At 38.8% G+C, this 72,089-nt stretch overlaps 1 protein-coding gene, 2 long non-coding RNA genes and 3 pseudogenes across 5 annotated transcripts in view; 5 read left to right on the top strand and 1 right to left on the bottom strand.

Moving 5' to 3' along the window:
- Positions 1–2,286, top strand: part of LOC148731638 (uncharacterized) — a 2,757-nt gene extending 471 nt beyond the window's left edge. Inside the window, exon 1 of the mRNA XM_088759392.1 lies at positions 1–2,286. This exon is cut by the window's left edge and continues 471 nt beyond it. Within this exon, the coding sequence (XP_088615518.1) occupies positions 1–1,824 (1,824 nt within the window). The 3' untranslated portion in view covers positions 1,825–2,286.
- Positions 2,287–4,199: 1,913 nt separating this feature from the next.
- LOC148731637 (uncharacterized) lies at positions 4,200–11,009 on the top strand. The gene is made up of 5 exons (XR_016000932.1): positions 4,200–5,551; positions 6,173–6,200; positions 7,017–7,056; positions 8,985–9,073; positions 10,983–11,009. It is a non-coding gene; the product is annotated as an uncharacterized LOC148731637 (long non-coding RNA).
- A 7,610-nt stretch (positions 11,010–18,619) lies between these two features.
- LOC148731636 (uncharacterized protein KIAA1958-like) lies at positions 18,620–20,009 on the top strand (annotated as a pseudogene).
- Positions 20,010–30,010: 10,001 nt separating this feature from the next.
- LOC148731635 (uncharacterized) lies at positions 30,011–37,712 on the top strand (annotated as a pseudogene). Its single transcript, XR_016000931.1, has 2 exons — positions 30,011–32,314; positions 32,896–37,712. The product of XR_016000931.1 is annotated as an uncharacterized LOC148731635 (transcript).
- Positions 37,713–57,719: 20,007 nt separating this feature from the next.
- On the bottom strand, positions 57,720–62,314 carry LOC148731634 (uncharacterized). Its single transcript, XR_016000936.1, has 3 exons — positions 61,567–62,314; positions 61,397–61,448; positions 57,720–60,906 (listed from the first exon to the last, which is right to left on the bottom strand). It is a non-coding gene; the product is annotated as an uncharacterized LOC148731634 (long non-coding RNA).
- Positions 62,315–68,761: 6,447 nt separating this feature from the next.
- The window catches only part of LOC148731633 (uncharacterized), a 14,722-nt pseudogene continuing 11,394 nt past the window's right edge, over positions 68,762–72,089 (top strand). Inside the window, exons 1-2 of the transcript XR_016000930.1 lie at positions 68,762–68,889; positions 69,648–69,711. The product of XR_016000930.1 is annotated as an uncharacterized LOC148731633 (transcript). The remainder of the gene's footprint in view (positions 68,890–69,647; positions 69,712–72,089) is intronic.

The raw sequence follows: 72,089 nt of genomic DNA, 5'->3' as shown, positions 1-72,089 counted from the left end.
ACTAAGAAAAGAAATTCTGAAGAAATGGAAGGAACTGATGATCAGGAATCAGTGAAAGAAAGCGAGGAATCAGACATCACCGATATCGAAGATGAAAAGATTCCGAAAAACATCACACGGAATTCTGATCGTACTAAATCGATGCCTGCTACCCTGAGAAAGTTGGACGATAAGTCTAGCGATTCTGGAGACCCTGAAAACGATGAGGAGGAAAAGATGGCAAGTATAGAGGGTTTTCGTTTGATTGATATCTCTGTACTTGCTTCAGTCTTCGAGTCATTTTGGTGTCCGATGTGTAAATATGGCCACGTCACGTTCGAGGAGGATTGCAGCGCCAAGATGGGTTTTGCTACTCTTTTTGTGCTAAAATGCACATCCCAAAAGTGCAAATACTCGAAGAGGTTTTTTTCCTCTGCTAAAATCGAAGGGAGTCAGGCTTATGAAGTCAACCGAAGAGTTGTCCTTGCTACAAGGAACATTGGAATTGGACACCAGAGTCTTGTAAAATTCGCTGCGGTGATGAACATGCTACCGCCCATGAACGAGAACTCTTATCGAGATCATGTTGCCACAATTCGCAATTCTGCGGAGACTGTAGCCAAGGAGAGCATGCAAAATGCAGCTGAAGAGGCAAAAGAATTTTATGAGCCAGGAGAAGATGGGGTCTTTGACATTGGAGTGTCAGGGGATGGAACTTGGAGAAGAAGGGGGTACTCTTCAGCTTATGGGGTCGTCACTGCAATATCCACAGTTACTGGTAAAGTTCTCGATGTGGAAGTAATGTCCAAAGAGTGCAAGGAATGCATGGTTTGGAGAAGCAAAGAAGGAACTGTTGAGTTTCAGGAGTGGTGGGAAGGACACCAGCATCTTTGCCAGGCAAACTATTTTGGTTCTTCGGGGTCGATGGATGCTTCTGGAATGCTTGCCATATTTGAACGGTCTGTTCAAAACTACTCTGTTCGTTATACAGAATTTCTTGGGGATGGAGACAGTAAATCCCACAAACTTATTGTTGAAGAAGCCGTTTATGGGCCTGTTGAAGTAAGAAAATTGGAATGTGTGGGCCATGTCCAGAAACGTTTGGGGTCGCGACTTCGCTCACTGAAGAAGAGAACTGGTCAGACACGTCTTCAAGATGGAAAGTCAATTGGCGGAAGGGGCAGGCTAACAGACAATGTCATTGATAAACTGCAAGTATATTATGGGAAAGCCATTAGGAACAATACTCATGATATCCAAGCTATGGAGAATGCTGTAATGGCAATTTGGCATCATACACAGTCAACTGATGATAGCCCAGATCACGACCTGTGCCCCCCTGGAGAGAGTTCATGGTGTGGCTTTCAAAGGGATGTTGCACAGGGGACCTCTGATTATAGACATAACCATCCCCTTCCAACGGCTGTGGCTAATGCCATCTATCCCACCTTTGAAGCCTTGAGTGAGCAAAGTCTGCTTGCACGCTGTCTACATGGTGGTACGCAAAACCAAAATGAGGCCATCAATGCCCTTATCTGGCAGCGTGCTACAAAGGAAACCCACTCTGGGCTAGCAGTGGTGGAACTTGCTACCTTCTTGGCAGTCTCACATTTTAACAATGGCACTATTTCTATCATTTTAGTTCTTCGAAACCTGGGAATTGACCCAGGATTTCATTGCATCAAAGCTTGCCGAAAGCAAGATCATAATCGAATTCGCCATTCTCGCCGTAAAAGCTCTGAGCAAGCCAAAAAAAGGAGAAAACAGATCAGAAACTTCAAAAAAGGTTACAGTGACACTTTAGAGGCAATAGAAGGACAACAGTATGGTGCTGGTGCCTTCTAACATTGTTTTCAACTCTTGACTGCTTGCCCAATGATCTTGTGAACTTTATTTGCTATTTTCTAATTTTCCGTATTTCAGAGGTTTTGAAACCTTGTGACAATAATATCTCAAAAAATATTTACGATAAGTAGATCAAATTTTCACAGCATCTCAAGTGTCAATAGCTGTGTGCAATGACCTATTTTTATAGTGTTTGGACTTCTCACTCATGGGTTATGCCTTGTAAATTGAAGTGTAGTCAGGGTTATTTTTTGGTCTTTCTTTGTTGAGAGCTAATTCATGAATGCAACATAGTACTTACCTCAAAGTAGGTCATTGCACAGCTGTGATACAGTACAACAAGCACCTGAAGTTTTAGCTCTATAGCATAAAGCAGAGTAGAGATATCTTTGCCAAAAAACATACCTATTTTTGTCTCTCGGAATTGGGTGTGGCTAGAATAAATGGTGTGGCTCCTCTGAATTTTATGGAATGCTCTCCTAACTTAGTGGAAAGTAATGGGTAAGACCTATTTAAGTTTGTGGCACAAGTATAATGATATGATTTAAAGTTTAAGTGTTGGTAAAATTGTTGCCAAAATGAGCATTTTTAGACTATCGAGCCACCTTAAGATAAATCCCACGCTTTTGCGGCCAGTTTGAATAGACAGTAGATTTTATTCCGCGGTTTCTCCTAATTTTTTCTAATTTGCCTCAATCATTGGACAATGATAACTCTTTTAAACTACAATTTAGTTTTCAGAGGAGACTTAAATGCATACTTGTTTTGAAATTAGATAAGTGTTTAAGGTTTTTCGTCTCTTTTGATGCAAGACGTGGTATCTAAACATTTCTTCGTTCCACTGCAGGGCTTCAAAAGTAGCTTTGACAGAACAAGAACTCACCACTTTTGAACTTGATAAGAAAGTTATTCGGCAAGCTCGGTGAGTGTCAAGTTTAATAAAACAATATAGTTTATGTCCGTGGGAATACCTATGTTTTAGGCCCAAGTCAGAGTCAGTTTCAAATTTAGGCTCAAGAACAAAAGCTTTATCACCAATATTCAGTATCATCAAGAAGGGCGAGTAGAAAAAAAATACTTCAAAAAAAAAGGACAACAAAACAGTCTGATCAATCCCACGAGCGAGCGGGTTAAACTATATTTAGAGGATTGTGAAAGTGTAGTGCGATCGTCCGGGAGAGTGTAGTCATGAGAAGGACTGTTTGTCGGTGGTGGTGACTGACGTTTTGACAACCTGTGCGGAAGTGATCATCAGATTCAAGTGAATAGTTGTTGTCAGTAGAATGTTGTTAGTCCAGTTTATGTCAAATGTCGCTCAGTTTTTCCGTGATGTTATTGGCTGTAAGACTCACGTGGCTTAAAGGTTTGAGATACTGCGAACATTCGTTAAAGAAAACGATTTTATAGTACTTTTGCTAAGGTTGGGATATAGTGCACTGATATGTTTTCTTGTGCTGTCTTGAAAAGTAAGAGATGGCGAAATTTTGGCCAAGCATTTAAACAGAGAGGAATGAACTTCGCTACTACGGTAGTATTTCTTCCTCGTTCTCTGAATTTACTAAGACTTATTTTCCTCTTTGCCAGTTGAAAGAAACGAGGGAATCATAAGAACTGATGAATAAAAAGTGAGAAAGGTTTTAACGATTCGTAGTTATCTGCGTTCTGTGTTACCTTCATGTCGCAGCTCGAAGTTTGGATAAGGTGATCTACTGGATAATTTTGTTACGGCTTGCATCTGTGGGTATATGTTAACTACCCTTTGAAGAACAGGGCCCAGATCTTTCTTCATTTGTTTTCTAGATATTTTACTTGAGGATTTTCCAGGTAAATTAAAAAAAAAAAAAATTGTACAGATGACCTTCACGACTCGAGTTCGTACCCAATGATGATGCTCCATCTAAGATGAATTCAGCCTCAGATGCAATAGATGTTGCGTGAAGTTTTTGTCGTTTATTTTCAGTCAGCAATGGTAATGTTGTCAGGCTACAGAAATTTTCAGTCAAAATTCTTGTTCGCAAAAATTATCCCGAAATTGTCTGTTAAACACTCGCCTTACACCGCCTTACATTCGCCTTACACCGCCTCCCGGTTAGCTCAATGGAAAGAGCGCTGGACTGTTGTGCTGGAGGTCGAGGGTTCGAGCCCCGGCCAGACCAACACTCAGGGTATTAAAATAATTGAGAAGAATTTGCTACCTTTTTATAACATCAAGAAATGGTCAGATATTCTAGTTTTCTCGGATAGGGACGAATAAATGGAGGTCCCGTCTCCTGCATGGTTGGGGTAGGAGACGTTAATTTCCCACACACGAAATTACTGTGTGATGGATGTTCTCCCCTGGGGTGGGATGGGTGGGAGGGTGGACTAGCACGTATAGCTTTTATGTTCATTTCTAGCCCCTCCCCACTGCAAACTAATGCAGTGAAAATGGAGTAAATTAAATTAACACTCCATTTTCAGTTTAATAATCTGTACTGTAAGCAGTTTAATAATCTGTGTTGAAGAAAGACCGAGAGAATCTGCTTGCGATGAGTACGACGTTTAAAGTTGTACAGGAAGAAAGCAGCAGAGTAAACCAAACTTTACGTGTAAGTTGCGGAATGTAACACTTTTATTCGTCAATTGAATTTGGTGTCAGAATAGTAAAGCCCAGCCCTTCCTCAAGCAACACGGCTTGTGGATTTGTAAAACCTGCTGGTGTGTAGTGAAACTTCAGTGCGCATGCGTCGCTTAGATCCCTATATTTTGCACTTTGTTTTGAAGGTTCAAGAATGGTGGACTGAGCTCAGCCAGGGCAGTTGAATCAATCACAAATCAATTCCTTAAGAAAGAAGCATCAACAGAACATGTATTGGAAAGAAAAATTAGAGGAAATTTAAAATTCGCGAATATAAAAATGTATATGAAATCGTTCCCCTTGCTATTAGTACACGTGCATTATGATTTATTGCTTGTTGTTGTTCTATTTCTTCAGGAAGAAAGAAAAAAAAGGGATCGGTAGGTGTTCCATTATTAAATCCTCTCTTGATTTGTAATACTGAATAAAGTTTAACAAATAAGTCACTCACTATTATTTACGCTCTCGATATCACGTTGAACGGAAAAGAAAACGAGCCTATTTTGACTGGGACCCTCAAAAAACAAAACCAAAACGTTGAGTCCTTGGACCTCTAGCTTAAGAATGACTGCCTCATATTTCTCCTTACAATATCACCCTCGAATTACGCATTAACGTCACAGGAATATAGGAAATGGTCACCATTTGGAGAAGCTCTTGCAATTGATTGTTGAGCAAATTCTCCTTGCCAGAGTCTTAAAAATGAATAGAAAACAGTATGGAGAATATGTATTCTGATGTTATGGTATAAAAGGTTAAAAAGGCTATTCAGAGCCAAGGTGAATACCACTGGGTAGCCTAGCCCTTATTTTATGAACATGCGCAGTAACATGTTTGACAATCTCAAACATTTGATCTAAGAAGTTCAACCGGTTTTTCTTTTCTGATTTCCTCTTTGAAATAGAAAAGAAGCCGAGCTAAAATGTGCAATCTCCAGGCTGAGCAACGAAGGTGGTTGGCTTCAATCTGGTGTAACAAATTTAATGAACAAGATCAACGAGCATAACGATGAGATAGAAAAACTGCAGACTGCAAAGGGTAGGGTTGGAGATAATGCGCACCAGCAAGAGATATCCATAACTAAAATGAAACTGGAGCTTGGCAAGGCAGGTGAATCAAATGTCAAAAAACCACTCTTGAATTAACCCTTCGATCCCTAAAAGTGACTAACTTCTAATTTCATTTACAATATTTCCACTTCTGAATGAAATGTTAAGGTCACGAGAATGAAGGAAATGATCTCAAACAAAAGAAGCGCTTGGCTGTTAACCAAATTCCTGTGAGCACCAGGAAATGAATAGATAACTGATGTAGGGATGTAAAGTGTTAGATATCAGAAAATCATCTCCTCGTCGTAGAACGCGTTTGGTGGGAAAAAGCGCGCTAACAGTCGTTCGATTGACGTCTGTGCATGTGTGAACGTTGCAATGGCTGGGAGGGGGGGATTTCAAGGAGTCAGAACCAAAATATCTGACATCTTTGAGGAGTTTTAAGCTAATAGACACGCCAATGACTCACAGTTTGTTACAGCCACATAGCGTTCTGGCAAAGTTCAACTGGATACCCTTTATTATATACGCTTTATGTTTGAAACATTTCTAGTTCTCTTTTTCCCTGTTATTTTTTACCTTTTAAAGACCTATTTAAACCTTTAGCGCTGTTTTAGTCTAACGATTACTTTATTTTCACACTAAGTGACGCTTAATTTTGTAGTTTATTTATATCTTTTAGATGGAAATTATATTGAGAACAATGAAATGTAAGTTACATTTGATATCGTCTTTTCCAACATGCAGGAAACGTTATAGATAGATCATAAATGTTACGCTAGTCATCTGCCCTAATTCAACTGAAATAGAAAATGGAGGCCTCATTATTATTGCCTAGAGGGGGGAAGAGAGCTGGAATATTTTCCATGTATTACAGTTAAAATTCATCTGACTTAGTCCTTCCCATAGGGCTCTGTAGTATTGGAATGACCCTCAATTTCCTAACGTCCCCCCTTTATATCCCGTTAGCGACAAATCATCCCCCTCTGCTCCCCCTAAATACTTTGTGAACCCCTTGAAATCCCCGTCCTCCCCCGGTGATATATAGTAACGGGTCCTTAGGCGAGGGAAAGATTGGGGATGAGTCTGGTCTCGCTCTGAGGTGATATGGTGTGACCATTACTTTGACTGAGAACGACAGGCTTTAATGTTACACCTGATTGTCTGACTGCTTCAGTCCTCACGTTGACTCATTACATGTTTCACTTACCCACAGAGTTCGTGAAAAAAGCGACACACAAATAAACGGAAATATCATAAAGATAAATTTTCTTTTTTTGAAATGACCCTGTCAAAAATACTAAGCATTTTGGTTAATATTCGACTCCTTAAATAAGGTACGAGGTTATCCTTTTTCAGCCTGTTACTTACCAACGTTGTCGGGCTCGTAACCTTTTAGAGGGCTGATGTGAATTCATTAATGGCAACGACTTTGTTTAACACGTGCGTAACTGTTCTAAATCTTTTAGCTTCAGAGTTTATAAGAACTTTTTGAATGAAACATTCTTTCCCATTTTAAATTGTAGGGCCTGGAATACGAAAATTTCTGATGAACAAAAAGAAAGAGTAAGTGATAATGTTAATTCGAAAATGTTGTTATTCATTATGAGATTAGAGACCACTCGCTATTGATCGCAGTGGAGGGGAAATTTGGGGGATCACATCATTTTTCAGGAGGACGGAGAAGGAGTCAGTCGTCGCTAGAAGACTGTTAAAGTAGGGACGATCAAAAATTGACTGCCAAAGAGGGGGCTCACTAATATACTAAGGCCGTTCGAGGGGGCTCACTAATATACTAAGGCCAAGTTTTTGTATGTATGCATCATATTGTTTTTTCGAAATTTGGTTTTTCTTCCGGAGGTAATCGATAATCTCGATTATTCCGTTACGAAGGTCAATAGAGGTGTTACCCGCATCTCTAGCGGCTGTCATCATATTTAATTTTTCTATGATTTCTTTGATATTGGTAAATATGAGGCCTCCGACCATTTTAGCTTTGCCAGAAGATTTGTGCATTGGAAGGCCGGCGAGTTTTGAGAGATGTTTGAACATTTCGATCGATTTTTGTGAATAATTTGCTTTGGGGTTGTGTCTCTTTGTTAAGAGATTAATGAGGGATTTGTCACCTTGTTTTTCATAAACCGGTTGACCGGTTGAAAGATCACTCGCTTCAACCACCATTTCGTTAAATAGGCGAGGAATGTTAATGAGGAGGCCGCCAAATTGCCCGTAGCCATTAACTTTGTAGGCATTTCGTTTTTTCTGTGTATAATTACGCTTTTTGCGACCCTTGAGACCCTGACCTTGCGTGACAAGTATTTCATCACCACCCACAAGTAAATTAATTCGGTCTGCATATTTTTTCAGCGTGTTGACTTGTCGCACAATATCTTCGATTTGGTCTCTGTTTTTCTCTTTATTCTTCGAGAGACCGGCCTTTGTATGGTTTGCTCGGCTGATTTTATCAAGCACATCAAACAGGAGTCCTTCGTGATCAAATTCCTCCTCTAGTATTTGTTTGAATGCGACTTTAGGACTCGGGTAGCCGATTTTTTGAATATATTCAAGCTCGTCTTGACTAAAATCCTTGTCTGGGTCTGGAACTTTTGTTTTCGGTTTAGGTGGTGGTTCAAGAGCTGATGGGCTTTGTGGTGGGCTTTCGAATGTGTCTAGCTCTTTGAGAAATGATAGATCTTGAGTAAGAGCCTTTTGATTCTCATCTAATTTTGCAATGAGCTGGTTTTGTTTGTCGTCTATTGTTTGTTTGACCTTGGACAATTCCTGTGTGATCGGTTTGAATTCTTTCTCGCGTTGGATAGCGATACCTTGCTGTACATCTTTGTAGTCTTGTACAGTCTGATAGATTTTTCTTCGCGTGCGATCGTTTTCGAGTTTGAGAGCCATATCTTTCGAAAAACTGGCAATATCCATGTTTTGTTAGTGTTCAAGATAATTTTTTTGAATAGAAACGTAATCAAGCGCATGCGTAACGCGTAACGCGTTACGTAAGCTACCACATGGTTGAGATTTCGCAACTCGATTGATATAAATATACATCGCGACCTATATAGTAAGTGGTGATGCCTGTGTGTTGTGCAGCATGGAAAGAATGCAGGGAGGCTTTCCGTGTTGTGCTTCATGCTACGTATCACCCTCCATGGATGGGTGAAAATCCTCCCTGCCGCTCATCCATGGGGTTTACAAGAGGAGGTAGAGAAATAAATCTACTTTACAGTTTTAATGTGATCTGCATGAAAGAACATAAAGGTGAAAAATTTACCGTGAAAAGTATTTAATAAATCTTCTGGAGCCTTGATTCAAGTTTTCCCACCTCTAGTCCTTAAAACAATGGATGATACTCCCAGCAAAATTCAAGTCACAAACATCAAGTCACAAAATCTCTTCTCTAACTTAAAGCGACGATAGCAGAAGTCGCAGTGCAATTCTATCTTTTTGCTAAACTAGTTTTTTGTATTACGTTCCCTCTCCTGCAGCGTGTTTCGTATCAAGATAAGTATTCTACAATGTTCGCTTGCTTCTTTTTCGTTTGAAACGAGTTGTATCTGCTACGCATAACTTTCAGGTAAGTGAATTAAAGTTTGCTTCACGTTGTCAAAGTTCTAGAAACTTTTCGGGAGGTAATAATACTTTATCAGCGATAAAGAATACAGGTTGCTTTCTGTAGTCAACAAAACACTTGAAGAACTCGCATGCGAAAGCTAATCTGGCTTCGTCGCAATGCACATTAATCACGTCTCTAAGCAAGACAGGATAAGAGACTTCGAGAGATTTTATTGGAAGGCCGCACAATACTTATAAAGCGATGATCGAATAATTATGACGCCATATCAATGGGCCATTTGAACTGCTTTTGTTTTGCTGAAGTAAGAAAGACAGGTTTTTGGGTTACGTCGATCAGTTAATAGAAAATAGTTTGTATTTTCCTGGTTACGTTTCTTTGCAATCACCCAAACAAACTTTGATCGTTGAGAAATAGTCAATTTGAATGAAAGGATGACTTAAACTGAAAATAGAGCTGGTAAAGACCTTCTCCAGCTTGATCTAAGAAATCCATTTGAAACAAGAAGCAACCTGCTTTGAAGTAACGAAGATATTCGGTGCCCAACCAAACATGGGAGTTCTTTTGTTGAGTATACATTTTCATTGATTTAGGGGAATTTGTGTTAAGGAAGATGGAAGAAATCACAGTTAAATTTCATCTTGTTACGGTCTCATGAAGCTCCTTCTCTTCCAATATAGCAGTTCTAGGAAGTATTTTTCGTTTGAATAAAGTTGTATCTGCTACTCATAACTTTCATGCAAATGAAATTATGATACTTGCTGCTGCCAAGTTTTGGAAACCTTTCGTGAGGTGGTGATTTATCATTTGCTATAAAAAATATAGACTGCTTTCTGTGTTGAACAGAACACTGATATTACTGCACCCTGCAGGTTTAATATCAAATGTTTTACCGACAACTATTGAATTCACTTTGGTTTGATCCGTGTTCCATTATCTGTCCGCACCAAAATAACACTTTGATTCGCTCTACAAAAGTCTGAAAAATTATTCGCTGATGTGAGTGAAATAACCCGTACTTAGCTTAAAAAGTGAAAGGGAGAAAAGATGGAGCCTATCCACCCCCTCCCCCCCCCCCATCTCTCTCGGTCCTCCCTGTTTCACTATTTAATTACAATTCCTTAAGTAACATTTTCTTCTATGCCAGCTCGAAAGAGTATTGGTATAAATTAGACGCGCCTAACGCGCTATATAAGTAAAATAATAAAGTTATTATTATCATTGTTACAAAGCGATAGTTAGTTCCAAATGCGACTTACATGAAATCTTTGCCAGTGGTTTATCAAATGTACACAGGTAGAAACACTGAGACAAACAGAATGCGTGCCAAAAGCAATCGAAAAGAGAGGCTGGAAATAAAAAGCACAAAAGAAAACCGACCCAAGGACAATATGAACGTTCTTCTCGTAGTCTGGATACATGGATAATAACAACGCGCAAAACTGACACGATTAGCTTGATATCGGCGCGGATGAAATGCCAGGGGACCCGCACTGAGAGCCTAAGCGATTCAGTTGACGTTGAAATATCTTTTGCTGCAGTTCTCTTCGTAAACTTCAGGATCAAGAATTACAATTGAGGCGATCGAGTCATAAGTATCTACGGGGATAGGACTTTAACGATTACAGGCAAATAAATATAGTTTTTCCAGTCTATTTAAGCTTACATTATCTTCAAAACATACCCAATATACTGAATGGCAAGGAGGTACGTGATCCTCTATCCCGAGCGAAGACTGGTATCTCTTGCTGTTTTCTAAAAGGGAACGGTAGATAATTCGTTTCAGTTTCATAATAAGCAATCCTGGTCCGCAACAACTAAATTACACAATGACACAATGTACTTACCAGCGAGGCTTGTCCTAGTGCCTTGAGAAAAAAATAATGCTGATTGATGCTATTATTTGTCTTAGGATCTTTTCACTGCTGTTGTGGATCGTGATCGGCTCGCACGAAGAAGACTCCAAGCCGTTTGCTTGCAATCGGAACGTTCTTATCTACATCGGAGGTGAAAACAAAGTGAATTAAGCGACAAAACTTTAATATAAATATATTTAACGGCAATGAAGAGCAAGATACCTTCTATACTTCTATACTTCTATTTATGGGATTGCAGAAGAACTCAAATATTACCCTATATAACCTGCTTCAAATTAAAGGTTAAAAATAAGTTTGAAATAGAAAAATATGTGTGTATGAAGAATAATACTTTAGATAAATTTCATAAAGTGGCTAATAAATAAGTGACTGGTTAAGCTAATTGCAATACTAGAACTAGTAATATCTGTGTTAGTATGTTATAGTATAGTGTATTGTAATACTGTAAAACTAGTAACAGTGGTACTTAGTAGTAATAGTAGTTTAATAATTTATTAATAACAGTTCGTAGTGTACCAATTTAAATGTAACCTGTGTGATACAGGGAGCTATGTTGGTTACACAAGCGGGCATTTATATGCCCGCGTGGATAGCCATAAGAGCACGTCATCTTCAGTATGCAAGCACGACGACATCGACCACGCAGGTGCTGTCCCTGAGGACCTTCTTAGCTGTTTGAAAGTTCTCAAGAAGTACATGAACAAATTCGATTGTCTTGTCAACGAGATGCTTTACATCAAACAATTAACACTGAGTTGGAACGTGCAAACGGATTCTATCCGTGCTAAAGTATTTGTGTAGCTACCACCCCTATGTAAATTAGTTGTAACTCTTGAACTCGCATTTGTTAATTTTATTTTCATTTGTACCCTTAATAATGGCTTCATGAAGTCGCCGAAACGTCGGGATATTATATTGCTCGATTTTACCTGTCTATTTGTATAGTTTGTTATGATTTTTGGTCCATCATTCCCTACCTCAAAATAACACAGAGATTTGAGGCGCTTTGAACCGCGTGTTTAATAATTCTTAAAAATTATTACTCTTTTCGACAACGCAGGCAGTTATCTAGACTACGAGAAGTCCCTCCTTTTCGGCCGCGTGGTAGGCCCCCGTGGAGGCGGCGTGGCCGAGTGGTTAGGGTGCTGGACTTGTAATCCGGTGTCCCGGGTTCAAGTCCTCCACCCTGCCACTCACTGGATTTGTTCTCGGTTGCCCCTGGTGCAACTCATCGGCTGCACTCTGTAAATAGCCCACTAGTCTGCCTCATGACGGTGGGGATTTCTAAGCACTTATTTAGTTTGCTCGGCATATTAGCATGTATTGCTAATATGCCTAGTCAGCCTCAACAACCCGAGTTTTAAAATAAAGTTCCTTTTTCCTTTTCCTCCACGAAGTCCGTCGTGCGAGTCAAAACAGAAAAAATTCAGCAAAAAAATTGCTGTTAGTGCGCTGCGAGAACTCTTGAAGTGACGCTAATGCGCCGCAGGAAGTCCATAACTATGGAATAGAACTGCATCTTCCGCCATAAATTCTTCAGCTTTGTTAAATTTGTTGCAGTTTTCTTTCGTGCGCTAATTCATTGAGTTGATACACTCAGAATATCAGATAAGGAAATTGCAAAGTGTATCAAATAACATAGATACCATTTTCATTTATCTATGGGAATTTGTGTCAAGGAAGATGGATGAAATCACTAACAAATTTTATCTTCTTACGGTCTCATGAAGCTCCTTCTCTCCAAGTAATCGTCCCATCTTTTCATAGCAAATGCACTCTACAGCATCAAAATAACACTAGGATGTACCGTGATCCGTTAATCTTAATCATTTTTCAAACTTTTTTCGCTCTACAAAAGTCTGGAAGATTCTTCGCTAACGTGAGTGAGATAACCTTACTTAGTGTAAAGAATTAAGATCGGAGGAAAAGATGGAGCTTATTTATGACGATATAATAACTTAATAACTTCTAGAGCGCTATTTTCATTCAATGATCAACAGCGCTTAACAACTTAGAATACTACAGTAAATTCAAATTTATAAAACTAATTACATCTACATTAATATTAACAATGTATGTTAAAAATAAGAATAATATGGAATACCCATAATAAGGATCTTAATTAGGAATAAGGATCTTAATAAGAAACCTTATTAGTAATACTAATAAAAATAATTGTCAGACAGGGTACTTTGAGAAAGCTGCACGAAATAAATAAGTTTTCAGCTTACATTTAAAAATGGAAAATGATTGAATATCACGTAATTCAGTTGGCAGAGCTTTCCAAAAGTACGGGGCAGCAGCAGAGAATGATCTGTCCCCCAACGTGGCAAGCATTTTCCCCATAGGAGGGTCAAGTAATAAACTTTGATTTGATCTAAGATTGTATACAGACCTAGGCTTGATGTTAATTAGTTCAATGATATACCTAGGCGCCCATCCATGAATAGCTTTAAAGTGCACCTAAACCCAAATTTTTTTTTTCGCTTAACGAAATAAGCGTATTTTTTGGAGTATTTCTGTGCATATATTTTTATATTTACTCAAATTTTCAATTTTCTGTGCCCCGTCAAAATATGGAAAATCGGCCGCCATCTTGCCTCACGACCGAGTTTAAAGAGGGATGGCTCTGGCGGGTAATGTGACGTCAAGTAGAGAACACGAAAGTCTGCATTTCACACATTTTCACTTGTTTGGGAAGGTTGAAGTCGATATTGTCCGAAAATATGCCGACTAAGTGCGCTGTAGGAGGATTTAGCAACGTGCGAAATTTGCAAGAGGGTATCGCGCTTCATGCATTCCTCATACAAAACACCTAGTCGGCATATTTCGGACAATATCGACGACAACCTTCCCAAACAAGGAAAAATGAGTGAAATGCAGACTTTCGTGTTCTCGATTTGACGTCACATTACCCGCTAGAACCATTCCTCTTTAAACTCGGTCGTGGGGCAAGATGGCGGCCGATTTTCCGTGTTTTGACTGGGCACAGAAAATTAAAGATTTGAGCAAATAAAAAGGTTTTTGCACAGAAATACTCCAAAAAATAAGCTTATATCATTAAGCGAAAAAAAATTTTTGGGTATAGGTGCACTTTAAAAGTTAGAATTATGATCTTAAAATGAACACGATGTTGTACTGGTAACCAGTGAAGTTGACAAAGCGCAGGAGAAATATGCAAATACTTACTTAAACTCAGTACAAGTCTAGCCGCAGCATTCTGCACAGGTTGCAATTTGGCTATTTGCGACTTAGGAAGGCCATACAAAAGTCCATTACAATAGTCTAAACGACTAGTGATAGTGATTCAACCCCATTCCTCTCCCTTCCTTCCCTTTTCTTCTTTGCCATGGCCAGTCCGAAAGGGTATCGGTATTCATTAGACGCACCGTAATGCGCTATTGACGCACCGCATTGCGCACTCGTAATTGCACTAAAATGATAAAGTTATTATCGTCACTATTATTAAGTGATAGTTACCTCCAAATGCGATTTACAGTGGTTTGTCAAAAGTACACAGATAGAAACACTGAAAAAGACAGAATGTGTGCCAAAGGCAATTGAAAAGAGAGACTGGAAAGAGAAAGCAGAAAAGAGAACGGACGCAAGGAAAACATGAAAGTTCTTCTCGTAGTCTGGATACATGGATAATAACAACACGCAAAACTGACACGATTAGCTTGTTATCGGCGTGGATGAAATGCGAGGGGACCCGCACCGAGAGCCCGAACGATTCACTTATCGTTGTAATATTTTTTGCTATTTTTTTCTTTTCTTTTTTTTAACTTAAGTTTTGTCTAGTTTAGTTTGTTATGATTTTCGGTCCCTCGGTCCCTAACGCAAAATAGTAGACTTGAAGTGCTTTGACCCGTTTATTTAACGGACATTAGAAAATTCTTACGCCGCTCGACACTCTGAATTCCTGCTGACGAAAGCAGTTATTGTACGCCTTTTCCATCTAGTGCTACCACGACTATGTTCCTGCAGTTTTCTGTTCCTTGAGGTTTCTTTTGCGAGAATTCGCAAATTTATTTACATTCTTTTCTCGGCTTGTGTAACCCGTGATGAGTCAAGGACTAAGTTTTCTGCCTTGTTCGTTTGAAACAAGTTGTATATGCTACACTTAAAGTTTAGGTAAGTAAATTAAAAGTTTACTTAACGTTGTCAAAGTTATAGAAACATTTTAGCGAGGTGGTAATACTTCATCTGCCATAAATAATAAAAGCCCCTATTCTGAAGTCAACAAAACTCTTCAGGAACTCGCAAGCGAAAGCTAATCTAGATTCGTCGCAATCCAAATTAATCACGTCCCAAAATAGCAGCCGGCACCCTGCAGTACTATGCAAATGTTTGGACTGAGAACCACTTTGTTGCGGTTTTTCGTCCATAGTCTGGCGCTGCAAAATGACACTTTTGATGCGCTTTGACCCATTAATAAAAATTATCTTTCTAACTCCTATCGCTCTACTTAAGTGTCAACAATTCGCGGCTGACTTCAGAGGAGGCTTATATATCCAGAAGACCATAAAGAAATTTAAAAGACACTTCGAGAGATTTTATATGGAAGGCCGCACAAGACTTGTAAAGCGTTGATCAAATGATCATGACGTCATATCAACGGGCTATTTGAACTGCTTTTGTTTTGCTGAAGTAATGAAGGCAGGCTTTTGTGGTTACGTCAACTAAGTGGAAATAGTTTACTTTTCCTGGTTACGTTTCGTTGCACTCGCCCAAACAAAATTTGATCGTTGAAGAAAAGTCAACTTGAATTAAAGGAAGAAGTAAACTGAAAATAAAGCTGGTAAAGACTTTCTCTAACTTGAGCTAAGAAATCCATTTGAAGTAACAAGCAACCTGCTTTGAAGCATTGATATTGGGTGTCCAACCAAACATAGGAGTTCTTTTGTTGAGCTGATAAACTCAGAATATTAGATTAGGAAATTACAAAGCATATCAAAATAACATCAACAACATTTTTACTGATTTATGCGAATTAGTGCTAAGGAAGATGGAAGAAATCACGGTCAAATTTCATCTTGTTACGGTCTCATGAAGCTCCTTCTTCTCCTATATAGGAACTCTAGGAAGTATTTTTCCTTTGAAAAGAGTTTTATCTGCTTCTCATAACTTTCATGCAAGTGAAACTAAGGTAGTTATTGCTGTCAAGTTTTGAAAACTTCTCGTGAGGTGGTGATTTATCATCGGCGATAAGGAATATAGGCTCCTTTCAGTCAACAAAAACTAGTCGACAAAACACTCTATGAACTCGAAAGCGAAAGCTTCTTTGGCCCTGGGGCAAAACAGATTATCTACATCCCTAAATAGGTGCACTCTGCAGGTTTTATATCAATTGTTTTACTGACAACTATTGAATTCGCTTTGGTTTGATTCTTGGTCATTATCTGTCCGCAGCAAAACAACACTAGGATGTGCTTGACACGTTAATCTTAATTATTTTTCAAAGTTCTCTCGCTTAACAAAAGTCTGGAAAATTCTTCGTTAACGTGGGTGTAATAACCTTACTTAGCGTAAAAAGTGAGAAGGAGGGTAAGATGGAGCTGACCCAACCCCCCCTCCCTCCCTGTTCCACATTATATTAAAGTTCCTTATGTATCAGTAGCTATTATACCATCCCGATAGACTGTTGTACAGCACATCGTAATGCGCTATATATGTAAAATAATAGTTATTATTTTCATTATCATTAACTGATAGTTACCTCCAAATGTGATTCACATGAAATCGATGCCAGTGGTTTCTCCCAACATACACAAATAGAAACACTGAAACAAAAGATACGTGCGTTAGGCAATCGGAAAGAGAATAAGTAAGAAAGAAAACAGACGCAAGGAGAATATGGACGTTCTACTCGTAGTCTGCATACAGGAATAGTAACAAAGCGCAAAACTGACACGACAACCGCAGATTCGATTAGCTTGATGTAAGCGCGAATGAAAAATCTGAATAGTGTTGCGAGGGAACCTGCACTAAGAGCCCGAACAAGTCACGTATCGTTGAAATATTTTTTGCTGTAGTTCGCTTCGTTCACTTGATGAGACTTGAAACAAACTCGCTTGTGATCACTCAAGGATTACAATTGAGGTGGATCATAATAGTTGCAAAATTTGAAATCGGAACGGGGACAGGACTTTGATTATTATCGGCAAAGAAAATATACTTTTCCCAGTATATTCAAGCCTTTATCAGAATTATTTTCCATAGTCATTCGAGTTCATCCGATAAGTTGATACACTCAGTAAATCTTGTCATAAAATCGTGAAGCGTATCAAAATAGCATCACTTACATTTTCACAAAATTAAAACGATATTTCAAGAATGGGACAAGAAAGAGTGGTGAAACTTCACGTTGTTGCTGAGCTGGCTAGTCTTTCTTCTCCAAACAGTCGTCAAATCTTTTAAAGCGAATGTCGCATCCATCTTAGGACGGAAAGTTTTTTGGTTTAATTTAAACTAATTTAACCTCGCTTGAAAGGAGTTGTAGTTTTGGTTATCCTTAGGTGTAACTGAAATAAAGTCATCTTACCGTTGTCAAACTTTCAGACACGTCATAGCAAGATAGTAGTACTCCTTTTGCGATAAAGAATAGAGGCTGTTCTCCGTGATCAAAAACGCACCCGGTGAACACGAAAGCGAAAACTAATCTCGCTTCGACACCAAACACATTAATCACGTCTCTAAATAACTGCACCCTGCAGGCTATATCAATTGTTTTACTGAAAACTATTAATTAAATTCACTTGATTTGTTATGATGTTTAGTCATCATCATCCCAGAGAGAAAAATTACGCTTAAATGTGCTTTGAACCGCTGATCTTTATCATATTTTAAACTTCTTTCGCTTGCCACAAGTGTGGAATTCGAGGCTGATGACCTCAAAAGATATAGATATCTCTCTAATTATTAAAAACTGGATCATTGGATAATGCAATTCAAGACTTTTCATTGGCTTAGCCATTATGGTATATGAGCCAATATACCATAAACTATTATGGTAAGCGTACGCATAAGCTTAAAATTGAAAGGGAGCTAAAAATGTGATAAATTTAATAATTTGATGTAGCGTTTTTAATAAAACAATTTATTACATCCATTTTGAAATCACTGGTGGTCCCTGTAATCTGATTGGCTCTAATTGGTGCGATTTATTCCCAAATCGCACCATTTTTTGCTCTAAATCGCATCTTTTTTCCAGCCAATGAGGAATTCACACTTAAAACAAACAACCAATCAGATTTCAAGGCTTGTTTAAAGTGACCGATCAAATTGCAGGAAAATGAAAAACAAAGAGTATCATCTGGCAAATTTTGCAACTTTTGTTTCCAAAACTCTTATTTTTCCCCCAAAAATGGATGAGTTTAATTTCTTCCAGTTTTTGAATGATAACAATGAGATTCTTCAGGCTGAAGACCAACATGCCAGGGACTTTCCCACTTTTTCTCTACATTTTGCTGAATATTTTGACGATTTTGTACCTTCTCAAGCTCAAAATCCGTGTGATCCCGTGTCCACCAAATCAACAACAAACGAAGCTAATCAAAAGCCACTACAAGAGTTGGATGTTGCAAGATTTCCCATTATTTCAAGCGATGAAATACGTGAGCTTAAGTCTGTCACTTCCAATAAAAATACGTCCCGCTCCAAGAAACAATGGATGAATGTTTTCAGAAGCTGGTGTCAATGCCGCCATCTTGAATATGTCTCCATCGAAACAATGGCGCCTGAAGAACCTGACAAAGTCCTGAGTAAGTTTTACGCCGAAGTAAGAAAAAAAAGGCGGAGATGATTACGAGCCAGAATCCCTTAAAATCACGCAGAGTGCCATAGAACGATATCTAAAGGAGAAGAACTATCCACTGAGCATCGTGCAATCGAGGGAGTTTCACTCCTCACGAGAAATCCTCAATGCGAAAGCAATTTCCCTGCGTCAACAAGGAAAGGGAAAGAGACCCGACAAAGCTCAGCCAATCACATGTGAAGAAGAGTCAGCCCTGTGGGAAAAAGGTCAGTTGGGTGATTTTAATGGAAAGATCTTGACCAATGTCAACTTTAAAAGTTTGACGGAACAACTGGGATTTCGTGGTCGCCAAGAACACTACGATGCGTACGTGGAAGACGTAATTATAAGACAGCGAGAATATGGAACTGAAGTTGTTGAGTCCAGAGAAGGTCCCACTAAAACATGGAGCGGTGGTCACACCATCAGGCGAAGAACAACTCCACAAGCAATGTTCAGCACCGATGGCGGTAAAAGCGATCCAGTGCGGCTATTCAAGCTTTGGTTGTCCAAGCGACCCGAAGGAATGAAGAACACAGGGCCACTCTATCTAAGCATCATAAATCGTCCTAAATCAGCAGATGTTTGGTATACCAAAGTTTGAATGGGACAAAACACCATCGGCAACTTAATGAAATCCATGGCCTCCTGTCTCAGGACGAATAAGAAGCTGACGAACCACAGCATGAGGAAAACATTGGTATCAAAACTGAAGAAATCAGGTCAACCGCGCAATATCATCTGTGAAATAACAGGCCATGCACGTGAATCTTCGTTAGACGACTAAGATGAAATTGACGAGAATCACAGGAAAGAACTGTCTCCCATTGTCAGTGGATATAAAGACGTGTCAAACGAAAATCAAGCTAACGAAGTCTCCCGCCAAAACACTGCATATCAAGCCTCAAATCAAGAGATTGCAGTCCAACATAAACGAACACCTCTGGTTCCTATTTATCACGTCCAACAACAAGGCCAAATGTATCAAGCCATGGGTTCCAATCCTGGTTTTCAGTCTGCTGAATTTTCAGGATTTCAACCACGTTTTCCATTGCAGTCTCCGCAGTACCGCATGGAAGCCTTCAGTTGTGCTGCTCCCGTTCCATCGCAGAATTACACAGGCTGCACCTTCAATTTCTTCTCCAGAGACAGCCAGAATTCTCCACCCCAACCACATAAGAAACGAAGGGTTAACATCATTGAGTCAGATGATGAGGATTCAACTTTAACGCCTCACTATTTTTCTGAGTTATTGAGGACCTCTTGAATTTCTTGAATGAAACTTGTCTTTCTTTTGATAAGCTTGACTGAGTTTTTGACACATGACGTCAAAGTCTTTCTGTTTTGTGTACAAAATAAGATGTAAATGCGTTTCCGGTTCCGCTTTTTATTTAAAAACCGGCTCAGTACTGCATCACTAAAATATTTGAATTGACCAAGTTCTGTATTTGAGCGATTTCAAAATGGATATAATAAAGTGGTAATTGAACCTCGTGTCGAGCAATTTTGGTCTGAAATCATACTTGTTATTTCAAATCGAACTCGCGCTGCGCGCTCGTTCGACTTTGAAATCACGCGTATGATTTCAGCCCAAATTGCACCCCACTCAGTTCAATTACCATTATTAATCCACTCGCGTTTGTTGGATATGAGATGATTATAGCCAACGAGGCGCTACGCGCCTCGTTGGCTATCTATCATCTCATATCCAACGCGTGCTGGTGGAATAATTGTTAAATATCGCTGAGTTTATTAAATATCTCTGATTTCTTTTAAGTCCCGTCAAATTCTTAATATCACAAAAGATCCTTTGATTCAAATTTTTTTAAAGGTAAGGAGTGGCTTAAAATGTTTTTATGTTCAACTTTATACTAATAATCTGGGGATTTTTCCATGCGTCATCTACATGTCTAATCTTTTCCCCAAAGTTACAGTGATATAATCAGAATTTTTAATACGACAGAAACTCTACTAATTTTAAGCACCTGCCACGTCGATGATGTAAGGTGGAAGACTCAAATTCTCTATTAAAAAGTATTGTATTGTAAGTTCTGAGGCAGAATTTTGAGCAGGGCCAAATGCTTGACTTGATATTCACTGACCCTACCCTCCCTCCCCACTGCTATGTCTCAATACACTCCAATTTCCTTTCTGGTGTCCAAAACCCTGATAGAATATTTGAATTTCGAAGTGCTTCAATTTCCCAATGGTTTGTTCGTTTAGCATCGATATAAGTTTTATCTTATTGTAATTTTCCTTACAGAAAGGTTACCGTAGCAACGATGCAGCCCCTAAGAAACACCATTCACACTTGCTTGATTTGCCTGTTATTTTCAAACAAATAAGTAGCATGTATTGTCATTATGGGATTGTAATCAGCGTATACAAAAGCTCAACCCTCAAAACCCAAGAACTGATTAACAGGTAACTTTTCCCTATTTTATTCAAGTGTTATCCAGCAAAAAGGTAGTGAGAATACCAAACTTATTAGGAAGATGTTGTTATCTTGATCTAACTCCAAATTCTTGTAACTAATTCACAGGGAAATGTGTAACAGCTACAAGGGAGAATTCACCATCAGATTGTGGGAGTAAGGTAAAGTCTCTTTACGAGCCTAGTGGCCCATTAGCCCGGTGCATAACTCCGGTTTCTGTAGCATGAAGCGACTAGGAGTATTTCTACTCCCCTCTGGATGGGATGCCAATCCATTGCAAGGTTACCCCCAGCATTAAATTTGCCGGTACCAATTTATACACCTGGGTGAAGAGAGGCACTGTGAGAGTAAGGTGTCTTGCCTAAGAACACAACACGATGTCTCGGCCAGGGCACGAACCCGGACCACTCGATCCAGAGTCGAGCGTACAAACGATGAGGACACCGCGCCTTCACAGATCGTGGAAGTAAAGGGGTTAAAATAGTCGATGCAGTTGCCTTAAGGCTACCTCACTGTTTGATGATTTTAATCGCCATTTCGCAGGTGAACAAAGCCTCATAAAACTATAAGATTTATTAGGTACGAACATAAATGTTTCCGGGTGGATTAAGCGCATTTTTTACATGATTGTCACACTCTTTTCCACAAGGATCATTGACAGGCCAGCCAGTCGTGTCGCTAGAGTCGAAGCAGTAATAGATAAGGGAATAAGGGTTCTCATCGTAGCATACCGTTACTCCTTTCACTTTCTCAAGTCGCGGCACTGATGGCGGCAAAGTGTCCTTACATGTGTTAGTCACATGCTTGACAATTCGACAGTTGACGTTACCTTCCCGCCAATCAACCAAGTTGCCTGTTCCCGGATGACACACCAGTCAGTTGTTTGTGTTGCTCTTGATGAGGACCTGTCTGCCGAGTTGTTTGCAGAGTGAGAAGTTCACGGCGTTATGATCTGTTTCATTCAGTGGAGCTGTTGTTGATATGCCATCGTAGCCGTGTGCTGGCCAGTTTGGCCTTGGTGTCACAACGTTTGTAACACTTGTAAAATCATCGTAGTTGGTGAACGTATAACTCCAAACTAGAGTCCAGCCTCCTCCATCAGTCTCCATGTCACAGTAAACCCGAAACGCGTTAGACTGGAAGCCACCGATTGGATCTATCCACTAAACACCCTCGAGGGAGGGAAAGGAGATCGTAGATAGTTTGGTCGAGGTGGTACTCACAAGACTGGCAGTGGAGGATTTTGTTCTCCAACAAAATGTAAAGGAGAGTTATTCTGGATATGGGCAATGGCATCATATGGGTCTCCTTCTTTTATATTCACCGTGTTCACCCTTGGAGCACTAAACGCAGCAGTAAATTTTAAGGCATGCGCAACGAGATCAATCTTTGATGACCAGGTGCTAGTTTCCCGCGCAAAATTTCCAAGGAAATAAAACATTGAAAAGCTGAGACGTGTAAATATGCAAGACCCTCACCCCTTCGTGTTCACCCCTTGGTGTTTACCCCTTACCCCTCAGTTACATGCTCACCAAGACTTCTTACCATTCTCTTGTTTTAGAGCCGGACCAATAAGTTGTGGGCGTGTCCAAGGGTAGCAAGAGAGAGGACATGGATAACGAAGGTGGAGGAAGCATTTAAGTCCTGGCTTCAGATGAATTATGGGAGACTACAAAAACGACTCTTGCGATTAAAAAAGTATCAAGAAGTAAAGTGAACTAACATTAATAAGTGATGATGTCATTACCCAATGACGTTTGAAAAGCAAAAATAAATTATCAAGATTTTATCGACATCTTGAAAAATTTGCCCTGGTATCTCACCACTTCGCATAAAAAAAAAAAAAAAAAAAAAAAAAAAAAAAAAACCTTTATGGAATTACACTCAAAAACGAAAAGGGGAAAGTGAATTTAGACTTATTTCGGAGTGAGTAGATTAGGAAGCTTCTTATCTTCTGTAGGGGCAATTCAGTTGTCCTAAAATTAGAAGACAGATCTGTGTTAAAAAACAAAGCTTTCAGATTTGAAACAGACAGTAATGGAATTTCTCTCCGAATGCTCAACTCATTGACTCACGAGTGAACGCAGATATGTATCATTTTGTTTATCGTATAAAAACCATGGGCCTAAAAGATTCAATGAATGACCCTAAATTGACATATAATCATTTGGCAAACACATTGTATCGAAGGACTATCCTATTAGCAATATTTCCTTTCTATTCTTTACTCTGAATTTTGCCTAAAGAACAGAAAAGTTTTCTTACCCTCTAATATTTACCTTTCTTTCCATGTCGGTCTAAACAGGTAATACTGAAGGAATTTAAGACATAGTTTAGTACGATTGTTTCAGGATATACTTGAATCTGTCTCCTAAGGAGAGGGTAAACAACCTTAACTGTTTTTGTCAATTTTTTTACTTTTATTATTTGCCTAAAAGTAATGAATTAGGACTGTGACACAGGTTAACTCGATCTAGAGGCAGATCCTTTCACGTCATGCCTTTTGTTCGCGCGCAAAGCATTACCTGACATTCCGCCTCGCTTTTTTTAAAGTCTTAGAAACGAGACTAGCGTACGCACCTTAATTATTTGAGTTTGCAAACCTCGATGAAAGTAAATTCTTAACTACTTTGATCAATATTTACCTCCATAATCCTTTCTTTCCTTTCGTACTCCGCTCGGTAACTTTCAATTTTTTTTCAATCAGCGCACAAATTTTGTTGTTTTTTTTTTGTTCATGAATCCTTTACAGCCTAGTGCAATGATCAATCAATCAATCAATCAATTAATCAGTCAATCAATTAATACTTTATGTACCCACGTAGCGTCAAGGAGCTCATAGAGCTTGTTCAAAATACGTACGTGCCTCTAAGATTAAGAATCTAAAAAACCTAATACATACTGTCAAATCCTAATTGATTAGAAATTAAAACAACTAACAACTAATATTAAAATTTAAGTCTGTACAGTAAAATTCAAAGTCATTTAAATACAGGTAGAAAATGGTGAAGCAGTAGCTTAAATAATTTAAAATTAAGATTAAAAATTAAGTTTGTACGATGAAATTGAGAGTCACTTAAATACAAGTATAAAATGGAGAAGCAGCTAAGTTTCAATGTTCTCAATAGCTTCTTAAAAAGTTTGATATTACTGGCCAGTTTTACACTTGTAAGTAATCCATTCCACAGCTGCGCACACATATAAGTGAAAGATTTTTTTATAAAATCTAACTTAAATGTAGGTTCGCACAAATTAATGCCGGTTCCTCTCAGATTGTACATAGTTTCCCTAAAACTACAAAAATCTCTGATATATTTGGGACCGTCGTTATGCAAACATTTATATAACAGAAAAAGGTATTGTTGTTTCCTTCTCTGGTCTAACGTTTCCATATTCAAGATTCGCAGCAATTCATCATAAAGGGTAGACTTGAGATAACCTAGCAGTGATCTAAGAATATAATAGTTGGCATCTTCTAGCCGATTCGCTTGCACTTTCCCCAATCCAAGAAAGAGGGGGAAACAGTATTCAAAATGAGGGAGAATGAAAGTTTGATAGAGCCTTAACATAACATTGCCAGGGACGAAACGCCTGATTCTCCTAAGTGCGCCACTGTTAGCATATACCTTTTGAAGCTGTTTAGTAATGTGATCCTTGAAAGATAGCATACTATCAAGTTCAATGCCAAGTATTTTGATAGATGGCAGTGTCTCAATGACAGAGCTGTGTATGGCCAGGTATTTATTTATACTCGAAATTTATAGAGCTTGTCAGGCACTTAGCTTAGATAGCTAATGAATCGAGTAGAAAATAAATGAAAATAAAATACTAAAAAGTTACAATAAAATTTCATAGATGATAAGTAAAATATAAGGTTAACTAATTAATTAATTAATGAATCAATTAATAACATTATTAAATACACTAATATAACTATATACATGCTACTGAAAAGATAGAGTACTAAAACTACATCCAGACTAAGAATTACATTAAATCTAAGAGCTACAAAGGGTACAATTACATACGTCAAAAGTAATTTTCCTGATACGTGTTACAAACTCTTTTAGTGTTCGTGAAGTTCTTAAGTCATTATTTAAAGAGTTCCAGATTTTTGGACCAAAGTACCTGAAAGTATTTAGCCCATGCTTAGTAGTGTTGACTTTGGGTTGTACAAGAATCAGTTCGCCACGTAGGTTGTGTGAGTTGTTTACTTACAGGGACCAATGGGTGCTGCTTGCGTCTTTGTGTTGTTGATCACCAGATGATTCTCTCGAAACCACGATGATGACCGCTCAAGACCATTATTTACTACAAATTCGAGAACCATGGGCGAGACTTCTGAGGCATACATAGTCGTGTCGTCGGCGTATAACCTCAGAGATACATCCGGTATGGCGTAGTTCAAGTCATTTATATAAATGTTAAACAGCAGCGGTCCGATGAGGGACCCTTGGGGAACGCCAACCATTACTTCTGAGTAGTTGGAGCAAACACCGGACAACTTAACTCGCTGTCTTCGCCCCAACAAATAGGAAGAAATCAAGTTTAATGCAGACGGAGAGGAGGCATTCGCTTTTAATTTAGCCAATAGGAGGTTATGGTTAATAGAATCAAATGCTTTGGACAGGTCCACTGCCACGGCTATAACTGCCTCCCTTTTGTAAAGGCTTCTCCTCCAATACTTAGTCATCTTCAAGAGTGCGGTGCAAAAAGAGTGTTTCGTCAAGAACCCAGATAGATTCGGAGGAAAATGTTCATGGAAAGCGCTGTACAGCTGGTCAAACATAACCTTCTTGTACACTTTAGAAATGGCGGTAAGAATGGAAACAGGACAATAATTTTCTTTGCGTGTATCCTCATCTTTTTTAAATACCGGTGTCAAGTTCCCACCCTTACATTCGCTTCGCCATGATTGGTTTATAATTTGTACGAACCATTAAGAGTTTTGTCACAAATCCATGCTCGTGTGCGCGAAGTGTTATACTTAACGGCTCTATGAACGAATTTAGGCCTGCTCCATTTTAAACATTTACCAACAGCTAAGTCGATTTCATTTTGTAGAAAACAATTTGGGAATTTGTCCTTCATTCATTTCGCGAAGTATATATATCTTTTTAGACGTTTTGTTGTTAAGTATCGCTGAGTATTTTTACTCGTTATTTGTATTTTGACTCGCCCTACGGGCTCGTCAAAATGCGGCACAACTCGTAAAAATACTCAGCGATACTACACAACCAAATGTATAATGAGTTATTTATTATCCAACACGCCAAACTGTTATTTCAGTGCGGGCGAATTTCGCGGATTTTATTTGCGAGGAGTGCGTGACAGAAGTATGCGAAGCGGAACGGAATTGGCGCGTTGTTGTGCTGCTGTTTCTATTTTCTTCATTAATGAAGAAATTTTCTAGTCGTCAAGCTGTTTTTCTTCGTTCGATTCATCTAATGAACTTGGACCTATATTTGCTAGCCATTTTGACTCTTTTTCGTCGGAAATATGATTCAAATTGTTCGCCCCTTGCTTATTTTTTTTTTTCGTAACCACAATTCTTTGCTCGCCCGATACGAGAAAACCTGTTTAACCGGTACTACAATAGACGAGTACAAATACCGCGTGATATTTGTACTCGTCTATGGCGTTATTTGTACTCGTCTTGGTGTAGTTGGATAAAAAAGTCTCTTAACCGGACGGATGTACAGCGATTCTTTATTTGGTGAATGAAAAACCTCATCGCTTATTTCGCTTTGTTGTTTCCTCCGATGTAAATTGGAACGTTTCGATAGCAAGGAAACGGTCTGGAGTCTTTATTCTTCGTGCCAGCCCATCACGATCTAAAACGGCAGTGAAAAGATGATCAGATCAACAATAGTATTTAACAGCCTTACTGTGTTCCTCAAGGCACTGAAATAAGTCTCACTGGTAAGTACATTATGTCATCTACCTATCTTTGGACAACAACAAGAGCTACATGTCTTTGCTCTCGAGATTGATCACGAACGAAGATCGATAAGTTTCTTGCCAATAAGCACGTTAGGTATGTTTTGAAGATGGGAAGATTTTCGAATGTATGTTGTCTAAGGTAAAACCGTAGAAAGAAACTGACACAGACAACTCCGCAATCGATTAAGATCTTCTCTGCATCATCGTTTTCCAGACACGTTTCCCCCCTAATTTTCTAACCCTATATACTTTCAGCTGGCTCTAAATTTTACTATAAAGAAAATGCTGAATGTTTTCGCTGAAGATAACCGGTGAACTGAATACTAAACTGTTCGTTCAAAAATTTTCCTTTCGGTGAAAGGCTCAGTTTAGTGCTTTTATCATTTTTTACTTCATAAATTGTTACAATGCCGTTCGGTAAAGGGACTTTAATCAGAACGTTCTAGAAGAGGACATTCGAATATGGTTGACCTCTGTTCAAGATTACTTACTGACTCCTATTACTTGAAATATCACACCAAACACGAGAGCAGGCGGTAAATCATTCAACGTTTAGTATTCCCCTAATGTTGCCCTTTATCTGCTTTGTATTAATAGAACCGCTTCGAGAATTTCTTGAAATATTGCCTAAGAGACCGGGGAAGAACTGATGTGCTTTGCTCTACCACTTTTTCATTTTTTGACTTACCTCCTCCAACGTCCCCCATTCCGATGAAATAGTTCTATTTACACGTAACGGATCAGCGCATTTGCTGTTTAAAGACGCGTGTCATGGGATTATTATTTCAAGGCTAAGGTCACAATAGGTAACACACTCGTTTCACTTTCGTGTTCCTGTTTACAAGTTGAAGGCTGGTTGCGGATGAGCAATTTTAAGTTTCTTGTCTTGTCTGGTTGGAATTTTGACGCCTAAACGAAATTCAGAACCGATTTTAGTAGTTGTTTCAGACAAGAGATATTTACATTCTCTACAGAGGCTTAACTGTGGAGTCTTATCCTTGTTGCTGCTCTGAAAAGGACTTTGATCAACACATTCTCGAACAGAATTTAGATTTGCTCTATAATTTGACTCAACCCCCATTAAGTAGCTCTGCTCATAAACTCAACGGATCAGCGCAGAAATCGCAAGTCTGACGTTTGTGGCTTTAAAGGTGCCATAAAAAATTATGCAATGTCTAGAGATTATTTCTGAAGGTCACAGTATGTAACTAATCAGTTTCACTTTCATGTTCTTGGTTATTAGCTTCTAAATAGCTCATATTGTCCTTGCGTCCGTTTTCTTTCTTACTTATTCTCTTTCCGATTGCGTAGTCTTACGCACGCATTTTTTGTTTCAGTGTTTCTATTTGTGTATGTTGGACAAATCACTGGCATCGATTTCATGTGAATCACATTTGGAGGTAACTATCACTTAATGATAATGATTGTAACAACTTTATTATTTTACTTATATAGCGCATTGCGGTGCGGTGTACAATATTCTTTCGGAATGGTATAGAAGCAAACAATACATATGGAATTGTATTTTAATGTGAACAGGGAGGGAGTGGGGATGGGGTAAGCTCAATCTTACCCCCCCGTCTCACTTCTTCCACGCTAAGTAAGGTTATCGTACCCAACTTAATGACGAATTTTCCAGACTTTTGTAGAGCGAAAGAACTTCGAAAAATAATGAAGGTTAACGTGTCGAGGCACATCCTAGTGTTGTTTGCTGCGGAGAGATGATGGACAAAGAATCAAACCAAAGCAAATTCAATAGTTATCAGTAAAACAATTGATGTTAAACTTGCAGAGTGCAGCTATTTAGGGAGGTAGATAAGGTGTTCTGCCTGAAGGCCAAAGAAGTTTTCGCTTTCGCGTTCGTCGAGTGTTTTGTTGACTACAGAAAGCAGCCTATATTCTTTATCGCAGATGATCAATCACCACCAAAAAGTTTCCAAAACTTGACAGGAGCAAGTACCTTAGTTTCATTTGCATGAAATTTATGAGTAGCAGATATAACTCTTTTCAAACGAAAACTACTTCCTAGAATTGCTATATTGGAAGAGAAGGAGCTTCATGAGACCGTAACAAGATGAAATTTAACCGTGATTTCTCCCATCTTCTTTAACGCAAATTCCCCTACATCAGTGAAAATGTTATTGATGTTATTTTGTTATGCTTTGTAATTTCTTTAATCTAATATTCTGAGTTTATCAACTCAACAAAAGAACTTCTATGTTTGGTCGGGCACCGAATATCTTCAATACTCCAAAGCAGGTTGCTTCTTATTTCAAATGGATTTCTTAGCTCAAGCTGAAGAAGGTCTTTACCAGCTCTATTTTCAGTTTAAGTCATCCTTTCATTCAAGTTGATCATTTTTCAACGATCAAAGTTTGTTTGAGTGAGTGTAAAGAAAAGTAACCAGGAAAATACAAACTATTTTCTCTTAACTGACGTAACCCAAAAACCTGTCTTTCTTACTTCAGCAAAACAAAAGCAGTTCAAATGGCCCATTGATATGGCGTCAAAATTATTCGATCATCGCTTTATAAGTATTGTGCGGCCTTCCAATGAAATCTCTCGAAGTCTCTTGTGCTGTCTTGCCTAGAGACGTGATTTATGTGCATTGCGACGAAGCCAGATTAGCTTTCGCATGCGAGTTCCTCAAGTGTTTTGTTGACTACAGAAAGCAGCATATATTCTTTATTGCTGATAAAGTATTATTACCCCACGAAAAGTTTCTAGAACTTTGACAACGTGAAGCAAACTTTAATTCACTTACCTGAAAGTTATGCGTAGCAGATACAACTCGTTTCAAACGAAAAAGAAGCAAGCGAACATTGTAGAATACTTATCTTGATACGAAACACTCCGCAGGAGAAGGAGCGTAATACAGAAAACTATTTAGCAAAAAGATAAAATTGCACTGCGACTTCTGCTATCGTCGCTTTAGGTTAGAAAAGAGATGTTTGTGACCTTACGTTCTTTTGATACTCTAACTGATACGATCCATTGTCTAATATGCTGACCGTATCAAATGAACAAAAGACGGAACTGTTTAGCAAAGTTGACAGTAATTATGAAAAACGCAAGGGGCAAAAAGCAGCGGATTACGGCTGCCACAACTTCATTAAAACTCCAGAAATTTTGCTGGGAGAATCATCCATTTTAAGGACTAGAGGTGGAAGAGATAAGAGGACCTCAAGAGATAAAACTCTGTTTAGTGCTACAGTATACCAGCACTGTAGTGTCATAGTATACCAGCACTGAAGTGCCACAGTATACCAGCACTGCAGTGCCGCAGTATACCAGCACTGCATTGCCACAGTATACCAGCACTGTAGTGATAGTTCCAGAACTCAGTGAGATAATCCAGCTGCGAACAAACTGCCAAAGCCTTTGAAGCTTTGAGATCTAATGTCCGTGAGATGAAGAAGAAACGAAATAAATAGCGAACAAAACAAGTGTTGTAGAGCGTTTTCAAGGCTCGTTATTTCAAGCATTTTTAGGTGTACCTTTTGTTTTATTAAGTCTCGCCTTTTCGCCCCTACGTGCTATTTTGAACTTGGCTCAGCACTTACCGTGCTAGACATTTTAATCCTTTGTTATGGTTGAAGATAACTAGTTTGCTAGGTGGTCATGTTTGAGTTGGTAAAACTGATCTTGAGTTTTACCCACACTGAACATCCTGTTTTGGAAGTTCCCACAGTTAGCTAGCCCAAACATGTCTGTGATTTTTGTATTTAATACTGGAGCACTCCTTGCTGAAAGTAGTAGAAATAAGCAGTGGAACAAGAGAGAGAATAAAGAAGAAAGTTACAGAGTCTCAGTACCTCTTGTTAATTTGCCAAGCGAGTGGTAAAACCCCTCAACAAAAGTGCTTTTCGTGAAATGTCTTCTTAAACTTGTTCCAAACGTCAATATTGCATAAAAGAACGCTTATTATTTCAAATATATCTCTTGGCTCAGGCTGGAAAGAATTCTGTCTCTCTACCAACTTTTAACACAGACCCAGAGCAGATCTGTGGCAGCACTAAATGCAGAAGGCTTCCTTCCGCTGTTAGGAGCCGTCTAGATTGTCGAACAGCATGAGAATTTGTAATATTAATTTACTAATCAGATCAAAGTCGTTCAAATCTCCGTGTTACTTTGCGGTAAGAGGTGATGGATCAGAAATCAAAACAAACTATTCTTAATACTTCTCAAACAAAAGAAAAATAGATGACATGTTGCCATGTATCTGTTCAATAATAGATGACAAAAGTGTCACGTGAGGCACAGCAGAGTGTGTCACTGATGTTCTTACTATTTTGACGTCTTCTGTGATCTATTACTAAACAGACCCACGGCATCATGGATGATCTATTACTCAATTTATTATTACTTATATAGCGCAAAATACATGTGGATATGATCTAATGCGCTAGAATTCTGATTGTTTTATATGATAAATGCGTCTGTCCTCCAGTCGATCATTGGTAAGAACCAATCACAATGCCAGCGTTATTTAGCTTATTATACATAAAACACCGGATATGCTGCTGTGTGCAGCTTTAAATGCATGTGATTCTTAACTATTCAACCTTTGAACGCAGACAGTTTAAGTATTCCAAAGGTTTCCCAAACTTCCAGAACGGTATGTATTTTCTAAGTTACTGATTCAAGTGAGTTCCAGATAACTTTTTTCTCTGAATTTGCTTTTGTTATCGATCTATAGAATCAGAGTGATAATTTCCATTCGTGAAGAAACCTCAGTTCACGAGTTGACGTAAATTAAAGTTAACCGTCACGTGTGGTGTGTATCATTTTATACAGTACCCTGGGAATTTATTTCGGCTCAGGTTGGCAAAGTTCTCTAGTATTTATCTAAGAGTGATGGCTGGTTTTTACTTAACGCTATCATACTTGAATGAAGTGAGAAGCGATTCTTTATTGATCACTAGAAAGTGAGCTGAGAGAATGGAATTCAATGTTAAGAGACCTTATTAAGTAAGATTATCAAAACTAATTACCTCGGACGCAAAAAAGATAAACTGAGAAGACGGAAAAAAATTCGTATAGCTTAGAAATTATTGACTTTTACCATCAGTTTTCAGACATAGACAGTATTCCCGATGCTTTAAACATTTTCTTTATTATAGGAAAATTCATTACCTGACGAGGGACTCGTGCGGTATCAGTTTTTGCAGGAAAGTTAACGCGGAATTGACGAGGTAGGTGATCGATTTTCCTTAAGTCGCACATTTGAACAAAAATTAGTAAAATCAGAGTTAACTTCGTTTGCTTCTTCGGATGAGTCAAAAAAATAAAGGCTGATAGTTTCTAAAGAAACTGTTTGGGGCTGCGTCAGTGGGGGTAACGAAATAATTTTAATATATCAACAAAGTTGAAATGGTAAATTGGCCACTGTTACGATTATAAAAGCTGACGTTTCGAGCGTTAGCCCTTCGCTCCGACGAAGAGCTAACGCTCGAAACGTCAGCTTTTATAATCGTAACGGTGGCCAATTTACCATTTCAACTTTGTTGATACATTCAAATTAAATTGAGAAAAAAAAATGATGTGAAGTTGTTAAAAAGTAGCCTTGATTCTTTGCTGCTCAATTTTCCTTCATATCCCTAGTCCTGGCGTCAATTTAGCTCCACCCTGTGAATAAAGGAAATAGACTTCCTTGTTTCTGACCCACCCCTTTCCTAAAAAAAACATGTCTAAGCGCGTATCGCTAGATCTTGACACATATACTATTTGCAAAGACAACCCTGATGCCCATTAACAAAACTTCGGTTTTGCGCAGGTTCAAACAAGAAATGGCCGCTGCATTTGAATACACGGAAGAGCAGCTAAATTACTTCAGGATTTGTTACGTTGTCACTGATATTATAACAGAGGGTCTGCGAACAATCTTTAAACAAGAATGGGACAGTCGCCACAAGACAAGACTAGGAGAATGGAATGATCAACCTTAAAATGGACTGGACTTTTGGAATGGGGAGTCCCTAAAGAACAGAAGGAAAAACGCACGGCTGTTATCAACCATGAAAAATGGCGATAGAGCTGAATGGGATTGTACCATGCTCTTTTACGCTATTCTTTTTTCAGATTGTATCCACGGTCTCAATTCAGTGGTTCGATCAAACATACATGATCTAAGAAATATTCGGAATGAAATCGCACATGACGAAGCAGGCCAACTCTCTGACGGAGATTTCAATATTGTTATATCGCGGGTGAAAACTGCATTCGTCGCCCTCGGTCTTCCCACATTAAAAATCAATGAGGTCCCAAATCAAACAGCCTTCCCCACAGAGGAGTTAAGTAAAGTTTTAAGGGAGGTTAACGACCTGAGACAAAAACTTAAAGAGAAGGAAAAGGAACTTAAAGGAAAAGAAAAAGAACTTCAAGAGAAAGAAAAGGTACTTCAAGTAAAAGAAGAACAGAGGCTTGCCCTGCAAGAACAGTTACACGCAGATGTCTCTCCATTTTGCATTCTCCCTCCTAAACCAACACACCTCATCGCTGCTCGAGAATCTGAAGTTGATGAAATTATGCGAAACCTGCAAACATTAAAAAGCACCGATGGTGGGATGAGCATACTGTATTTGTCAGGAAATCCAGGAAGTGGCAAATCTCAGCTGGCCCGTTTAGCAGCCAAGCGATTCTACGACGAAGTCAAAGAAACACCTTCCGCAGCTTCATTTGTCATGACACTGAATGCTGAAAGCCCAGAAACAATTTTGAACTCGTATGTCGATTTTGCTCAACATTGCAAATGTCCCGGATATGAAATAACAAACACTTACGGCTCGAAGGATTTGAACACAGACGACAAGATTTCATATCTCAAGTCCCTAATAAGTGCAAAAATTAAGCATTACACTTCATGGCTGGTGGTAGTTGATAATGGGAACTCTCTTTCAAGCGGTCTTTTGCCTGATGCAGGAAACGAGGTGTGGGCAAGGGGCCAGATGCTAATAACAACGCAGGGCACTGCGTCTATGCCGTTAACAAGCTCTTCCGTACAAAACCTTTCCGTCAGCGCAGGAATGCAACCTAACGACGCATGCTCTTTGCTGAGCATTCTTTCTGATATCCCAATTAATGACATAGAGAAAGAAGTTGCTAAGGTATTAGACTACCAGCCACTTGCCCTAGCGGCTGCAGCCACGTATGTGCGACAAGTTCGTCAGAGTAAGGTATCCTCGAAATTTGGCTGGAGCGACTACCTGAAGAAATTGGAAGAGGGGAAACGAAGTGCTACTGAAATCAGACTTGCTGAGAGCAATCCAAGCTATCCAAACTCCATGACCAAAGTAATAACACTCGCTGTCGAAAAGGCGATGGCGGACGATATAATTTTCCATCACATCTTCAATTTTCTCTCTGTGTGTGCATTACAGCCGATCCTTCAAGAAGCTGTTATCGAGTACGTCAGAGCAGTAGATGAAGATTTTGAAGATGAAGATATGATGAGAATGAGAATGAATCAATGTTCATTATTGCTGATTGAAGAAAAAGAAGAAGAGGAAGAAGAAGAGGAAGAAGAAGAAAAAGTGAGTGGTGTCTATATTCGAGCTCATGGTATTGTTCACGATGTTATTAAATCTGCGACGAAAGATTGGACAAAGGATGAAGTTTACGAAGTGGTATATGGGGCTGTAATGTCATTCTCAAAATTCGAAAAATTAGCTTCTATTGATGTGGGAACAAAATTAGCTCCCCATTTAAAGATGTTAAGCTTAAAACTTGAACATGTGGTAATTAGAAGAGAAAAGCCAGAATTCTCCGAAAGAGCAGTTAAGTCTTTGAGTTCTTACGCTGGTGGCCTTTGCACCCTCGGTGACATGTGCCATGACCACAGTGAATTTGGAGCAGCGATAGTCTTTTATAAATTGCAGTTAAAAATGATTGAATCAAGTCACGAAGGAGAGGACCTGAAAAAAGCAGCATGTTACAGCAACTTGGGTATTGTACATAATGAGCTGGGCAAAAAAGACCAAGCAGAAGACTACTATAATCATGCACTGGAGATTGAGCTGAAGAAGCTTGGACCTGATCATGTTGATGTTGCAGCCTCTTACAACAATCTGGGTACTTTACACAGTGACCTGGGCGAAACAGATCAAGCAAAAGACTACTATAAGCGTGCACTGGAGATTCGTCTGAAGAAGCTTGGACCTGATCATGTTGATGTTGCAGCCTCTTACAACAATCTGGGTACTTTACACGGTGACCTGGGCGAAACAGATCAAGCAAAAGACTACTATAAGCGTGCACTGGAGATTCGTCTGAAGAAGCTAGGACCTGATCATGTTGATGTTGCAGCCTGTTACAACAATCTGGGTAGTTTACACAGTCACCTGGGCGAAACAGATCAAGCAAAAGACTACTATAAGCGTGCACTGGAGATTCGTCTGAAGAAGCTTGGACCTGATCATGTTCATGTTGCAGCCTCTTACAACAATCTGGGTAATTTACACAAAGCGCTGGGCGAAACAGATCAAGCAAAAGACTACTATAAGCGTGCACTGGAGATTGGTCTGAAGAAGCTTGGACCTGATCATGTTGATGTTGCAGCCTCTTACAACAATCTGGGTACTTTACACAGTGACCTGGGCGAAACAGATCAAGCAAAAGACTACTATAAGCGTGCACTGGAGATTGGTCTGAAGAAGCTTGGACCTGATCATGTTGATGTTGCAGCCTCTTACAACAATCTGGGTAGTTTACACAGTGACCTGAGCGAAACAGATCAAGCAAAAGACTACTATAAGCGTGCACTGGAGATTCGTTTGAAGAAGCTTGGACCTGATCATGTTAAAGTTGCAGCCTCTTACAACAATCTGGGTAGTTTACACAGAGACCTGGGCGAAACAGATCAAGCAAAAGACTACTATAAGCGTGCACTGGAGATTGGTCTGAAGAAGCTTGGACCTGATCATGTTGATGTTGCAGCCTCTTACAACAATCTGGGTACTTTACACAGTGACCTGGGCGAAACAGATCAAGCAAAAGACTACTATAAGCGTGCACTGGAGATTCGTCTGAAGAAGCTTGGACCTGATCATGTTGATGTTGCAGCCTCTTACAACAATCTGGGTACTTTACACAGTGACCTGGGCGAAACAGATCAAGCAAAAGACTACTATAAGCGTGCACTGGAGATTCGTCTGAAGAAGCTTGGACCTGATCATGTTCATGTTGCAGCCTCTTACAACAATCTGGGTAATTTACACAAAGCGCTGGGCGAAACAGATCAAGCAAAAGACTACCATAAGCGTGCACTGGAGATTCGTCTGAAGAAGCTTGGACCTGATCATGTTGATGTTGCAGCCTCTTACAACAATCTGGGTAGTTTACACAGTGACCTGGGCGAAACAGATCAAGCAAAAGACTACTATAAGCGTGCACTGGAGATTCGTCTGAAGAAGCTTGCACCTGATCATGTTGATGTTGCAGCCTCTTACAACAATCTGGGTAGTTTACACAGTGACCTGGGCGAGACAGATCAAGCAAAAGACTACCATAAGCGTGCACTGGAGATTCGTCTGAAGAAGCTAGGACCTGATCATGTTGATGTTGCAGCCTCTTATAAGAATCTGGGTAATTTGCACAGTGACCTGGGCGAACTCCAAGAGGCAAAGCATTGTCTTGATCGTGCACTGGTAATTTTTATTTCGAGATACGGTCAAGATCATGTTAGGGTACGAGAGGTCAAGAGGAACCTCTCTCGGCTACAACAGAAAAGGAGATGCGTCGTGAATTAAGGTTTAAGCTGCTTTGAAAAGAAGAAAAGATGGACTTGTAGATAGTCTAGAAACTGGGCTAATTTATAAACGGTGAAGGCCTTTAATTCTTTTTAGACGTTGCTGTCCCTTTGCTGGAGAAGCTTCGCCAGACTCTAGACCGTTTTGATATTTTCGTTATATTTGATATCATTCGAGTTTCTTCTATCCTGATTTGCAAACTCTGTGATGGGAGACAGTTTAAAGACGTTTCCTTGCTTGAAGTCCCACGTTCCAGGACAAAATCGTTTATGAGTCGCCATATAGTGCTGCTTTTTCTGTGCACGATCACTCTCTTCTTATCAGCAAAGTATATTTATAAAGTAAAAGATAGCCTGGTGGTTTCGTTATGTTTTATTTTTGATGGAACTTAAACTAAAAACAGGCTCCTCCTGTAAGAAGGAGTATAATTGACAAGGTTTCCAAATGAATAGCTCAGGACTTAATAGCACTGTAGATCTCAGTCTGAGAAGTTTCAAAGTATTGTAAAAGATTAAGAGACTCCTTGTGATATTACCTTAGAATTTGAAATTTCGTTGAAGTGGAGACATAAACGCTTTATCTATTGTCTTCTCATACATTCTTAGATGAATGTCGCGCGTTAACTACAGAGTGTACGAGGAGCTTCGTTTAATCGGGATGATTAGGTCTAGTAATGGTTGATTTCGACTCAGTGCATCTCAGGATCTTTAGAATAATGACGGACTATATATACATTAGCCTTTTGTGAGAGCTTACATAAGTTTATATATTTGTCTGCGGTCAAATGTGAGACCGTAAGAGATGATGTTTTTTTCAAATACACGGACATGTTTTTGCATCAAATAGATACTTGTGTGGTTATTATCTTTCCATTTTACTTTTGGAGCGTGCAGTGGCCCCTCCCCACCCAGATTATTCAAGCATGATTTGTTTTAGCGTCACTCCTTTGGCAAGCTCGTTATCTTCTTTTTTATTATACTGGGTGAAACCCGAAGCGAGTGCCAAACGTTAGCAGCGGCTTCAGTTGTGTATCCCTGGCGCTTGTTCCATTTTTTGTCCCCCTTCCCCGGGCCAAAAATCTTTATGTACATCTTTGGTTTAGATCCGTTGGTGAGGTTGCAGTGTACGTCGTTCTCTCCGGTTTGATGACTCTGTTTATGACGTAGACAAGTCACATGGACTTTTGTTCCATCTTAAAACAGTCAACGTATGTGTTTTCTGAAGCTTTCGATCGCAATGTTCTTCTTGACCTTTTTCATTTTCAATTGTGAACATTTGTGAAAAGAGGAAAACCTCACAGCTTTGAAAATGGCTTTTCGTCGCGCAAATTAAAATGGATAGAGCAAAGAAGCACAACACCCACAAAGAATAAAGCATGTTTTATCATGAATTTGCAACTCTACATCACACTTATAGGTCGTGGCAGTACAGACGCTGCAGCGTTCGGTCCATCCAAACCCAATGAGGGCCAATATGCCCCAGGACAGTTTGAGCAAGTGCGGTTAATAATAAATGATTTATTAGAGGGCAGTCTGACCAAAGTTTGCCGAATTTAGAGAACAAAAATACAGGCTGTTCAGGCGCATTGCAATTTGAAAAAAAATTAATCCTTTATTTAAGGAAAACCGACGGTAAAAGTTTAAAACAAACATGGAGGAAAAGCCAGTAGGAAAAACCTCGTGGTAACTTACTGAACGGCGCATGCGTGCACGCGATTGCATAATAATACGTCGGAACACACGGCCTACGACCGTTTCCGCGAAAACGGTTCGTATGGCAAAATCCCAACCGAGTAAAAACTAATCACAGCGCTCGGTTTTACCTCAAGACTACTTGGCCGTATGAAACTATCGAAGTGACCCTATGGGGGACCCATAGATATATTATGCATAATACAATTGTTTATTTTATGCGGTCAAGTCTAAGGTTAAAAAGTAAACGTGATATTTAACTCTTATACCCCCTTAACAATGAGTAAGTTCTTAAGAGGGAATAGTCGGAAGTTCACATTTTGGTAAATGTTTATCCCACCTACTTGTCCGGCACAAAATTAGCCGTCATCCCTGCAACAATAGCTTCACCAATCATTGATAAGGTACATGTCATCGGTGCCATGAGGTAATTTTTATGAAGCAGAATACAAATTAACATTTGAATCAGTGTCCGAACGATTAATATATCGTTTTTCGATGAATTGTTGTGGAAATTTTGGTAAAAAGTAGAAAACGTTTTTCAAAGCACTTTGAATGGATAATTAATGGCTAGTGTTTCGAGACAAGGGCTACTTGAATTGAAACTGATAAGAACGTCTTGGGCTGAGATTCGATGGCCCGAAAATGTAGGCAGGGTAAATCATAGATCACGAATTATGCATGAACCCAAGAGGAACATAAATGGTTTAAATGGAGGCTTGTTTTAAACAATAACAAGGCGACACCACAACATCGGGAGCTACATTCCCTACACTTTGCGAAAAGTCATGAGCTACTTAAACGTGCACCTGCTCTTTTGTACAGAGAAGATGCAGCAGACGGGGCCTTTTGTGTTAATTGTCCTTCTCTAAGAAGACTAGAATGTCTAACCCTTTGCAGATGTCATAGCACAAGTAGCGCATGCTCCTGAGTTATATCAAGACCCTGAGTGTTAGTCTGCCCTGGGGCTTGAACCAGACCTCTAACCTTAGACCTCGGAGCTAAAGTCGCCCAGAAGCCATCAAACTCGTCAAATTGAGAAGCACTCTGTTTTTTTTTACTAGGTATGAACAGACTATCCTGCAATTGTCCTGCTCGTGATGTTGATATTTTACAGAGTCGCATACTAAGAAATGTTATGTTTACAACAATGAGTAGTGGAAATATGATAGTTTTGTTGTCTTTATTTGAAAATGATGTGGTGTTCCAAAGATTTTTGGACGATTGTAGTTTGCTGGTGCACGAGGCTAAGAATCAAGGAGGTAACAATGTACTAGAAGGAACGAGAATGGCGATCATGACGAATGATATAAATTAACATACCTTCCAAGGCAAGTGATGTAGCGACCGAGTTCTGATTTTGGACGCTTGCGGCCAATTTTCTTATTTTGGAAACTGGTGTATGATTTCTTTTTCTTTTTTCTTTTAATTTTGACGGTAGTGTCTGATTTTTGACAAAGGGGCCGATTTTTCGATTTTGGACAGCAAATGATCAGTTATCCAAACAAGTCAATTATCCTAGACTCCAAGCGCGTCTCCAACTAGACCAGCGGTGGCCAAGAAGAAATGAGAAGAAAACTCACTTGTGATTTCAATGGTGAAGTTACAAGTGACATTGTTTCCTGATTGGTCCATTGCATGACACAGAATAACACGATTGTTTTATTGAACGATTGAGGAGGTTGGTGGATTTGCTGATGATGAGTTGTCCGTAGCAACCGGTTTCGTGCAGGTAACCGACGATAAAAATTTTTCTCGTTCAGCATAAGATGACATGGGGTTTTTTGGACATGTGACACCAAACGTGAGAGAGAAAAAGATCTGGAATGGAAAAGAGTTCGTTAGTTTCAAGCGAAAGAACAAACATAAATCAAGCTGACATATCACCTGATGTCAACTCTAACCTGACCTTCGTACAGAGTTTTAGTATTTTTCACAACAGAAATGACGCATGGAACACTCATCGATTTCCCAATCTTTAAGCTCGCAATTAATTTATTTTTATCAGCACTTGCACAAAATATCTCCTTGGCTCGTTATCAAAATGGCAGAACCTATTATCAGTCGGGTCGAATACTGGCTTGGTTAACGGGAACATAGAAGAGGCTTTCAAATCTTTCCCGAAATAATTTTTAACTGGAAAATAACAGTTTCCCATAAAATAATGAACAATTAAAACTTATGATCACACGAACACAATAACATACGCGAAAACGTGTATCGGGGGCAAAAAGCTCAATATAGCATGAAGATGGCAAGTTATGGGTAAACAAGTTGTGTACACAAAACTTATTGAAAAGGACTGCTGGACACAAAAATAAAAAACTGCGGACGTAACACAAAGTTCGTACTGATATGGAAACCAGAAGAGAACTTAAGTTCCAAAAAACATGGTTGGGTAGTTATTTAAAGCCCTCTCTACTCAATTATTTCTTAGAGGGAATTTTCTGTGTAATAATAATGGTCTAGGATAAAATATGGACTGGACTGTTTTTTGGACGATTTTTTGGACGATTTTTTGGACGACTTTTTTGAACGATTTTTTGGACCATTTCATAAGGGGGGCGGCACACCTTTAGTACTCAGGGAGGAGTGGGTGCAGTCGAGAAGTACTGAGGGAGGGGTTGGGAAGAGTTTTGTTACTCAGGGAGAGGTGGTAGCTATTTGTAATTGTAAACACTACTGGTTCATGGAGTTTTTACTCGATCGTACAGGTTATTTTAATCGGTTTTTCGACTGCCTTCAATCAAAATGTTTTCGCTGGGCCGCGTTGTTTCTTTAATTTATAGTAATGCGAAAATGCCACGTATACATTGGACGTAAATTTTTATTGAAAATATCGCGTTTACGATCTTTTACTGTAGAGTTACTAGTCTGGCGTAGGTTATGGGTGTGCCTTTCGAGTCGACTTGTGCACCATCAGTTTTCCTTTGGGTATATAGTGTGTAATTACCAGATTTATCTATCTTATTTTTGTCATTGAAGTTATCAGACGAGATCACGAGATTACCGGTCCTTGGCCCTTGAATAGAATTCACAAGCACTATCGTAATTTTTACGTTTGTACGTTTACTATATGAAATCATTTTTGGTACAATCGAGTGTCTCGAGTGCATTTAGCGGGTTTTGATTGTTTTTAAACAGGCACGCGGAAGAAAGTTTAGTGGTGAACAATAAAGACAATAGAGTGTTTATATCTCGGAACTGGCATAGGGTAAAATATGGACTGGACTGGACTATTTTTTGGACAATTTTTTGGACTATTTTAGACGAGTTTTTGGACGATTTTTTGGACTATTTTTTGGACAATTTTATAAGGGAGGAGGCACACCTTTAGTACTCAGGAAGGGGTGGGTACAGTCGACAATTACTGAGGGAGGGGTGGGGGAAGAGTGTTATTACTTAGGGAGGGGTGGTAAGTGGTTGTAATTATAAACACTACTGGTTAATGGAACTTTTACTCGATCGTAATAATTGTTGATTGTTTTTAGACTGGCACGCGAAAGAAAATTTAGTGGTGAACAATAAAGAAAATAGTGTTTATGTTTCGGAACTATCGGTCTGATAGTTGCCCCTTGGAAATCTGATGTTCTTAAAACTAGCATATTCGCCCAAGAAGCGAAGCTTGTCGGGCAAATATTTCTTTTTAAGAACATCAAATTTCCGCGGGGCAACCAGCAGCTGATGGTTCCTCGACAGAAACACTCTATTGTTTAACTAGGTATTTCGGTGTTGTGCGAAATTCTGTGATATCGTCTGATAAGATCACTGACAAAAGGAAGATAGATAAATTCACTAATAACATACTGTATACACAAAGGAAAACGTGAAGCAACTGATAGTGGACACACAAGTGGACTCAAAAGGCACACGGATAACTCAACAGTGAAAGATCGTAAACGAAATATTTTAAATATAAATTAAAGTCCAGTGTTTACGTGGCAGTTTCGCTTTCGCATGACGGAAATTCCGATATCTCGTCTGATAAAATCAATGACAGAAGGAAGAGAGATAAATCTGGTAATTACACACTGTATACACGTTTTTCGAGGTGTGCGGTCTGCGGTCTGCGGTCTGCGGTCTGCGTTTTCGAGGTCAGAGAGAATATTGCTTTGTACGATTGTACCAAAAATAATTTCACATAGTAAACGCACAAACATTAAAATTGGGATAGCGCTTGTGAATTCTATATTTACGGCTAAAGTCATTTACTAAAGTCTAAAGGCTAAAGGCTAAAGGCTAAAGTCATCTAAAGTATATTTACGGAAACTCTGTGATCTCGTCCGATAAAATTAACGACAAAAGATAGATGGATAAATCTGGTAATTACACAAAGGAAAACTGACGGTGTGCAAGTCGGCAGTTTACGTGGCAGTTTCGCTTTCGCATGGCTAAAAATTTAAAGAAACGCCGCGGCAAAGCGCAAAATGTTGATGAAGGAGAAGTCAGTCGAAAAACCGATTAAAATAATTATTACGATCGAGTTAAAGCTCCATTAACCAGTAGTGTTTACAATTACAACCACCTGCCACCCCTCCTTGAGTAATGACAGTCTTCCCCCACCCCTCCCTCAGTACTTGTCGACTGCTCCCATCCTTCCCCGAGTACTAAAGGTGTGCCTCTTCCCTTATAAAATGGTCCAAAAAATGGTCCAAGAAATGGTCCAAAAAATAGTCCAAAAAAATCGTCCAAAAAATAGTCCAGTCCAGTCCATATTTTACCCTATGACGGTCACCAGTGTATCGCCGTACCCGCGACTACAATGTCACAAAAATAGTAAAGATTTTGTTACTCTTACTTAGCAAACGACGAAGGGAGACGTGATTATTTAGATAACGCTGAACATACTGCACTAACGACACCTTTTTTCGTTTCTTGTTCGTGCCCGAAAAGCAAAGGTCGAAAATATTGTAAATGCATAAATTGAAAGAAGATCAAAGCGGTCTACAAAAAACATTATAGCAACTAAGACAGTTTTATCGCCGGAAACGAGGAACTAGAAGAGAAGTCGCTTGATGTTAGAAGGGTTTAAAAAAACAGTAATTATTAAAAATAATTAGAGATATTATGTCCCTGTTATCACATGATTACTGCAATGGGCAGTTTGTAGTCAGCTATCGCTGCCATGAAGGTAAATGAGGGAGTTATATACAGACCTATGGCTGATGCAAGGAGAAATTTCTGATACGGATACAGACTGCTCGAGTGAAGGTTACGGGCGCTGGGATTTCAACTGGAAACGTTCAGTTCATTTGATTCTTTCGTTCTCTAAGAGGAGAAAGTTTGTGAAAGATTTGATGCCAGTGCATCTCAGATATTTAACAAATGGTAAACACCACAGCGTAGGCTATTGAGTTATGGATGCACGTGGGAGGTTGCTTAGCACGAAAGAAGCGTAAGAGTTGCTCGAGGCGATAGCCGAGAGCGACTCTAGCTTCTTGAGTGCTTAGCAAACCTCCCAAGTGCATCCATAACTCAATAGTGTACGCTTTGGTGTTTACCATTTGTTTGATAACATAACATTAATACATTGTAGCTAAAGAGTTCCCTTTTATTTAACAAATCTTACGTGACCAGAAAAAACAAGCGCGCGCGGCAAAATAGTCTTTGCATTTGCTCGCGTCAGCAGCATACACCCATGGGCAAATGGGGGACGCTAAATTGACCAATCAGAGCGCGCGCTTTACTTTGGTTATGTTATAATACAAAATGAGCTTCTTGCCATGTTGATGAAAGTGAATGGATAGAAAAGTAGCGACAGATTACTTGGTTCTAACTTAATGTTTGATGTTTTGCACCTGACCTTTCACAAATGTTGAATGTATTCCAGTAATTTTGAATCGGAGCACTTTCAGATCGAGTGTTGAGAAACCAAATCAAGGAATTTAAAGCAGCCAATCAGAAGAAAGGAAAGTTCTCAGGAGCCAGTGAGAACTGAAAGTGAAATTACTTTCGACATTCGATTGAAATTACTCTAAAGGACAAATACAATGTTCTTATCCTTGATTTTTTCGGCTGAAATGTTTTCGTGTAACACAAGAACAAATTACACTGTTATTGAGCTCCTGGACAAAACTACCCCGCTGTCATTTCTGTCTCAGTTGAAACTGCCATCACCTCGATAGCGCGAAACTAAAAGGTATCCAATGTATCTTTCACGTTAGTTCACTTCCTGTAAAGCAGCCCCCACTTCTTTACATGCGACATTTCAGACAACGGAATTCTACATCAAACACACTAAAATGTTTCATACACCATGTGTAGGGTCAACCCTTGCAGTATGCGATAATTTTCATGCTAAACATCTTAACACTAAGAATTATCTAAACAGTCACTGAATCTTTTCAATTTTTTTTTTTTTTTTAGGTTCAAGGTATTTACAAGCGATTTGAAAGAAATTTTCTATTCCAATCATTATTTCAATATGTATCTTGGAGAAGGCCCGATTTTGATCCACTTTCTCCGTCACACATCGGTGCAAAATCAATGTTGCGTGACCGAAAAAAAGCGTCACAAAGGGAGGATGATCGCGCTCCCTAATAATAAGTAATAATAATAATAAAACTTTATTGATGTGTCAGGGGTATTTAGCTTGAAGCTAATTGGGGACACAACTTGGAATGTTGGTTTTTGCTGAGGCAGGAAAACCGGAGGACCCGGAGATAAACCCTCGGAGCAAGGATCAGAATTAACAAACTCAACCCACATGTGACGCTAGGTCCGGGAATTGAACTCGGGCCATAGCGGTGGGAGGCGAGTGGTCTCACAACTACACCATCCCTGCTCCCCAGCTTCCTGCTGGCAAAAAAGCTGTACACTACGGTTTTAAATATTGTATATACAATAGAGGATTAGTCAAGAATAACAAATGCGTTTGATATCATGTTTCGAAATAAAGAATCAACATAACTGGAAATAAATTGAGTCGGTTGATAAACCCTTCAACCTCAGTCACCAACATCTAATTTCCCCTTACAATATCACTTCTAAATCAAACGCTACGGTTATGGGAAAAAAGACAATGATCTGAACTGAATGAAGCTCTAGATTGTAAAAAAAAATTTCTTCGCGTCAGTACTATGACTAATGTAAAGCATACAGTATGGGAAACATGCCTACCGATATTCAAGGAGCGTAGAGGGCTAAACGAAGTCTTCCTTGGATCTCCCAAGTCTTTCTAAAATCTAAATTTGTCCATAAATGGGATGTTTGATAGTGTTGTCCATTGTTGGCATAAGACCTTGTTGACGCAGTTCTCAAAATTTGGCTGAATTGAAGATAGCTAAAACGAAGTTTAGCTAAAGAAGGGCAAACTGTTGGTTTCTCAACCGGCCGACTGTTTTTCAGGTAAAGCTACAAAAAGCACTGAGTTTGGTTTCGATATCTTTCTACTAGCAAACATGGCGATCAAACATGGCGGTAAACACACGATCAAACATGGCGGTACACACAGACACACACACACACACACACACACACAGACACAGACACACACACACACACACACACACACACACAAAAATACCCATAATTGCATGGATCTTTTGTAACACTAAATACCTCATTTTCGTTCTCGCCAAAAAAATTAAACTTCAAAAGATCGTTTTTGATAAATCAAAGACAGTTTGTTTCACAATTTGTGGCAGGTGTAACTTGGGGAAGGAGGGGGGGGGAGAAACTGCACGGGAGGGGGATAGTCTGGTACCCTCTCCCTTTTTCCCTCTTTCTTTCCCATCTCCTATCATATCTACCTCACGGAGTAATCTGTAATCTTCGTGACTTTCGATGGTCTAGCATTTAAATACTCAGGCATTAGAGGGATACTCTCCACCAAATGTTAACATTTAATCAACATGTAGATCTTTTGCCAAAACGACTACTGGAAGAAGAAAAAGTTCCCTAAAACCTTTCATTTGATTAAAATCCTGTTGCAAAAGCGCGAAATTCACTCAATTCAAAGACCGGAAGTTGAAATGGCTCCTAGTTAAACATAGCCTGCGAACAGGCTCCCCGTTTAATCAGATGTGGGGACACAGAAACCTTCCCCTCCCTTCCCCTGCTTCGCGCCCTCCAAGCCGGGAGCCTGTTCGCAGGCTAAGTTAAACACGTGATCAATGACGAAGAAAGGAGAACTGAAAAACATACGAGCGATCGTAATGGAGTCCGACTCTAGAGATTCGAGTTTTCCTTCTCGGATTAATCGCGGGGGTGATCGAGAGTGCAGACGCTCGTGGAACTGAACCGTATATGTGTTTGAGCCTTACGACAGTGAGGCTAGTTCTGACTCCTCGAATGAACGAGATGATGCCGATCCATTCGAGCGATTGCAAAACAGACTGGTAAGCGATTTCTCTGAGATAAAATCTTCGCCTTTTGGCAAAATCTCTTCGTTTGTCACTTCACAAAGTGAAGTGATCGTTAGATTTGAGAAATGCAGCAGTGTTTGGCCTTAAAAATGTAGGACCTCAACTTGACTAGACCTATATTTGTTTTTAACACAATAAAGCTATTCTTTCACATTCGCTGCACGTGTTATGTAAATCTTAAACTTGCGTAATTCCTCATTCTTTTACTTCTTCTTCACCTTCTTCCTCTTGATCCGAATTTTCCTCCTCACTCTGAACCGGGGTCGACGTAATAAACTCCTTGAGCGAAGTGCGTTGTGTGCTTTTACTCTTTACTGGAACGGACGTCTGACAGCCTGCCAAGTTTTTTTTAGCGTGCGGTTTGGTTACTTTCTTCGGGACGGCCAAACTACTGTCACAACAGATTTGTATTTTAATGTATTTTCAAGTGACTAAATTTGCCTCTAGCGGTACGACTGCTCCGAAATTGCACAGAGACATCTTTCCCTATTTTGGGAGTTTGGGTGCTGACATCTTGAGCTTGGGGTGAGAATTCTACCGATGCAAAACCTAATTGTTCGGTAACTCTCTTTGGAAAGGGAGAGCTATTCATTTTCTATATGTGCATCGAGGATCTGGAACACGCACCGGGTAAATGAGTTGGGTTATAAGTTTGAAAGAGCTTTTTGCTGCATTTTTCAGTCTATGAATACGGGTTTATATTTGATATTATATATGCAAGGCTAAAAAGATTAAGAAAAGTTATTAAAATGCTAAAACCAAACGTTTTCGGTTGTTTTTCATCTTCAGGGTTGAAAGTGTTGACCGTCTGTACATAACTTATGTGATTCCCGGTGGGAAAAGTTTGGAGACATAAGAAATGACTTGTTTGTTCAAACTGGGGTGGAATTGTTGGATCATTAGCCCCTTCGACGATCCTACGCTTGTGGAATGTTTCTGCTGAGGGGAGAACACGCCAAGTGAAAGAATGTGATGGATTTTACCGCAAGTGTTTTGGAGGTTCAGAGGTGTGGGTAGGTCAGCTTTATATTTATTTTCCAGGTAATACATACCCCCTTGCATCTTTCCGTTTTCTGTATGCTCCACGTAGTTGCTGACGATTTTGTTTTGATAATTCCGCGCTAGTGTCACGGACTTGTGAAGATGAGAGTTTTTTTTTCGTCCTCGAGCCTTTGTTTCTTTTCTACGGGCGGATTAATATCAAAAATTAAGGGAACAGCATTCTATTTTAGAAAGGGCTTTCATCGTTAAACCCATAGATTTCACCAGAACCGACTGTTCCTCAAAAGAACCTGCAGTGAAGTAGTGAATGCTGCACAGTCGGCTAGAGTGTGTTGGGTTCTCAAAATCAGATCGCGTGTTTTTCACGGCTCTCATCCATAACCTGGCGAAATTAGGATCTTCGGGCCATTTATGAAGGCTTACTCCATCGCTACGAGTATTGGAACATCCACCAGCCACACATCGTTGCGGTATTACTGTATTTTTGGGGCGCGTTTTTTACTGAGTCCTTTTACTGAGCTACATCGCAAAAAAAAAATGTTTCGTGTAGTCTTACATGACAACAGAAAAGAAGCTAACTGCATAGAAACTAACTGCACACCAGCAACTCCATAAAGTTTAATCACGCTTCCTGAAATACCGACCAAAATCCTCTTTAGTTTATAAGCTCCGTATCATCATCCAACAACCGAGGAAAGAGTTCAGCAGAACTATGAACAAACTGTGTTGTTACCATTTGTTTTATTAACATAACATTGAAACATTGTAACAAGAGTTCCTTTTTATTTAAAAGATGTATATGTGAACGATCCTTCGCAGTAAAGCACTATTTGAGCAATAGTGAAAATCAGACCTGAAAAAGATTTCAGGCCTGTACGGGATTCGAACCACTGACCTCTGCGATACTAGTGCAGCGCTCTACCAATTGAGCTAACAAGCCAACTGGGAGCAGGCCATCAAATTAATTCGACATAAACCCGTAGATGATAAATCAAACAACAACAAACATATGAAACATATGTATGAACTGCGGTTATGAGACGTATATGTGAACGATCCTTCGCAGTAAAGCACTATTTGAGCAATAGTGAAAATCAGACCTGAAAAAAATTTCAGGCCTGTACTATTTTTTTCAGGTCTGATTTTCACTATTGCTCAAATAGTGCTTTACTGCGAAGGATCGTTCACATATACGTCTCATAACCGCAGTTCATACATATGTTTCATATGTTTGTTGTTGTTTTATTTAAAAAATCTTACGTGATCAGAAAAACAAGCGCGCGCGGAAAAATAGTCTAAGCATTTGCTCACGTCAGCAGTATACACCCACGGGCAAATAGTAGATGATGAATTAACCAACCAGAGCGCGCGCTTTGCTTTAGTTATGTTATAAATGAAAATGGAAAAATCAATAGACGAAACTTCTAAATATGTCTCTTACGAAAAAGAATAAACTTTCGACAGCACTAGCATAACAGCTTTCACAAAACCAGTATTTTCAAATAAAATTGCAGTTTCTGTGCTATCTTTAAGCCCTATAATAAAAGCAATAAAAATGACTGGGATTTGCCACACACGTACAGTGCGAGTAACCATTCTAAGCAACAGGAGCTCTCCCACTTTACGTGTGCGCACTTGCAATCTTGTGCCAATTCCGTAGTCTGTGGAACTATAACTAAAATCCATTCGACCGTCAACCCTAGGAAACACAAAACGTTTGTATGTAAGACTGAGAAATTAATACTTGTAATATCATAATGTACGATCCACACAGTGGGGTGAACAGTGGAGAAGGCAATAAATGCAATGATGTCATTTACTTAAAATTTACAAGTCTTTTTCAAAAACATGGGCCATCTTATGTCAAAAGCCCTCTGTACATAATTCTATCAAAACAATATGTCGTACAGAATTTCAGCTTTATATTGCTTAAAGTATTGAGAGAATTTAACTGTACATACAAAAATCATGGTAATTGTACTTTTTGCTGTTATCTAAAATTCAATTCTCCCCATATACAATTTGGTGTTTGATCAATTGATACCTAGATAGATAGATAGTTTATGCGCAAAAAAAAAAACTAGCCGCCACTAAGCTGAATTGTGTATTTACAATACAGTGTAAAATATAGTATAATTGCCAACGAGCAGCTGTGGCCAAGAGGCGGCAGCATTATAGAGCCGTGTGCGCATGAGCTGCAGGGAGAAAAAATCTCGATTTTGTGCAACATAAGATAACAATAGACTTTTCGTCAGCCAATCATTTTGCGATTTGTAAATGTGACAGAGGTATTAGACATATTTTGGAATAAACTAGAGGCTCTTATTTCAATCATTTCGCGATTTGTAAATGTGACAGTCACTAGACACATATTTTGGAATAGATTAGAGACTCTTATATTTCAGTATTTTTCTATATTTTATCGTAGTGATTTTTCTACTTTTAGGATACGATCTGGTGATCGTTTTGGAATGCAGTATATCATGGTGTTATAAACGGATATGCGCAAGTTACGCCTCCTTGTAAGACGTGATTTCTCAGGCGCCGTTTAACTAATTTTCTTCGGCAAAATTATCTAGCTTGTTTTCAGTTGATATAATTATCACATCTCGATAGCAAAACAATTACAGGACGTCCTTACCGCGCGCTGCAATTCGGAAGGGCGAAGTTTTGGCAACAAGTTGCAGAATCGAATGTTGTCCTACACTTGTTCGTTTCACATAAGTAGAGGCTGTTTTAGTTAGTTCTTCAGTCAGTGGTTATTTTGAGTTACATTGAAAATTAACATACAATGTCCAAACTGAAACCATCACAGATATTGTTTCCTTTACAAACAACCATTATCTGAGTAAACCATGTCTTAATGCAGCAATTAATATATAGCCAATTGCCATTGAACAATTGAGGCTGCAATAGTTCGCTGAACACGTTTTCCTTTTGTTATGTTTTTTTTTTGTTCTGTTTCATTACGCAAAAGCTTTGATATGATGCAATTCACTATGTAAACCATGTCTTACTACAATAATCCAAATAGAGACAATGGTCATTGAACAGGTACCAATGGAACAGTTTGCTCAACATGTTTTTGTTTTGATATACACGATGCAGTTGACTATGTAAACCATGCCCTGATGCAGCAATTCACATAGAGACAATTGCCATTAAACAGTTAACAATGCTACATTTCGCTCAACTTGTTCTTGTTTTGTCATCTACGATGCAGTTAAGTATGTAAACCATGCCTTAATGCAGCAATTCACAATTTCCATTAAACAGTTAACAATGCAATAGTTTGCTCAACATGTTCATGTTTTGTGTAGGTAATCACATGATTTCGAGTGCAATTTGGAATAAATAAGCATGAGTAAATTTTTTCAAAGACTAACAAAATTGCATGAGCCCGTAGGGCAAGTGCAATTTGTGGTCTTTGAAAAAATTTACAAGTGCTTATTTATTCTAAATTGCAAGAGAAAAACATGTGATTATCTATTAATAATATGCATGAAAACTACGAGGTAGCTTCTCATAACTACGCAGAAGAAGAGCGCGCGCATCACATGCAAAAATAATTTATTCAAACCCTGCAAGTGACATTGACCTTGACATTGACCTTGACATTGACATTGATCAATCATTCTGACCAATCAGCATGTCTGGTTTGTTTCCTTCTTTGTACTGAATTAACTCTCTTCTGCACTGAATTAACTCTTTTCTGCACTTAATTAACTGAAAACAGCATTCATCTTTACCAATTAGAACTGAGAAATTTTTTCATGTATATTTAACAATTATTCCACTCGCGCTTGTTGGATATAAGATGATACATAGCCAACGAGGCGCGTAGCGCCGAGTTGGCTATAATCATCTTATATCCAACAAGCGCGAGTGGAATAATTGTTTTATTTAAAACGTTGAATTAAATTAAATTTTATTCAATTTTTAGCTCACTTTTAATTTTAATCTGACACGTACGCTTGCCATATCTGTAGATTATGGTAGATTGGCTGATATACCATAATGGCTAAGCCAATAAAAAGTCTTGAATTGCATTATCCAATGATCTAGTTTTTAATAATATTAGATATATATATATATATGATAAAGTTCAATACAACTACTAAAAGCCTTTGTATTGCCAAGTAAGTTACTTTATTTTCCCAGAGAAATTATTAAGTCTGAAAAACCTAATGGGAAAAGGTTAAAAATATACTGGCAGCTCCAGCCGTAAATGATGTCATGATGAAAATAGAAAATTCTAGATATAAGCCCGCGCTCGTGCTTTTAAGAAATGCCTTCGGGTTTGTTTTTACAAACGACTTAAGAACAACAATCAATAACAAAAGTAATTGAGAAGAAACTGCTGTCGACTTGTTACTGTAAGTTTCTAAAAATTAAACACAGTTCTTTTAAGATTATACAAAATGTAAGATCTTTTGGGACGAGTAATAATATGATGTTTTAAAAAATCTGAGCGCTAAAAATAAGCTTAAGGATTCGAAAGTTATTAACATCTCCTACAAAATGGTATTTAAATTTCGATTTAAATGTTAAGATTGTGTCTTTCTCGTTGGCACCTAGCGATAGGTACTACTAGTATAGTAAAATAATATCTAAAATAATATCTTGTAAAAGTGAGTATAATACAATGATAGTAATAAAGTCCTATATAAATAATATTATTAAAAACTGGATCATTGGTTAACACTTGAACTGTCCAAGTGAGGGGTGCAATCTTTGATTAACAACAAGACATACATGTACATTTACCCTGGTTTACAAGGAAAAAATGGTAGATAGAGATCGAAATACCATCTATGTACAATACATGTAATGTAAAAATTGGGCCATTGAAAGTTCACCAGGACACTGCTGAGTAGCCTTAAAATTACCTGATCTCTAAGGCTAAATGAACCTTCCCAGGTATGCTGCACCAAGGAAAATGTCTCAGCTTACCAAATGCTTTCCCTTCAACTCCCGGAAGTGACTGCAATGTAACCTCTCCATACAAATTTAAAACTCAGTCTATTCAGGAAACAACTGAAGCAAGATGTTTTTTCTCTTCTTATGACAAGCGTTAAAGAAAAAAATATCCTGGGATTACTAGGTTCATACAAAGCAATTTATCAGTTTAAAGGTGGTAGCTATGATGTAATTATAACAAATTCTCTAAACTAGCTATCGCCTCCTTGTTAGCTCAATTGGTTAGAGCGGCAGATTGTGTTGTGCGGAAGGTCGAGGGTTTGAGCCCCGGCCGGACCAATACTCATGGTCTTAAAATAAGTGAGAAGAATTTACTACCTTTCTATAATCAAAAAATGGATAGATATTCTACTCTTCTTGGATAAGGACGAATAAACCGTAGGCCCCGTCTTCTGCAGGGTTAGGGTAGGAGAATTTAATTTCACACGCACGAGATTACTGTGTGGTGGATGTCCTCCCCTGGGTGGGATGGGTGGGTGTTGGCCCTGAAAAGCCCCTATGGGGAGTGGTCAATTAACCATGTATGTATGTATGTATGTATGATGAGAGATTTAGTCATTTCTAATCAGATAATCAGATGCTGGTACAGGTATTTCTAGAAAGATAAAACGGTGTTTTCATCTTGGGTACTTTACTTTTCTGTTTAATGATGGTATGGCTGTTGGCAGTCAGGGTATTACAGAATTGATTGAATGCTTATCAGCCCAAGCAGATTCATAGTGCCCATACAAAATGTACAATGCAGCTTTTTTTAATATCAATACAATATCACACAGACAAGTCATGAGAAGAAAGAAAAATATCAATTAGGGGATTGTTAGCTGATCCAATAGTCAAATGTCCGAAGTAACAGCAGAAAAATTGAATGGCAGACAGTAACAAGAATTACTAATGAGATCTTGTAAGTGAAAGGGTTCAATTATGCAGACTTCTAAAAATGTGCCCCAGGTTTCTTCAGTTTTTTGATTTCTAGTACCACACATAATGTACAATTAATGTACCACCACAGTTAAACCTTTATTATACTGCTATGAGTGACCAAGACAGAATTTCTCCTTACAATGTCAATAAAAAATCAAGTAGACAAGTGATGAGAATACACAAAAATGTCAATTAGGGGATCATTGGTCAATCCAACACCAATTCAAATGCCCGAATTTAATTCGTACGCATGATATGGCAGACAGTACTTAAGAGATATTTCGAGGGAAAGGGTTAAACTCTTCTTAAAGAGCTTCTTAAAAAAAAAAACTTACTATCAACACACATGTAATAGTGCATTGTACTTACTCTTAATAAATATGCCATCTGTAACTTTGTACTCCTTAATATGCCCCAGCTTTACTTCCAAAAGGCATGTGTAATTTCCCCCATGTTAGACACCAACCTTTGTAAGTTTCAGTGGGGCTATAAGGTCCTGTTGCACATCTGGATCTGGATACCGCACACTCTCCAACAACTTCCCATCTTTATACCAGGAAATCCTCCTCAGTGAAGTGCTGTGTTCGTTTCCTCTTTTAGTTAGGTTGCAGAAGATTATGATGTCGTCACCCGGATTAAGAACACTGGAATGTGTGACTTTCACACTGTTGGAATTTCATTTCCTGAAATGCAAGAATGTGTAAACAATTACATGTAGGTGAAGATTATTGGCCAAGTGCTCAAGCATCAGGTGGATGGATTTTTCTGTTAACTAACATATACATTTTGTTTCCTTGTTGGAATGGGGATGGTTTATAGAAATATTTTGCTGCATAAGGACTTTTATAAAGAGGTACTTTACCATTTAAGATGAGGGTATAACTTTTTCATGATCATTCAGCACTCACACTTCATGTAAACTGCATGTTCAAAGAAGTGAAAAATAACAGGAACGTTTACTTTGAACAATGGCAAGTAACCACACTACAACAGCTCATCCTATTATCAGTAGTTTAAAGGAGATAGCAGTAGTGTTTTTCCCCTCCATAAGATGCCAGTCTTCAGAAAAGTTACCCCCATCTCTTGCATTTCCTCCTGTTTTCTGACAGTTTATTTCTACTCAATTCCATACTCAATGGATAGACACGACATACATAATAGACTTATTTATGCTGTGAGGGTATGAAGTTGTGAAATTTCATCTGTAATGCATAGACTTACTTGTAATAACGCTGACATTAAAGCCATGCCTCCTTGGTGAGCTTACATTTTTCGCAAAAACACGGCACTCATAGCTTCCAAGATCACTGTACCAACTGACATCATAAATTGTTACATTCTTCAAAGTCATGGTTGTTAACAATTTAATGTTTCCGCCTACAACGAAAGCAATTAATTTGTTAGCAGGAAGAGAAGAATATGGCTTTGTACTGTACAGATGATAGAGGGGAAGGGGAGGGCAGGGGAGGGGGAGGGGAGGGGAGGGCGAGGGGGACCTGATCCCATTCCATGCACAAATTGAAGTAAGATTAAGGCATCAAGTATCCGAAAAAAGGAAAACTTCAAATCTCTCTTGCCATGTGAGAGGTTTCAGGGAAATCTTGATGTCTTGACAAACAGAAAGATATAAAATTTACAGGACGTCCTTTCAAATCTCTATTTGAGTCGGACATCTTGTCAATTTGACCGGATATTAATTAGCATTATTATACATTGTAGTCACCATCTATCTTCTCATTGGCTAAACGCCTAAAGTTAATTATGGGAAACAGCGCAACCTACAGATTATTCACTAATCTGTACCTACAGATAAGTGAATAATCTGTAGGTTGAGCGCGCAATACATGATTTCCGGTGGAGCAATGTCAAGTTTACGAACACTGAAGTAAGAATGGCTTCTCGATTCGCTTCATCAACCCAGTGAGAAATTGAGAAATTACTTTAAGATAAAGATTCGGAAAATACTAAAAGAATGTATAATGAAGCAATTATTGGATTCGCTTTTTGTGATATCCGGAATTATCAAGGTCTCGTTTAGTGCATATCAAACTGTTTCCCCACTGCGATGGACATTTGTTTTTGTCGGTTCCAGCCTGGCGCGGCCGCTAACCCAGATGCCCTTCTGAGCAAATTTTCAAGATGGCGGACAAGCCAAAGAGAGAGATAAGAGAACCAAAGCGATTCTGCAACGAATACTCAGCATACACCCCTGTTAAAAAGGTCATTTCACAGAGAAAAGATACAAAATTGTATGATATTGAAGTCACGGAGGTTGACAAACCCAACAAGAGACTGAAAATTCACTACATTGGCTACAGTACACGCTTCGATGAGTGGAGACCCTTCGGGGTTCTGTCCTCGTGTACCGGTTCACAAGAGCCAAGACAAAAGAGCAAACAATACACAATAGCTAACCGATAACTCCTAAACAAAGAAAGAACAATGGTAATTCCCTTGTGAACCGGTACACCAGGACAGAACCCCCTTCGGGGACGGTGAAGCATCGGAATATTTTCCTTCGAAATTGTATAGATTAGTAGGCTGCAACAAAAATTTATTGGACGACGTTTAGGGTAAAAACAGCAATCTAACCTGAAAAAAATGTATTTATTCCGACTCTTTCGGAAAATAACTTTACAAATCTTTCTTGTTTCTCTCGTAAGTAAACGATGGTGAAGCGCTTTCCGAGCTACCCAATTCTTCTCCCACTGCTTATAAAACAGGAAACGAGCAAAAGGAGGAAGGTGTGGCTGTTTTGACTAGCCATTTGACGAGGTTCAATCTGCTCCTTGTTCGACAGTTTTCATATCAAAACAAAGGAAATTTGTTCCTCTCTTTGATTTTGGCGGAACATTTTAGATATGCGCTTGCGTAAGAGAGAAATCGCCCAAGACTCCTTGCTCGGTCTTGTTTTGACCACGAACGCCTTCTTAATTTTGACGGACCCGCTCGGAAAAAGGTGAAAATGACGAGGGAAAAACTTTACTTTGTAGTACGAAAATACACAAAATGGAAAGCCATGATATTATAGTTCAATATTTCGGTGGTAGATTGTTAACATTTTATACTGAGAGTCGGCATAATGATATAACATCCAAAAATCGCACTCGATTTGAGTGGGCCGATGAAGTGGGCGTGGTCACGAAATTCAGTAAGAGACTATTTGTACCCCGTGAGTTTGATATGTATCAGCCTGAGCCTTCGGCTTCAGCTGATAACACTTACCTCGACCTTGATTATTCCGGATATAACAAAAACTTCATTAAAATTATTTAGCATGATGAAATTCATTAGAATAATGATTTTCAAGAACTCCAATTAATTTTTTTATTTCATCATGAGTCATGAGCATGAACACTTCATTATGCAGTTTTTCTTCATGATACTACACGGAAACTCTCCACTGAAGTATTTTTTTCGTTCGATATCAGTACTTTATAGTAAACTGATATGCCGGGAAAAAATAAAAGCAATGTCTTTAGACCTGTTTCCTTATTTGGTTATAAATAAACCTATGCAAGCCCTGAAGGTCACACCAGAAAGACTGGATCAATTGCAGCGTAGCAGAAGTCACGACGACACTCTAGGGACACTAAAAACCACAATTCTGACCGGATGGCCAATGCAGAAAGATCAAGTACCAATCAAGATCCGGGAGTAATGGTCTCACTGCGACGAACTATCAGTACACATTGGTGTTCTTTTCAAAGGCTCGAGAGTAGTCATCCCCGGCTAAGTTACTGAGACCTGAAGTCACATCCAGAATTCATTCCAGGCATTTAGGAGTAGAAGCTTGGCCTTTATTGCATACACTTTATGTTTGAAAAATTTTCTAGTTCTCTTTTTCCCTAGTAGTTTTTTTTCCTTTTACGGACCTATTTGAACCTTTCGCGCTGTTTTAGTCTAACGATTACTTTTTTTCACACCAAGTGACGCTTAATTTTGTAGTTTATTTATATCTTTTAGATGGAAATTACATTGAGAACAATGAAATGTGAGTGAAATTTGATATCGTCTTTTCCAACATGCAGGAAACGTTATAGATAGATCATAAATGTTACGCTTGTCATCTGCCCTAATTGAACTGAGATAAAAAATGGAGGCCTCATTATTATTGCCTAGAGGGGGGAAGAGGGCTGGAATATTTTCGATGTATCACAGTTAAAAACTCACCTGACTTACTCCTTCCCATAGGGCTCTGTAGTATTAGAATGACGCTCAATTTCCTAACGTCCCCTCTTTATATCCCGTTAGCGACAAATGATCCCCCTCTGCTCCCCCTAAAAACTTTGTGAACCCCTTAAAATCCTCCTCGCCCTCCCCTGGTGATATATAGTAACGGGTCCTTAGGCGAGGGAAAGATTGGGGATGAGTCTGGTCTCGCTCTGAGGTGATATGGTGTGACCATTACTTTGACCGAGAACGACAGGTTTTAATGCTACACCTGATTGTCTGACTGCTTCAGTCCCCACGTTGACTCATTTCATGTCTCATTTATCCACAGAGTTCGTCAAAAAAGCGACACACAAATAAACGGAGATATCACAAAGGTAAATTTTCTTTTTTGAAATGACCCTGTCAAAAACACTAAGCATTTTGTTTAATATTCGACTCCTTAAATAAGGTACGAGGTTATCCTTTTTCAGCCTGTTACTTACCAACGTTGTCGGGCTCGTAACCTTTTAGAGGGCTGATGTGAATTCATTAATGGCAACGACTTTGTTTAACGCGTGCGTAACTGTTCTAAATCTTTTAGCTTCAGAGTTTATAAGAACTTTTTGAATGAAACATTCTTTCCCATTTTAAATTGTAGGGCCTGGAATACGAAAATTTCTGATGAACAAAAAGAAAGAGTGAGTGATAATGTTAATTAGAAAATGTTGTTATTCATTATGAGATTAGAGACCACTCGTTATTGATCGCAGTGGAGGGGAAATTTGGGGGATCACATTAATTTTCAGGAGGACGGAGAAGGAGTCAGTCGTCGCTAGAAGACTGTTAGAGTAGGGACGATCAAAAATTGACTGCCAAAGAGGGGCTCACTGATATACTAAGGCCTCAGAGGGGAGGGGGTGGGGTTACCTTCTATAATGTCGGCCGAGTCTGCTGTAATACCAGCATGTGATTTTTTAAATTATGTCATTCAGTACCCAGTTTAAGCTTAAGAACTTTTGACACGCCCCCTGAGATCTGATGTGATCCGTGCTTTAGCGCGGCCGTAATTCATTTCATCATAAGCAACAGCATAATAAAGCAGCGTAGTTAATCAACAACGCAGTTGCTTGTAAGCAACAACGTAATAAAGTAACTTTACTTAAGCGCAAAGAAATAAGTAAATTTTGTTACGACACGGCATCGGAAGCGAAACATCCTGGTGAGTTTTGGAAGAAAATGAAGCCTCTTCTTCCTAACTTTGGCATAAATAAACTAAGTAACATAACTCTTATTGAGAACGGGGTGGTCACGACGGAACCCAGGCAGGTGGTGGAAATGTTTAATAGCTATTTCGCCAATGTAGTTTCAAAAAATCACCGTGAAAATGACTTCAACGATCATCCAAGTGTAAATCTAATCGCTAGCAAAATGCTGCTAGATCAGTTTGTCTTCCAGCCTGTGAGATGTGGCTATGTTCGTCAAATCTTAGACAATCTAAATCCCCGGAAGGCTGTTGGCGTAGATGGAATTTCACCGCGTCTCTTAAGGCTCACTGCTCCCATCCTAACGGAGGAGATAACACAGCTGATCAATTATCTGATTATGAACCAATCATGGCCAACCGAATGGAAGAGTGGGAACTTGACACCGGTATTTAAAAAAGATGAGGATACACGCAAAGAAAATTATCGTCCTGTTTCCATTCTTACCGCCATTTCTAAAGTGTACGAGAAGGCTATGTTTGACCAGCTGTACGGCGCTTTCCATGAACATCTTTCTCCGAATCTATCTGGGTTCTTGAAGAAACACTCTTTTTGCACCGCACTCTTGAAGATGACTAAGGACTGGAGGCGAAGCCCTTACAAAGGGGAGGCAGTTATAACCGTGGCAGTGGACCTGTCCAAAGCATTTGATTCTATTAACCATAACCTCCTATTGCCTAAATTAAAAGCGTATGGCTCCTCTCCGTCTGCATTAAACTTGCTTTCTTCCTACTTGTTGGGGCGAAGACAGCGAGTTAAGTTGTCCGGTGTTTGCTCCAGCTACTCATAAGTAATGGTGGGCGTTCCCGAAGGGTCCCTCCTTGGACCGCTGCTGTTTAACATTTATATAAATGACTTGAACTACGCCATACCGGATGTATCTCTGAGGTTATACGCCGACGACACAACTATGTATGCCTTAGACGTCTCGCCCATGGTTCTCGAATTTGTAGTGAATAATGGTCTTGAGCGGTCATCATCGTGGTTTCGAGAGAATCATCTGGTGATCAACAACACAAAGACGCAAGCAGTACCCATTGGTCCCTGTAAGTAAACAACTCACACAACCTACGTGGCGAACTGATTCTTGTACAACCTAGACTCAACACTACTAAGCATGGGCTAAATACTTTCAGGTACTTTGGTCCAAAAATCTGGAACTCTTTAAATAATGACTTAAGAACTTCACGAACGCTAAAAGAGTTTGTAACACGTATCAGGAAAATTACTTTTGACGTGTGTAATTGTACCCTTTGTAGCTCTTAGACTTAATGTAATTCTTATTCTGGATGTAGTTTTGGTACTCTATCTTTTTAGTAGCATGTATATAGTTTTATTAGTGTATTTAATAATTTTCTTAATTGATTGATTAATTAATTAATTAGTTAACCTTATATTTTACTTATCATCTCTGAACTTTTATTGTAACTTTTTAGTATTATATTTTTATTTATTTTCTACTCGATTCATTAGCTATCTAAGCTGGATGCCTGACAAGCTCCATAAATTTCGAGTATAAATAAATACCTGGCCATACACAGCTCTGTCATTGAGAGACTGCCATCTATCAAAATACTTGGCATTGAACTTGATAGAGAACCCTTTTTCCCGTATCTATTACCACCTCGACTCTAGCGAAACGACTGGCTGGCCTGTCCATGATCCTTGTGGAAAACAGTGTGATAATCATGTAAAAAATGCGCTTAATCCACCCGGGAACATTTATGTTCGTACCAAATAAATCTTATAGCTTTACGAGGCCTTGTTCACCTGGAGAAATGGCGATTAAAATAATCAAAACAGTGAGGTGGCATTAAGGCAACTGCATCGACTATTTTAACCCCTTTACTCGCACGATCTGTGGAGGCGCGGTGACCTCATGGTTTGTACGCTCGACTCTGGATCGAGTGGTCCGGACTCGTGCCCCGGCCGGGACATTGTGTTGTGTTCTTAGGCAAGACACTTTACTCTCACAGTGCCTCTCTTCACCCAGGTGTATAAATGGGTACCGGCAAATTTAATGCTGGGGGTAACCCTGCGATCGACTGGCATCCCATCCAGGGGGGAGTACAAATACTGCTTGTCACATCATGCTACAGAAACCGGAGTTAAGCACCGGCCTAATGGGCTACTAGGCTCGTAAACAGACTTTACCTTACTCCCACAATCTGATGGTGAATTCTCCCTTGTAGCTGTTACACGTTTCCTGTGAGTTAGTTACAAGAATTTGGAGTTAGATCAAGATAACAACATTTTCCTAATAAGTTGGTATTCTCATTACCTGTTTGCTGGATAACATTTGAAAAAAAAAAGGGAAAAGTTACCTGTTAATCAGTTCTTGGGTTTTGAGGGTTGAACTTTTGTATACGCTGATTACAATCCCATAATGACAATGCATGCTACTTATTTGTTTGAAAATAACAGGTAAATCAAGCAAGTGTGAATGGTGTTTCTTCAGGGCTGCATTGTTGCTACGGTAACCTTTCTGTAAAGAAAATTAGAATAAGAAAAAACTTATATCGATGCTAAACGAACAAACCATTGGGAAATGGACACCAGAAAGGAAATTGGAGTGTATTGAGACATAGCAGTGGGGAGGGAGGGTAGGGTCAGTGAATATCAAGTCAAGCATTTGGCCCTGCTCAAAATTCTGCCTCAGAACTTACAATACAATACTTTTTGATAGATAATTTGAGTCTTCCACCTTACATCATCGACATGAGAGGTGCTTAAAATTAATAGAGTTTCTGTCGTATTAAAAATTCTGATTATATCACCGTAATTTTGGGGAAAAGATTAGACATGTAGATGACGCAAGGAAACATCCCCAAATTATTAGTATAAAGTTGAATATAAAGATATTTTAAGTCACTCTTTACCTTTAAAAATATTTGAATCAAAGGATCTTTTGTGATATTAAGAAGTTGACGGGACTTAAAAAAATAAGAGATGTTTAAGAAACTCAGCGATATTTAACAATTATTCCACCAGCACGCGTTGGATATGAGATGATAGATAGCCAACGAGGCGTGTAGCGCCGAGTTGGCTATAATCATCTCATATCCAAGAAACGCGAGTGGAATAATTGTTTTATTAATACGCTATATTAAAGTATTCAATTTTATTACATTTTTAGCTCCCTTTCAATTTTAAGCTTATGCGTACGCTTACCATATCGTAGTTTATGGTATATTGGCTCATATACCATAATGGCTAAGCCAATGAAAAGTCTTGAATTGCATTATCGAGTGATCCAGTTTTTAATAATTAGAGATATCTATAAATTTTGAGGTCATCAGCCTCGAATTCCACACTTATGGCAAGCGAAAGAAGTTTAAAATATGATACAGATGAACGGTTCAAAGCACATTTAAGCGTAACTTTTCTCACTGGGATAATGATGACCAAACATCATAACAAATCAAGTGAATTTAATTAATAGTTGTCAGTAAAACAATTGATATAGCCTGCAGGGTGCAGCTATTTAGAGACGTCATTAATGTGCTTGGTGTCGAAGCCAGATTAGCTTTCGCTTTCGTGTTCATCGGGTGCTTTTTTGATCACGGAGAGCAGCCTCTATTCTTTATCGCAAAAGGACTACTTCTATCTTGCTATGAGGTGTCTGAAAGTTTGACAACGGCAAGATGACTTTATTTCAGTTACACCTAAAGATAACCAAAACTACAACTGCTTTCAAGCGCGGTTAAATTAGTTTCAATTAAACCAAAAAACTTTCCGTCCTAAGATAGATGCGACATTCGCTTTAAGGGATTTGACGACTGTTTGGAGCAGAAAGATTAGCCAGCTCAGCAACAACGTGAAGTTTCACCACGCTTTCTTGTCCCATTCTTGAAATATCGTTTTGTGAAAATGTAAGTGATGCTATTTTGATACGCCTCACGATTTTATGACAAGATTTACTGAGTGTATCAACTTATCGGATGAACTCGAATGACTATGGAAAATAATTCTGATAAAGGCTTGAATAGACTGCGAAAAGTATATTTTCTTTGCCGATAATAATCAAAGTCCTGTCTCCGTTTCGATTTCAAATTTTGCAACTATTATGATCCACCTCAATTGTAATCCTTGAGTGATCACAAGCGAGTTTGTTTCAAGTCTCATCAAGTGAACGAAGCGAACTGCAGCAAAAATTATTTCAACGATACATGACTTGCTCGGGCTCTTAGTGCAGGTTCCCTCGCAACACTATTCAGATTTATCATTCGCTTACATCAAGCTAATCTAATCTGCGGTTATCGTGTCAGTTTTGCGCTTTGTTATTATTCATGTATGCAGACTACGAGAAGAACGTCCATATTCTCCTTGCGTCGGTTTTTTTTCTTACTTATTCTCTTTCCGATTGCCTAACGCACGCATTGTTTGTTTCAGTGTTTCTATTTGTGTATGTTGGGAGAAACGACTGGCATCGATTTCATGTGACTCGCATTTGGAGGTAACTATCACTTAATGATAATGATAATAATAACTATTATTTTACATATATAGCGCATTACGATGCGCTGTACAATAGTCTATCGGGATGGTATAATAGCTAATGATACATAAGGAACTTTAATATAATGTGGAGCAGGGAGGGAGGGGGGTTGGGTAAGGTCCATCTTACCCCCCTTCTCACTCAACACCTCCACTTCGGTGAATAGTTGTTAATTATTCTTACTTTTAACACACATTGTTAATATTAATGCACATGTAATTAGTTTCATAAGTTTGAATTTACTGTAGTATTCTAAGTTGTTAAGCGCTGTTGATCATTGAATGAAAATAGCGCTCTAGAAGTTATTAAGTTATTATATTATTATGAATAAGCTCCATCTTTTCCTCCGATCTTAATTCTTTACAGTAAGTAAGGTTATCGCACTCACGTTAGCGAAGAATCTTCCAGACGTTTGTAGAGCGAAAAAATTTGAAAAATGATTAAGATTAACGGATCAAGGTACATCCTAGTGTTATTTTGATGCTGTAAAGTATTATTCTTCATACACACATATTTTTCTATTTCAAACTTATTTTAACCTTTAATTTGAAGCCAGTTATATAGGGTAATATTTGAGTTCTTCTGCAATTTCATAAATAGAAGTATAGAAGTATAGAAGGTATCTTGCTGTTCATTGCCTTTAAATATGTTTATATTGAAGTTTTGTCGCTTAATTCACTTTGTTTTCACCTCCGATGTAGATAAGAACGTTTCGATTATAAGCAAACGGCTTGGAGTCTTCTTCGTGCGAGCCGATCACGATCCACAACAGCAGTGAAAAGATCCTAAGACAAATAATAGCATCAATCAGCATTATTTGTTCCTCAAGGCACTGGGACAAGCCTCGCTGGTAAGTACATTGTGTCATTGTGTAATTTAGTTGTTTCTGTTGCGGACCAGGATTGCTTATTGTGAAACTGACTCGAATTATCTACCGTTCTCTTTTAGAAAACCGCAAGAGATACCAGTCTTCGCTCGGGAGAGAGGATCACGTACTTCCTTGCCATTCAGTATATTGGGTATGTTTTGAAGATGATATAAGCTTAAATAGACTGGGAAAACTATATTTCTTTGCCTATAATCGTTAAAGTCCTATCCCCGTAGATACTTATGACTCGATCGCCTCAATTGTCATTCTTGATCCTCTATCAGACTCTCACAGCCTTGTTTATTTCAAGTCTCATGAAGTTTACGAAGAGAACTGCAACAAAAAATATTTCAACGTCAACTGAATCGCTTGGGCTCTCAGTGCGGGTCCCCTCGCATTTCATCCGCGCCGATATCAAGCTAATCGTGTCAGTTTTGCGCGTTGTTATTATCCATGTATCCAGACTACGAGAAGAACGTTCATATCGTCCTCAGTTGCGTCGGTTTACTTTTGTGCTTTTTATTTCCAGCCTCTCTTTTCGATTGCTTTTGGCATGCATTCTGTTTGTCGCGGTGTTTCTATCTGTGTACATTTGACTAACCACTGGTAACGATTTCATGTAAGTCGCATTTGGAACTAACTATCGCTTTGTAATAATGATAGTAATAACTTTATTATTTTACCTATATAGCGCATTAGGCACGTCTAATTTATACCAATACTCTTTTGAGCTGGCATAGAAGAAAATGTTACTTAAGGAGGCTCGAAAGGGTTTTTTGACCGCGGGGAGAATGGATTCCAAGATACACGCAAGCTTATTACTCGCGAGAGAAATAAGCGATGGCGCGCGCGATCAGATCGGCGGGCGAGTTGTAAACAAACATGGCCGCCATGAGCGCTTCAAAACTGCCGGGTACCTCTAGCTCTATTGTTTCCAGCGGAGGTGGTTATTTAAGAAACAAAAATGGAAAGTTTACTTCTTGAAAGCAGGTAGGAAAATGTTCGGATGGCAGGGTTCTTGCCGAAAGTGGTCAAAAAACTTTTATTTAACAAGCTAAAGGAGGATAGTGAAGTCCGACACCCCATCAATAGAGTCGTGTCGAGTGCATTCGGTAGGTCTTACTTTGTTCCGCGAGAAATTTAAGTGGATACCTCTGAGTGCTACGATTTGTTTCGCATTGTATTTGACTCCTAATGAAATGAAATGACCGAGAGCTTTCCTAAACAACTCACTGGAAGATGAAAAGGAAAATGAAGTCATTGTTGGATCCAGGATTGTAAACATTGACAGTTTTATGAACAGAAATGGAGAAGTGTAAATGTTGCTCTAAAAATAAACATAATTTTCAGTAAACAAGGGATCGTAGAAATGTAGATGAGACTTTAAATTAATTCTAAGTCAACAACAGACGGTAAAATTAAAATAAAATATTCATCTTAAACTTGTGAGAAAGATTGTTGATATTTCCCTCGATACACTGTAAATTACAACTACGAAAAGGCAAACTCGCATTTGTTAAGAAAGGATTGCAAAATTTGTTTTGTTTTCTATTTAAAATGGAATAATGAAAGTTCACGGTTATGGCAGTGGCAAAGAGGAAAAAAAGAAAAATGAAGCCAAGTCTTATTCATACCTCTAGTACCTCGAAAATTATAGAAATTCGCGAAATCTGCGACGACCAACAAATTACTGACGTCTACGAAACCCTAATTTCCACTGAGTTTGACGCTCATGACAATCTGGTAGACGTTAAAGCAAATTCTTTTTACTACAAATTATTTTCACTCCTCCCCTTCAAATTGCACTTGAACAATAATTATATCGGTCAATCATGGTAAATGCATGTGCATCGCTGAATGAGGCCTTCGATCAAGCCATCTTCTCGGAACAACGACAAGATACCATCCAGACGTTCGATGGAAAGCTTCATCTTTCGACAAACATGGTCCAGAAGCTGGCAGATGCTGGTTTGTCTCATGTTACACTACAATCTCTGTACGAGAAACTCAACATTACCGGCCTCAATGGAGTACTGGCATTGGCGCCATCTGAAAATCAACTTGTCATCATATATCGAATTCCGCTAGAGAATTCTCTCCGGAGTTCATTTCCAACTGTCGTAACAGTAAGCAGTCTGAGTCTCAAATGATGACTTATTTTTTAGGAAGGTGTAAAATTACAAAACAATGTGAATCCATCTTCAGGATGAACGATTTTTTCCGCTCTGAGGGCATCCATCGATTAATCGCGCGGACACGAACTCGTCCTCGCAAAAATGAGCCTGTGAGTCAGCGGTATAGTTAAAAACGCGTGACCGGATATAAAAGTGTAAGCTAGAATTGCAAAAACCGGAAATAAACCTTGCTAAGTTGATGAACTAATATCTCGCAAATTAGTTCGGTGACGTACTCTGATTTTTTGTATAAAAATTATTTACATCATTACGCATTCCTGAAGAAAATTTTAAAAAAATTTATCTAGTGGAAATTTTTTTACATTTTAAAACAGCATTTTCCTAAATAATTCAAGTTCTACTAGATAGTTTTTTTTATATCACGTATACAGGTAGAAAATGTGATGAAGTTTAAGAAATTTAAAAAAAAAAACTAGGTCACCGACTTGGTTTTTGAGATATCTTTCAAAAACTGAGTTTTAGAGGGTCTTTTAGCACTACTGTACTGTTGCCATGGCAACAGATAATGCCTGACGAACCCCCTTAAAAGATTGCCCTAACATAGTGTTATGCATATGTCGAGTTATTATCCTGATGATAAGTTTGGCAGTCCTGATATCTTTTACTGATTGGCGCTTGCTGTTAATTGTTGAAAACCCTTTCGAGCCTCCTTAAGTAATTGTAATTAAATATTAAAAGGGAGGACCGAGAGAGAGAGAGAGAGAGAGAGGGGGGAGGGGGGGAGGGGAGTGGATAAGCTCTATCTTTTCTCCCTTTTACTTTTTAAGCTAAGTAGGGGTTATTTCACTCACGTTAGCGAATAATTTTTCAGACTTTTGTAGAGCGAATCAAAGTGTTATTTTGCTGCGGAAAGATAATGGAACAAGGATCAAACCAAAGTGAATTCAACAGTTGTCAGTATTACAATTGATATTAAACCTGCAGGGTGCAACTATTTGTGTTTTGCCTCGAGGCCAAATAATTTTTCGCTTTCGAATTCGTCGAGTGTTCTGTTGAATACAGAAAGCAGCCTATATTTTTTATAGCAAATGATAAATCACCACCTCACGAAAAGTTTCCAAAACTTGGCAGCAGCAAGTATCATAATTTCATTTGGATGAAAGCTATGGGTAGAAGATACAGCTCGTTTCAAACCAAAAATACTTCCTAGAATTTCTATATTGGAAGAGAAGGAGCTTCATGAGACCGTAAGAAGATAAAATTTAACTGTGATTTCTTCCATCTTCCTTAACACAAATTCCCCTAAATCAATGGAAATGTATACTCAACAAAAGAACTCCAGTGTTTGGCTGGGCACCGAATATCTTCAACACTTCAAAGCAGGTTGCTTGTTATTTCAAATAGCTTTCTTAGCTTAAGCTAGAGAAGGTCTTTACCGGCTCTATTCTCAGTTTAAGTCGTCCTTTCATTCAAGTTGACTATTTTTCAACGATCAAAGTTTATTTGGGTGAGTGCAAAGAAACGTAACCAGGAAAATACAAATTATTTTCTCTTAACTGACGTAACCTAAAAACCTGTCTTTCTTACCTCAGCAAAACAAAACCAGTTCCAATGGCCCATTGATATGGCGTCATAATTATTCGATCATCGCTTTATAAGTATTGCGCGACCTTCCAATTAAATCTCTCGAAGTCTCTTGTCCTGTCTTGCTTAGAGACGTGATTAATGTGCATTGCGACGAAGCCAGATTAGCTTTCGCATGCGAGTTCCTCAAGTGTTTTGTTGACTACATAAAGCAGTCTATATTCTTTACCGCTGATAAAGTATTATTACCTCACGAAAAAAGTTTCTAGAACTTTGACAACGTGAAGCAAACTTTAATTCACTTACCTGAAAGTTATGCGTAGCAGATACAACTCGTTTCAAATCAAGTGAATTTAATTAATAGTGGTCAGTAAAACAATTGATATAGCCTGCAGGGTGCATATATTTAGAGACGTGATTAATGTGTTTGGTGTCGAAGCCAGAAAAGCTTTCGCTTTCGTGTTCATCGGGCGCTTTTTTGATCACGGAGAGCAGCCTGTATTCTTTATCGCAAAAAGAAGTACTACTATCTTGCTATGAGGTGTCTGAAAGTTTGACTACGGTAAGATGACTTTATTTCAATTACACCTAGGGATATTAACCAATATTACAACTGCTTTCAAGCGAGGTTAAATTAGTTAAAATTAGACCAAAAAACTTTCCATCCTAATATGGATGCGATACTCTCTTTAAAAGATTTGACGACTGTTTGGAGAAGAAAGATTAGCCAGCTCAGCAACAACGTGAAGTTTCACCACGCTTTCTTGTCCCACCCTTGAAATATTGTTTTGTGAAAATGTAAGTGATGCTATTTTGATACGCTTCACGATTTTATGACAAGATTTACTGAGTGTATCAACTTATCGAATGAACTCGAATGACTATGGAAAATAATTCTGATAAAGGCTTGAATAGACTGCGAAAAGTATATTTTCTTTGCCGATAATAATCAAAGTCCTGTCCCCGTTCCGATTTTAAATTTTGCAACTATTATGATCCACCTCAATTGTAATCCTTGAGTGATCACAAGCGAGTTTGTTTCAAGTCTCATCAAGTTAACGAAGCGAACTGCAGCAAAAATTATTTCAACGATAGGTGACTTGCTCGGGCTCTCAGTGCAGGTTCCCTCGCAACACTATTCAGATTTTTCATTCGCGCTTACATCAAGCTAATCTAATCTGAGGTTGTCGTGTCAGTTTTGCGCCTTGTTATTATTCGTGTATGCAGACTACGAGAAGAACGTAAATATTCTCCTTGCGTCTGTTTTTTTTCTTACTTATTCTCTTTCCGATTGCCTAACGCACACATTTTTTGTTTCAGTGTTTCTATTTGTATATGTTGGGAGAAACCACTGGCATCGATTTCATGTGAATCACATTTGGAGGTAACTGTCACTTAATGATAATGAAAATAATGACTATTATTTTACATATATAGCGCATTACGATCCGCTGTACAATAGTCTATCGGGATGGTATAATAGCTAATGATACATAAGGAACTTTAATATAATGTGGAACAGGGAGGGAGGGGGGGCTGGGTAAGCTCCATCTTACCCCCCTTATCACTTTTTACGCTAAGTAAGGTTATTACACCCACGTTAACAAAGAATTTTCCAGACTCTTTTTAAGCGAGAGAACTTTGAAAAATAACTAAGGTTAACGTGTCCAGGCACTTCCTAGTGTTGTTTTGCTGCGGGCAGATAATGACCAAGAATCAAACCAAAGCGAATTCAATAGTTGTCAGTAAAACAATTGATATAAAACCTGCAGGGTGCAGGTATTTAGGGATGTAGATAATTTGTTTTCCCTCAAGGCCAAAGAAGCTTTCGCTTTCGAGTTCATAGAGTGTTTTGTTGACTAGTCTTTGTTGACTGAAAGGAGCCTATATTCTTTATCGCCGATGATAAATCACCACCTCACGAGAAGTTTCCAAAACTTGACAGCAATAACTACCTTAGTTTCACTTGCATGAAAGTTATGAGAAGCAGATAAAACTCTTTTCAAACGAAAAATACTTCCTAGAGTTCCTATATTGGAGGAGAAGGAGCTTCATGAGACCGTAACAAGATGAAATTTGACCGTGATTTCTTCCATCTTCCTTAGCACAAATTCCCATAAATCAGTAAAAATGTTGTTGATGTTATTTTGATATGCTTTGTAATTTCCTAATCTAATATTCTGAGTTTATCAACTCAACAAAAGAACTCCTATGTTTGGTTGGACTCCAAATATCAATGCTTCAAAGCAGGTTGCTTGTTACTTCAAATGGACTTCTTAGCTCAAGTTAGAGAAAGTCTTTACCAGCTTTATTTTCAGTTTACTTCTTCCTTTAATTCAAGTTGACTTTTCTTCAATGATCAAATTTTGTTTGGGCGAGTGCAACGAAACATAACCAGGAAAAGTAAACTATTTCCACTTAATTGACGTAACCACAGAAGCCTGTCATCATTACTTCAGCAGAACAAAAGCAGTTCAAATGGCCCGTTGATATGACGTCATGATCATTTGATTAACGCTTTACAAGTATTGTGCGGCCTTCCATATAAAATCTCTCGAAGTGTCTTTTAAATTTCTTTATGGTCTTCTGGATATATAAGCCTCCTCTGAAGTCAGCCGCGAATTGTTGACACTTAAGGAGAGCGATAGGAGTTAGAACGATAATTTTTATTAATGGGTTAAAGCACATCAAAAGTGTCATTTTGCAGCGCCAGATTATGGACGAAAAACCGCAACAAAGTGGTTTTCAGTCCAAACATTTGCATAGTACCTGCAGGGTGCCGGCTGCTATTTTGGGACGTGATTAATTTGGATTGCGACGAATCTAGATTAGCTTTCGCTTGCGAGTTCCTGAAGTGTTTTGATGACTTCAGAAAGGAGCCTATATTATTTATGGCAGATGAAGTATTACCACCTCACTAAAATATTTCTATAACTTTGACAACGTTAAGTAAACTTTAATTTACTTACGTAAACGTTAAGTGTAGCAGATACAACTTGTTTCAAACGAACAAGGCAGAAAACTTATTCCTTGACTCATCACGGGTTACACAAGCCAAGAAAAGAAAGTAAATAAATTTGCGAATTCTCGCAAAAGAGACCTCAAGGAACAGAAAACTGCAGGAACATAGTCGTGGTAGCACTAGATGCAAAACTGCTTTCGCAAGTAGGAATCCAGAGTCGGATTCCTTGAATGTAGCGATGACTTAAAGGCAGTGTGACGTCGATAGACCTTTTAACTTTGGCCAACGAACAAAGCGCTCCTTCGAAAAAAAAGGAACTTGTCAAACATGTCAAACATGTCAAACACTCCTGTAATAGGTTGGCTTGTATTTGAATCCCAAAACAATGAAACTTCCTAAATGACCTTCCCACTCCTAGCCCTATAACCTTACCCAACAAGTCAATCTTCTGCTGTTTTATTTCTGATGAGATCACGCGCAGATCAGGTGTAAAAATAGACACTGTGTCATCAGGTATGTTTAGCAATAATCTTAAGTGGCTTTCGGTTTGGTGCCCTGTTCACCTTCAAGAGGAGTCTTGCTTTTTTTCTGGAGAAATACATCAATGCAAAGCTTCAATAGCCCCTGAAATCCTCAAAGAAGTAAGACTAGATCATTTGTAATCTAGATTGAGAAGCAACTAAGTGTCTGTACCTATACAACAAGACTATAGCTCAGTGTACGAACCTTTAAGAGTTTTGTCACAAATCCATGCTCGTGTGCGCTAAGTGTTATACTTAACGGCTCTATGAACGAATTTA

Source organism: Stylophora pistillata, chromosome 5, assembly GCF_964205215.1.
Source record: "Stylophora pistillata chromosome 5, jaStyPist1.2, whole genome shotgun sequence".
In the NCBI taxonomy this organism is placed as follows: Eukaryota; Metazoa; Cnidaria; class Anthozoa; order Scleractinia; family Pocilloporidae; genus Stylophora; species Stylophora pistillata.
Note: the sequence above shows the minus strand (reverse complement) of the source record. Positions and strands in the feature narration are given on the sequence as shown.